Below are 72,089 nucleotides of genomic sequence, written 5' to 3'. Positions count from 1 at the left end.
TGCACGCACGGTTATTTGAAAATTATTAATTGACCATCTTTTTTAACTGAAATATTTATCCCTTAAATCTATTGCGTAATTAATAAATCTCGAACATACTCATTTTATCATATAATATACAATTTTCTCTCTATTACGTATTATATATTTTATATATTTAATATGATGATTTGACCAAATTAAATATTTGATATGCTTAATATGAACAAAATATTGAGTAAAAATATTTTTATTGTTGATATGACTATCTGACTAAATATTACCAAAGTTGTCTAACAATGTCATATTTAATAATCCTATAATTTTTTCTATTTATAAACATTTATACAAAATGAGAGAAAATAAAAATAGAATAAAGTAAATTTTTTTTTAGGAAAGGGTTTTTGGCGGGAAAAAATCGCACCAGAAATTGACACGTGTCATTCCTGGTGTCTCTTTTAGTATATAGTAATAGATAGATAGATATTAGATTAGATTATCTGTTTGGAATCGAATGTTACAATCGTATCTTTAGTCTTTACACCTTGCTAAAGAAAAAACCATGTATTTCCTTCGTTAGGACCGAATCGATCCAATATTCAATGGGCCAGGGAGGGTTGGGTTAAGGTAGTAGTAAATGGGCCGTGGTAGGTCAAGGTTCGTTAGATTCAATCCGGCTCGACCCATTTAAGTAATACGAAGTATATCTGATTAGTAATACGAAATATTTTATCAGAAAATAAGGTAAATGTAAACCCAAGAGCATCCGTCAAAAAAAAAGAATATATCAAAAAATATATCAGACTTATGAATTTTGAGCTTCGGCCATGGTATAGATAGAAGATTTATGCATTTTAAGCTCCTGACATGGCCCAAATTTTTGGTTGCATAGCTATGCATGCAATTTTGCATGCATATGAGCTTCAACTGCTTTGTTTTAGCAGTTTCAGCCTTCTTTTTTTAGTGCATTATTCTGTTTCCTCTTTTTTTTAAAAAAAAAATTTAATTTAAATTTTTAATTAAAATTTTTTTTTCTAAATTTTGTATAACGCTTGTTTTCCCCAAAAAAATCTCATTATTTGAGTAAGCTGCAAGCACATATAAGGAACAAACAAATGGACATTTAAAGTAACTTAATGAACATTCATGTTCAAAAAATGAATTTTGTCATCTATTTTTCTACCCAAATTCTTATATGAGACTGTCCTCACCATCAACTTGATGGTGAGACCAGTTCACACATAAGAATTTGGGCCAGCGGAATGAGGCCCGTTAACGGGAAGTTAACGGAGCCCAAATATCGCAATTTATAACATTTTGGCGGAAGTTAACTGCTAAGTAACTGCTTCGGTTCTCTATATTAATCCTCCTTCTGTTTCAATTTCAGAAACCGCTCTTTCATCTTCCCCTTTTGTTCTCTCTTTTCGCCATTTTTTCTTCGACATTTTCTCTCTTCTCTTAATCATTTCTGTTCGAGTTTCGATTTCATTATTTTCGTTCAATTGCTTTTACTTCTTTGTTCAATTTTCATTATCATCATCTCTAATCATGGTGAGAATTGTGTTTGATGATGACGGTAATGGTACTGAAGTTCCTGTTGTTGATAATCAAACAAGTTCTATTGTTACTCCTACACTTAATGACGCCAAAAACTCTGGTATTACTTCAATTTCTACTTCAATTTCTGGAAATTCGACTTTATTTTATTTCTATTTTATGTTTTTAGTTTGCAGTAACCCTAACTTCGTTACTTAGTAACATAGGTTCCTTTTGATTATTTGTGTCTAGATTGTGTTACGAATATGATAGTAATCATTTTATATATAATTTCTATTCATTTTGACGTTTTTTGTTCTGTTACCTGTATTTATTTGACATGTTACTTTTCGTCGTTGTTCGAATTACTTTCTTTTTATATAACATTTTTGTTTTGTTTTGTAGGTGATGATCCACTTGATGATACTCAAGTTAAAGGTGTGGATCCAAAGCTTAAAGGTAACTCAAAAATGAATCTTATATGTGACTGTCGTTTAATTTTTGTGTTACTTGATATATACTAGTTGTTGGACCGCGCGCTAGCGCGCACGGTCCCCCAAGATATAAAAATGTATTTTGTAAAAATACTACGCAAAAGACGGACATTTACAAATGTGTGGTAAGTGCTAGAAAAGTTATGCTAAAGTTCAATTTGCATGTAATAGAAAATATGAAACTACCAATACGTTTACAATGAAGGTGAAATTGATAATTTGGAGACCTAATAACAAGATAAAAGGTTCCTATGGTCGAATGTAAACGCTAACAACCTTGAAATTCTGTTTCTGGAAATCCTGCACACAAAAAGAAAACAAACCGTTTATCATTAAGGAATCAAGGACAAATAATAGTGATCCTCATTAACCTAACAAGAAAATGGGTGTTGACAAAATAAAATCAAGAATAAGCTACACTATTGCACAATAGTTGACTTTTAACCCTTCATTTTTCCACCTTACTACCACCTAGATCTACCTTAAACTCCACACCTCACTCCATTCAATTCATTTCCTGGACCACCCATCACTGGCTCTTCCACATCCATCGAGATAGTTGAAGTTGTTGGCAGCCTGACACCTCCTTCCTGCAACCCCCCCTCCCCCCTCCAATGTGTCCATTATCACCAGTTCACCACCATGGTACCATGATCACATGGACATAGTAGTGACAGTTGCGAATATATGGAAATGGACTTCTCTTCAGCAGTGCAGGACATGATAATGTGCCAAGAGAAAAAGAAAATGTGGCCGAAAACATACAAGATGCAGAGGAACAAGCTCGGAACACACAGTATGTAATTTGTCCATTGACTAAGATGTTTGTGATCAAAAGTTTGATCAAAGACAGGTTGTTAAGAAAAAAGGCTCAAACTTAGCACACATATTGCAAGTTGAACCCACACATCAAGCCTAGAAGCGCTAGAATGTGTATATATCTGCATAATCTACCTTATATGATCAATCCACGATTGACATAACGACATACTCAAACACGGACTTGCATGCATCATTTGCCACTACCCAAACTCGTTGAGCAACTCCGGCCGCTCAATCCTGATACATTATCCTGGAAAAGAAATGTGAGGTTACACCAGGGGAAATCAAACACAAAATAAAATTGAACATAAAAATTAATGTATATCACAGAAATCAGATTAATATAGTTTTTTAATCCGAAAAAAGAATTCAACAGAAAGAGTTTCTAAGGCATCCAATAGGAGATTTTTAGCAAGGAGTTTTAATTGGGTTTCTGTGTATGTTCTAAAATAAGATGAACTTTTAAATTTTTGTTTCCTTTCCATGTAATAATAATTCGGTTTTTTCATGAAATGCCCCCGAGGTTTGCAAAAATGCACCAAATACCCTCGTGTGTTTCGAATCACATAATATACCCTTATTTTTTCGTACTGTTCATGAGATGCACTTGGAGCTAACGGACGTTAGTCTACCGTTAGTTGCAATTTACCATTTTGCCCTTAATGATGTTTTTCGACATAAATTCCAAAAAAATCTCAAACTTCTTATCTTTCTCTCTCCTCTCCCCTGTTCTTCCTCTTTCTCTCTCCTCTCCCCTGTTCTCTCCTCTCCCCTGTTCTTACTCTTGCTCTCTGGTCGGCGGTGGTCGATCTCCTTCGCGCGCCACCGCAATGTTCTTCGGTGTAGATCGAGATCCTTCACGCGCCATCAAATTTAAATGGATTGTTCTTGAATTCACTCCTCCCTCAATTCTTAATTGTGCTCTCTACCATTGTTGACCAAGGTTGGAAGCTTTAACCGTGATGACAGGTAATCTCTCTCCTTAACTGATCCTCCCTCGATTCTTTTTCACTATGTTCTCTTTGTGATGTTTTTGTGTTGTGAAATTGGGGGTTTCTTTATAAATTAGGGTTCTCTTATTGGGGGTTTTAAAAATTAGGGTTCTTCGATTGGAGGATTGGTTAAACTAGGGTTGTTTTATTGGGGGTTTTTCGAAAACTAGGGTTCTCGACTGAGGCTTTTTCGGTAATTGAGTGTTGGTAATTTGGGGATATCATTGTCGATTTGGATAGTAATTAACAAAGAAAGGGTTGTTGATTGGATTTGTATATTAATGTTGCAGGTTAAATTGTGCCCATTAAAATTTGGGGCTTTGACAAAACAAGAACTAAGATACTGAATTACTGGGGCTTGACTTATGAGAACACGTTAATCTTTCTTGTAGAGGAGAACAAAGCACGGGTTATGACTTATGAGAACATATTATGATTTTAATTGTAAAGAGTAAAGAATACCACAAATATGGGTAAGCAACCGGCAATCCTCAATATAAAAGGGCTCAGCAACAAGTTAATGCACGTTAAGATTACAAGCTACCTAAATTGTATTTCTTATCTCTTGTTTTGTTAGTTCTTTTTTGTGTGTTGCAGTGCCGCACCTGCTGCAAGAATGGGTTTAGATTAGAGAAGAAAGGTCTGGAATGGAGAAAAATAAGACTGCAGAAGAGAAATTAATGGGAAATCGTATTGATAACCAACCAATGAAACCAGCTTGCATTCGAGAGACTAGAATATCCCAACAACAAAGCTGCTAAAACATGATTTCTGAATGGATCTACTTCTCTTTTATCTCCTCTTTTAATTACATTTCTCACTGGCATACAAGCTGACTTTCCAATCCCCATAGTGATGCTACATTGCTAGCAGCAGCAATGTCTCCTCTTTTTCTTTTGTTTCTTTTCCTTGCGTTCACGCCAAGTGCATCCAGGCTTCCAGGTAGGGCAATACGCAGAGTGAATAAAGATTTTCAAAGGCTCCTAACAGGGGATGTAATAAAGCACTCTTAAACGCTATATAAATCTTGTTATTCCACAATTTTATTTGATTATTACTTATATTTCTGTTTTAGGTTTAACTTTTAGGTTGATTAAATTGATTTAGGTGAACGATTTGTGGAAATCAAATTCTGCAGTTTAAAAGCAGTTTGGGTATTTGGTGCAACTTAGTTTCAAAATAGGTGTATTTTATGAATTATGAACACGACTTAACGGATGACTAACGGAAAGTCGGTTTAGGGGTATTTGGTGCAAACTTGGGGAAAAATAGGGGTATATTATGTGATTCAAAAGACGCGAGGGTATTTGGTGCGTTTTTGCAAACCTCAGGGGCATTTCATGAAAAAACCGAATAATAATTAGATACATAGGTTTTGTTTTACAAGATAATTGTAGATTTATAGCATGTAAGGTCCTACAGAGGATTTCCCAAACATAACCAGTTCCATATTAGCGTGTACTTTACTAATCAACCTACACACTTAAGCAGACAACACTATACTACAAGCTTCGAATCTCAATGACCTCACCATAGAAATGAAATAATAAATTATACACTAATTAAATCCCACAGGTTCAAAGCATGAAAAAGAAAGTTTGTCACCTTCTACGTATCAATCTCATACGAAGTTTTTATTTTCTTTTGGCAAACCATCTGAACTTTTAATATCCATAAGATACATAACCACAACTTTGTACACCTTAACTATCCTGCAAGCACCTCCCATGAACATAACCGCCAACGCACAGACGTAAATCACTCACTTCATGAACCAAACCACAAAAAGTTCCTAAAATGCAGAATATAATCTCTAAAAGACCACCTAGCTGGACAATAAGATTACCACCCGCCAGTAAATTAAAAAAATGTAGCTTTATTATGAAATACACTAACAGGAATTTACCTGCTTCTTTCTTGGGAATCGATAAGTTTATTGTAGACTCCCAGCATATATATTCCAATCAATACCTCTATAAAACCTTGCATATTTTTAAAAAAGATCACGAAAGACAAAAGACATGATGAAAGAGAGGTATAGTAGACAAATAGAATACGAAAGCAGGGTAGCAAATTGCAAGCTTGCTCACCGTGTATCACGTAAGTGAATTGATCATTGACCAACCACGATAGAGAGTTTTTGTTAATATAAATCTTAATTCCTCATTGATGTCCCCAACATATGTTATTTCGAGAAATAACATTTTGCTACTCATATCTCATAAGCTAGCTGCTTTTAGGGGAATATTATGTGATGTGATATAATCTCGAAAAAAAAATCCCGTAACCAAATATTAACATTAGGAATAAAGAGAATTTATTGCAAGGAGTACAACCATAATTACACTTGCCATGCCTGATCAGAGAAAATTCTTTATTCCGCCTTCAAAGTTGGTGTACCAGGTATGCCTAAGAGACTTAGAGACCAGAACCACAACACTTTAAAGGGAGGGGTGGGAAAAATAAAAAAGTGGAGCAGGAAAAACAAGTAGAGCTCTGTATGAGAAGACATTGGTGATTTTCAAGCTATTAAAAGGATGTCAAAGGATTTTCAAGCTAGAACCAACATCAAAAAATTTTAAGGTATGTTTTTATTCTCATCGAGGATTACATATTTTCAATCTCATTGACAAGAAGTTTCAGTCCACTCAAATCCACATTTCAACACACAATCAAACCCTCTATCCCAAATGAACAAAAATTTAAGGAATCATAAATAATCAAGAAATACACCCTTTAATCAAAGAACGACATTTAAAACCGTAAAGAATGAGAAATGGGTTATACTCTGTAGGAGAAGACATTGGTGATGACTCACTCAAAGTTTGTCGAATAACTGCAAAGCCCCGTGTTCTTAACCCAAATCTTGCTAAAATACGTTATGTTTAAAATATAATCTCTGGCCAAGACTTAGTCTAGACCTCCAAATCAAAGTAGCGGCAATGAATCAAACTAAATCGATACATCAAAGTGAATAATAATGGACGAAAAAGAAGGAAACTTACATGATGCAGCTTCACATTCTTCTTATCATCTAGGAACTCCTTAACTGGTGATGCAACCCTGTTATACAAAGCTCTAATAAATGAGAACCAGAATTTCCCTCACACAAGCTTGTCAGATAATCGAAGTCGATGTTCTCTTCCACCCGCTCATCCTTCAAAATAACTTTCAGTATGTCTTCCCTCTCCTTAAAGGTTAGGCGTTCCAAACTCGAAGGCCCGAGAAAATCGTTGAAGAATTGCTTCATCAAGTTAATTCTAACGAAATATTTGTAGCTCCAGAACCAACACCCTAGCATTCTCTGTAATAAAAAAAACAAAGCAACAATAAATCCATAAGCTATGTGTACATCCGGGAATGTGTTCATATACTGTCCAAATTCTGTTGTCACAAGACTCCATTGCAAGTTCACAACAGTTCAAATTACATTGTCATAGTGGGAACGATTTTCAGAAATGGGCATTCTTTCAGATATTTCATTTCATTTTACTATCAAAAAAATAAACATCAAACACACTTGCATAAACCCCAGCCACCTTATTGGAAAAATCAGGACCTCATTCATATTACAGTACAATAATGCAAAAATTGTAATCCTATATTTCTCTCAATAGCTGGTGTACGTCCAAGTTTCACAAACATTGAAACACAAATGAATTACAAAGCTCAAATAAAACAGTGAATCGTCAACAACATTAAAAATGAAATGAAATTATAAACATAAGAAGAAAACTTACAATTCTTTTAGTAAGTTAGAATCCAGAAAAAGGAAAGTGCAATCCCCCCTTATATCTCTTTATCCCACCTTATGCAGTACTCCGTAGAATTTAAAAGGAGCTGTAAAATGATTCGGTAATGAGAACCACTGAGATTTTGAATTATCTGTGAAATAAACAAATAATAATTAGCAAATAAAGTGTATATGTTAAATTGGGAATAGGGAGGCAGGTGCTTATCCAAAACTTGCAGAAATTGGGATAATTGGTGTTATTCATCCAATTCGTACAAATTTCAGGAATTTCAGAAATCCCTAATTTCATTTTTGAGTAAAGATCCTAGAAATTATAAATATGTAATCCTCAATTAGAATAAAAACATACCTTAATGTCACCATTCTTTGAATTGTTATTCACTTATTAACGTCTTCAATTCTCATAAATCTAACTTGAATTCGAGAAGGAAACTGTGGCAATGACTGAGGATTTCCGCAAACTCTCGGTATTCAATGCCACAACCGATGCCTCATTTTCTTCATTTATCTTTCTGGATATATTTTCCCCAAATTAGTAACAAACTCAGAATTAATCAACAAATAAAACAATAAAAAAATTAATTTCCCATATAGAAAAGGGCGAAAAAGAAAGATCATGACCTTTGATACCTTGCAGGAAAACGGGTCAAGAGCTCGCCATGGAATTGTCTTGGCTTCTCGGGTTTCATTCCTTTCGTATTTCTGTTAAACCCCAGATAAAAACCCTAAATTTTAAGAACTCTACATAAATCCTAAATCCGACCATTAAACCCCAAAACTATCTATCAATTAAGAAAACTTGGCATAAACGGTTGATGGATAGGAGAATATTTAATAGACCTCACCGTTCTTGCCGTGATGAATCCTGAACAGAAGATATATATTAGTAGCAGATAGAAGATGGGAAGCATTCTGAAAGCAGTAGATGAGTTAGAAGGTGAGAGAAAACATATTGGTTGGAATATCAAAAGATGGATGTAGCAAGACAGAACAATGAAGGAAAGATAAAGAAGAATGGGGGAGGAGAGAGAAGATGGGGACAGAGCTAGGGTTTGTTGAAACATGGGTGAAAGAAAGAAGAAAGGAAGCACTGAAGCAGAGAAGTGGGAGAAGGGGTTCTTGCTTAATGAAAACAGACAGTTGGCCGATCATGTGTGTAAGGAAAGGAAATGGCATATCGGTAAATCCTGAAGGAATGTAAGGGTATGGAGGTCATTCCACTATTCTTAAGGGGGAGTTTGGAAGGCACTCCTTGCTTTTTAAAGGGGTAGGATATTGTAAGTTACTTTGGTCTATTTGAGATGTTACTTCTCGTATATGCTAGATGTTACCTTTTTTTAATAATGTGTTACTTCATATTCATATTACAAGTTACATTTTCTGTATTGTAGATGTTACTTTGTTCTATTCTTTATGTTACTTTTGTTTATTGAATTTGTTACTTCATGTTAACTTTTTTATGAAATTGTTATTTTATATGCATGTTAGAAGTTACTTTAGCTCTATTGAACATGTTACTTTGTATACATAATAGAAGTTACTTCTGTTTGCAAATGTGATAATTCACATGCATTTTTTGCTTTGTTACCTTTATTTATTTGACATGTTACTTTTCTTCGTCGTTCTAATTACTTTCTTTTTATATAACATTTTTGTTGTGTTTTGTAGATGATGATCCAGTTGTTGATACTCGAGTTAAAGATGTGGATCCAAAGCTTAAAGGTAATTCTAAAATGAATCTTATATGTTATTGTTGTTTAATTTTTATGTTACTGGATATATATATTATAAGTTACTTTTGCTCTATTTGAAATGTTACATTGTTTTATTGAAATTGTTACTTTATATGCATGTTAGAAGTTACCTTACCTCTATTGAAGATGTTACTTTGTGTACATAATAGAAGTTACTTTGTGATGTTTGATATGTATTTTAATCACTTTTTCTGTATTGAAGATGTTACTTCTTATATGTGATGTTTGATATGCTACATGTTACCTCTGTTGTATTGATAATGTTACTTGATATGCCTGTTAGAAGTTATATTATCTGAATTGATGATGTTACCTTATATGCACTATACATGTTATCTAGCATTATTGATGATGTTACTTTTATACAGTTATCTTATATTTAAATTCACATTATATTTGTTGTATTTAAGATGATACTTCTCATTCATGCTACATGTTAATTGGTCTTATGAATGTGTTACTTAACATTCATTTCCATGTTAGTTGTTTTAGTGTTTTCAATGGTTACTTGTAAGGATTATATTAGTTACCTTTAGTGTAATGAAGATGTTACTTGTTATTGTTCTTGCAGAAATTTCTCAAAAGGAGGCTAAAAGGAAAGCCCAGGAGAACATTGCAAATGTTGTATCAGATATTCTGATGGGTTTACACAAGTCCAAAGGAGATGGAAAACCCAAATCTGCTGCTGTTGCTGATGATCTTGAGATTGATAAGGTTAATAATGATGTTCCTGAGGATAATAATGAGAATAATGATGTTCCCGAGGATAATAATGATGATGGAAAGTGTCCCCGTCCTCGCCCTCTTTTGAAGTACCTTCCAAAACAAATTCGTTCAAAGAAGGTAACCCGGGCAAATAAAAGTCCTCAGTCTGCAAATCCTGAGGAATCCAAGAAGAGATCTAGAAGTAAAAACCTTGTGAAGGAAGAGGGCACATCTGATTCACCATCTAAGGGAAGGAAGCAGTTGAGATCTTCAACTCGAGTTCCTGTTGATCCTAATTCTGCTCTGATTATTCAACCGCAAAATGTTGTTGATTTAGTTTCGAAGAAAAAGGGGTCTAAGAGTATTCAAGTAGTGAAGGGAGAAAATTCTAAAGATTTAGATGTTATCGATAAGGAAGTTCCAATTAAGAAACCGTAAGTTTTTGTACATTAAATTTTTTAAGAAGCAGTTCCAATCTTTTTATGGTGTTACTTTTTCTGCTTTTTAATAGTACTGTTCCTGCATATTTAATAAATATTGTGTTACTTTTCATAATAATGGTATTCTTCTTTTTAAATTTATGTTTTTCCTTCTTCTGCTTTCTACTTTTATTATATTAGTCCTTAGTTTTTGTTTTAAATTGCAGGCAAGATATTGTATTGCGTTGTAGGCCACGAGGGCTTGTTAGCTTGTTCAAAACAATGTCTGATGCTAAGAAGGCTGCTGTCAAAGAACTTGGGTTTGGTGGGTTAATGGAAATCAAAATGACTGAGATGCCACGGAATATGGTACGCTGGTTATGCAAGAGATTTGTATGCAATGCTAGGTTATTGCGTATATCTGCTGGGAAGGAATTTCAAGTGACTGAAGAAGATGTCCATGACATGTTTTTGTTACCTCTTGGACCTTTGCCTGTTCCTACTTATAATGTTAAAGAAGACTGTCATATTAAAGAAACTTGGAGAAATTACTTTGCTGTTGATAAGGAAATCACATTGGCAATGTTGGAAAGGCAACTTACAACTTTGCCAAATGCTGGTAAGACTTGTTTATTTATTTATTTATACTTCTTTAAATGTGTTACTTTTATTTACATCAATTGTTACTTTATATTTGTGTGCCATGTTACTTTTTCCTGTTTTGGAGATGTTACTTCATATATATATTTTTAGTTACTTTTGCTGTATTGCAGATGTTACTTCTGATATATGTTCTTTATCTCTTTTAAAGAATGTGTTACATCATATGCAAAATACATGTTACTTTATATTAACAATACATGTTACCTTATCTGTATTGACGATGTTACCTTACATGTAAAATACATGTTACCTTATTTGTATTGATGATGTTACTTTATGCATGTTAGAATATACATAAAGCATTATTGATGATGTTACTTTATATGTACAATAAATGTTACTTTATAAATGTTACCTTTTTATATTGAAGATGTTATTTCAGATGCATGTTACATGTTACTTTTAATTATTTCTAGTGTTACTTTTCATGTTAGTTTCTGTTACTAATATTTTAACATATGTTTATTGTTGTCTCTAGGGTTACTATCATGATATTTTGTTGTCTGTAGTTTAATGTATTCACTGATATATTTTTTTTTTGAAATCAGATGAATTGTTCAAAAGACTCTTCGTTGTATTTGCAATGGCTTCTTTCTTAGCCCCTAATCCAAGCACAACTGTGAAGTTTGCTATATTCAAGCTTGTTGAAAATGTTCAGGAGATTCCCAATATAATTGGTGTGGGTATGTGCTAGATTGTCTGGAAAATTCTCTGGCTAACTATGATGATACTCGGTCATATGTTGGTGGATGTATACTGTTACTTCAGCTAATGTATTTTCATAGGCTGAAGTTTAGAGGTGAATCGCAGCCTACATCTCTACCTCTAGTTAAGCATTGGTCTGATGAGAGAGTTCATGAGAGGCTAGAACTTGAAGGGGGATCATATGGACTTGGGATTTTGGAAAAGAAGGTGTATCCGATTACTAAAAAGCAAGTTCTGTTACAAGAGAGAGATGTTGTTGAAGATATGGTTGATGCTGCTGATGTTAGGGCTGTTGAAGATGACTGTGAAGATGATGTTGAAGTCAACATTCCAATTCCTCAACAAAAAATCAACATTCATATTCCTTCATTCAAACTGGTTGATGATAGTTCTGAACGTCGTGTTGTTTTTTATTTACCTCCTCATATCATGACAGATGATGAAATAACTGATCTGGATAAGGATGTAAGTTTGTTATATATTAATTTTTGAACTTTTATTTAACTGAGTTTAGTTGTTACTTGTTGTTGTTGTATATATATGTTGTTACCTCTTTCCTTTTTACTAGTTACCTTATTTATAGGTTGGTGTTACTTTGTTGTTTTCATATCAGTTTGATAACCATGTAGATTTGATGAAATTATTTATAGGTTGGTGTTACTTTATATTTATTTAAATTTTCTTTATATGTATTTTACTAGTTATCTTATCATTAAATAATTTTTTTCCTAACATGTGTTCATTTCTTTTCTTTTTTACTTTCATATTTTAGGCTGTACAAGAACGATATATGTTGATGAAGAGAGATATGCAGTTGTTTTCATATCAGTTTGATAACCATGTAGATTTGATGAAATTTTCATCAAAAGAAATGAAATCTGATGCTGTGGGAGAAAAACAGGAGTCTGGTTAGTAATTATATGTTACATAATATGTTTTATTTGCAGTATTTTCTTTATTCTGAAATTCTTAATAGTTAACTTATATCTAAGTGATGATGTTAGAAGTTACCTTAGCTGTAATGATTCTGTTACTTTATATTTATTATACATGTTACCTTAGCTGTATTGATTATACAACTTTTATGCATTATATATGTTACCTTAGCAGTATTGATGGTGTTACTTCTATGCATTATACATGTTACCATTTTTTAAAAATGTCATATTTCATATACATATATAAGTTACCTTTTCTTTAATCAAAAAAATATTTCTCATTTATGATAGATGTTACCTCTTTTTCAAGTTACATGATTCTGTTGTTTATTGAAAGTGTTACTTCATATATATAGTAGAAGTTTCTTTTGCTGTGTTGGGGATGTTACTTCTTATATATGCTACATGTTACCTTTTATTAAGGAATGTGTTACTTAATATGTATATTACAAGTTACTTGTTCTGTATTCGAGATATTAATTTCCTTTATTGTACATGTTACTTTTTAATATAGATTGTGTTACTTCTTATACATGTTAGTAGTTATTTAATTAATATTACTTAATATGAATATTTTTGTAGGACATGATAAATCTCCAGAACTTTCCCAATCAGATATTTTCTTTTCTGATCCTGTTGTTCAAGCTTCTGTTGATAAGGCTATTGCACAGTTTTATAGAATGAAGGAGCTTACATAAGCCATGCCTTCATTTGAAATATTTGCTAATTCCCAATTGGATGAAATTGAATTGGATGATAACATAGAGATTGGGGATCTTTTGAAATCAGAAGGTAATTGTTGTTATTATTTATTTTTCATGTTAAATTTGTATTATTATATAGGTTTAATATGTTACTATTTTGATATGTCTTTGATTACTTTTCTTATTTCCTTTATTTAGGTGTCAAGGATGTTTGTTCTGGGGAGTTAGATACCTTAGTTGAAAATGTAACAATGTCTCAAATTTTTGAAACTGATTTGGATTTGGATATTACAACCTTGAATCCTGGACCTACTACAATAGAGTTTACTGCTGAACCTATTGTTCAAAGGGTTAATATTGGTGATGCACCTGTTCAGAAAGAACATTTTCAACGGAAGGTTATTACTTCTGAATTGTTACCTTTGTTTTATTTTAATGTTACTTCATATGGTTATCAGTTGTTACCTTAGTTATATTTTAATGTTACTTCATATGGATTTTACTTGTTACCTTTGTTATATTTTAATGTTACTTCATATGGATTTTACTTGTTACCTTTGTTTAATTTTAATGTTACTTCATATGGATTTTACTTGTTACCTTTGTTTAATTTTAATGTTACTTCATATGGATTTTACTTGTTACTTTTGTTTTATTTAAATTTTACTTCATATGGATTTTACTTGTTACCTTTGTTATATTTTTAATGTTACTTCATATAGATTTTACTTGTTACCTTTGTTTTATTTTAATGTTACTTCATATGGATTTTACTTGTTACTTTTGTTTTATTTAAATTTTACTTCATATGGATTTTACTGTTTACCTTTGTTATATTTTTAATGCTATTTCATATAGATTTTACTTGTTACCTTTGTTTTATTTTAATGTTACTTCATATGGATATCACTTGTTACCTTTGTTTTATTTTAATGTTACTTCATATGGATATCACTTGTTACCTTTGATACATTTTAGTGTTACTTGTTAAACGTTTTATTTGTATCTTTATGTTATATTATACCTTGTTTATTAAGTACTTACAACATATACATCTATTCTTTGCTGCATTAATTTGTTACATCAAAACTTATTGATATGTATCGTATCACTTGTTTAGGAGGTTGTTACTGCTGAATCTCCCGAGAAGACTATCAGTGATGAATTTCTTGAGAATATTGTTAGTGCTGAAATTCCTGAGCAGATTGTTGATGAAGGTGCTGAGAAGTTTGTTACTTATAAAGTTCCTTCAGTGGGAGAGAAATTTGTTAATGCTGCAACACCTGCTGAAAAGAATGTTGAGGAGAACGTTGAAGTGCTTGACAAAATAGTTTCAGTTCAATGTACATCAGAAAGATCAAGGAATATTCTGAAAAAGTTGCAGAGAGATATTGAAGTTACTGATGATGTTGCTTACGTAATCCCTGTTAGCTCCCAACCTTCTCCTGTGGTTATGGCTAAGCATGCTTTCTCTACTCCTGTGTCTATTTCAAAGCCAACTGGTGTTACTGGAAAGGTGATTGACAAGGTTGCAACTAAGAAAAAGGGAAGAGAAAAGATAAATTTCTTTGTTTGTGGTCATTCACTAGAAGAATCTGAGAAACTAATGAAATTAAAGTTTTCAACAAATGCCCTATCGCTCAACGACAGGGGTGAGCATTTGAATGACATGAACATTGAAGATTTAAACCTGGGATGCAACATTGATTGTGGAAATAATTACTGTGATGTACAGCTCGTCTCCAAATTTATACGCAGCAACAAAAAACTAACAAGTGGAATGCAGAAACTAAGGCTCGAGGTTACTGATTTTGCTATGGTGGATCTGTGTTCAAAATATGACCATTCGTAAGTTTTAATTTATACTATATTTTTATATTTATTTCATGTTATTTATGTTATTCATGATGTTACTTTTTTGTATTTCTGGTTAGTTTCTGTTGTTTTACTCTAGATTTACTTCATATATATTTTATATGTTATTTTTTCTGTATTTGAGATGTTACTTGATTTTCATTTTAGGAGTTACCTTATCTATATTGATGTTGTTACTTGATATGCATGATAAATTACCTTAGCTGTATTGATGATGTTACTTGATATGAACTGTAATGTTACTTTACCTGTGTTGATGATGTTACTTGATATGCATGATAAATTACCTTAGCTGTATTGATGATGTTACTTGATATGAACTGTAATATTACTTTACCTGTGTTGATGATGTTACTTCATATTCTTTCTACATGTTACTGATGATGTTACTTCATATGTTTGTTACTTCATATGAACTATACAAGTTGGAATAATAAACTATACTTTAGCTCTGTTGATGATGTTACTTCATATGCACTATATATGTTACTTATAATGTTACTTCATATGTTTGTTACTTTATATGCACTATAGAAGTTAGAATAATAAATTGTTGCTAATGGAGTTACTTTTTTTTGTATTTCTGATTACTTCAGTTACACAATTGAAATTACTTTTTTTGTATTTCTGGTTATTTCACTTATATTGTATAATGTTTTTCAATATATCTAACGTCTTGTTACATTTTTGAAACAGTGAAATTCTTGTTTGGTATACTCCTGAATACTTTGTGAATAGAGAAGATATGCTGACATTGCTACCCAATAAAATGATAGCCAATCGTATTTTAGACTGTTACTTTATGTTGTTAAATAATTCTTAATACCTTGTTCTAGAAGGTATTGAAGGTGATCCCAGATTCTTCTTTGGTTTGTCTTACATGGTAATCTTTCTGCCTCATAAAAGTTCATATTCAATCTTGTGTTTTTAGTTACTAATTTATTTGATTTTTATGTAGGAAGTTGTAGTTAAACTTGTAAAAAACAAAGTAGAAGAGACTGATGAATTAATAAAAGAAATTTTTGATTCTTGGGATTTGTGGATATCAACACAACATCATGCCCCAAATATCAAAGATTGTGGTTTAGTAAGTTTCTATTTCAAATCTGGTTTTAATTTTTATTTTATTTCCGGATGTTTATTTACTGATGTTATGTCTGTTTTTTTTCAGGTGTTTGTTCCAATTCTCTATGATCTTCATTTTTCATGTGTGGCAATTAATTTTCAAGCCCTTACAATTGACTACTTAGATAACCGAGTTTATCCATCCTTTGATGAAAACAATGAATTCTTCGAAATAGTGTGTTACTTGGTTAGTTTCTCTTGTTTTACTGTAGATTTTCATATATATTTTATATGTTACTTTTTCTGTACATACAATGTTACTTGATTTCCATTTTAGAAGTTACCATATCTGTATTGATGATGTTACTTGATATGCATGATAAGTTACCTTAACTGTATTGATGATGTTACTTGATACTCATCTTAGACGTTACCTTAGCTTTATTGATGATGTTAGGTTATATGCACTGTAATGTTACTTTAGCTCTGTTGATTATGTTACTTGATATGCACTATACATGTTACTGATGATGTTACTTCAAATGTTGGTTACTTCATATGCACTATACAAGTTAGAATAATAAACTATACTTTAGTTCTGTTGATGATGTTACTTCATATGTTTGTATAATGTCACTTTAGCTCTGTTGATGATGTTACTTCATATGCACTATACATGTTACTGATGATGTTACTTCATAGTTTGTTACTTCATATGCATTATACAAGTTAGAATAATAAACTGTTACTATGTTTGTTATGTGGCTGTTACCTTTCAACTATTCACATGTTACTGTTTGTTGTTTTATGTGTTACTTGTTTAATACTCATTTATTGATTCCTATTCTATTTTCAGAGAAAATATATGGGAATGTATTTGAATTCAAAGGGACATTCTGAAGGATCAAAGTTGATTGATTTTGAAATCAGAGTTATTCATTTTCCTTGGACTACTAAAGTGTACACCCATGATTGTGGTGTCTTTACTATGATTCATTGTTGCAAGTATCAAGGAGAGCCATTTGAATTTAACAATTTATTAACGGCCAGTGTTATATTTTATGTTATAATATATATTCATATTTTATGTTTATGTTTTATGTTGGTTACTTGTTTACTAACATAGATGTTTTTTTTTATTCTGTAGCAAACAAAACGAAGGCTTTGTCGTGCTGAAATTGCCGCTGCCCTTATGCTGAGCGATTTAAATGCTAAGAGGACAGAATTGTTGGAAGAGCTTAAGAAATTTAATTCTCAAAGGGCACAAGTTCTGTCGCTTGTTTTATTGGATGAGAAGATAATTGCTGCAAAGGAGAAGAAGATTGCAGAAGAAAACAAGAAGCTTTTAGCAGCTGAGAGGCTTGAAAAACGGAAGAAAAAGCTTGCCAATGATGGTGTTGAATCACAAACTTCTGATGTCTCCAATGATTTCAATGAGGAAGAATCTTCAAATGCAGAAACTTCTGAACCTAATGACAATGCTGTTACTGACAATGAAAGTACCATGTAGCTCCGATTTTAGATAGGTGTTTTTAACCAAACAATTAGTTGTGTGTTTAGTTTTTAAAAGGAACAATTAGTTGTTAATTTAGATTTCAAAGTTTAAACAATTGTGTGATTAGTTTTAAGCAAACAATCAGTTGTGTGTTGTGTGAAATATAATTTCTTTTCTGTGTTACCTTTTATATGATTTAGTGTTACTATTACTATAAGTAAAATTACTTTTTATTGTGATTACTGTTACCATTATAATTAAAGGCATCTAATTTAATGACAGATATTAAATTAATATTTGAAAGTTGAATAAAACCTGTTACTTATAAGGTTAAGACCTGGTAGTTAAAGGTTAAGAACAGGTGCATTTCCTGTTACTTATAAGGTTAAGAGCAGGTGCTTTACCTGTTACTTATAATCGCTGTTACTTCATTTTCTTAGGGCTGTTACCTTTTATTCTTAGTGATGTTACTCTGTTTGTTTTACAAATCTTTACTGCTGAATCTCCTTGATACTTGCAGGTGCTTTTCCTGTTACTTATAAGTTTAAGACCAGGTACTTATAAGGTTAAGACCAAATATTTTTAAAATGTTTTTTTTATTTTTTTTCCAGTTACTTATAATCACTGTTACTTCATTTTCTTTGGGCTGTTACCTTTTATTCTTAGTCATGTTACTCTGTTTGGTTTACAAATTTTTACTGCTGAATCTCCTTGATACTTGCAGGTGCTTTTCCTGTTACTTATAAGTTTAAGACCAGGTACTTATAAGTTTAAGACCAGGTACTTATAAGGTTAAGACCAAATGTTTTTAAAATGTTGTTAGAATATTAGCTGTTACCTTATTTGCTTTGGGATGTTACTCTGTTTGGTTGACAAATTTTTATTACCTTGTAATAATTTTTCTTAATTGATGTTACTTTTTTACTTAGTGATGTTACTTTTGAACTTAAGGCCACGTGTCAGTTAATATACTTTTTTCTTTTTTACAGTTATTTGTTACGTGGCAATTTTTTTCCTTTTTAATGTTGTTTTATTTATCTTCCTGACATAATGCAAATCATTTCTTCTTCTTCTTCTTCTTTTTCGTTTTTCTTCTTCTTCTGTTTTTTCATTTTACGGTTGAAATTTTTCGCACTAAATATATAATCTCTGCACACTTTGTTCGTCGACAATGGGAGTAAAGCATGTTACTGATGGTCCTTATAAGAAGAAGAGGCAATGTGCGTTCAATGAAGGTTAGTTTATTGTGTTTTCTTACCCTAATTTTTTTGCGAAATTGTTTATCTGATGACATTGCGAATTGTTTACATTTCGAAATTGTTTATCTGATTTCATTGTGAATTGTTCACTTATTTTATTCTGATTTAAATATTGTTACCATTTTACATAATTGAATCCATTTGAAGTTTTGATTTATCTTATAATTTGGTCCTTTTTTTAATTGTCAAAAAATTTGAAAATTTCAATTCTTGTTAATCTGTAAAATCTGTTACTTATTAATGTAATTGATTTGACTTTACAGACAACAATGAAAATTTAGAAAGCAAAACACCAGATGTTATAAATATTGAAGATGATGATGAAGATGAAGGCTATAATTCTAAGTAAGTATTTTTTAATATTTTTTAGAGTTACTTTTATATGTTAGTCACTGTTACGTTTATTTTTTATGGTGTGTATTCTACATGTTACCTTTTCTGTATTGTAGTTGTTACTTTTAATTATTAAATGAGTTACTTTATATGCATGTTAGAAGTGAACTAAGCTATATTGATGAAGTTATATACATGTCATATTTGTTTTATTGATGTTACCTTATATGCACTATATATGTTTCCTAAATGTATTATAATATTACTGTGTATACATTAAAGATGTTACCTTGTTTTATTGTACATGTTATTTCAGATGCATGCTAAATGTTACCTTTTGCTTTTTTCTGTTTTGAAAAAGTTAGTAAACATTATATTAGTAATCTGATACTTGTTACTTTTCTAGTTTATTGTTGTTACTTTCTATTTTTGTAGTTGTTACTTTCTAGTTTTTATTGTTGTTACTTTAGTGTGATTTGAGAATTACTTTCTATTTTATATTAATGTTACTTTTACTTTTTTTTATTTTTTTCCAGTGTAACATCTAACATCCAAGGGACTAATAATTCTACAAGAGGTAGACCAAAATTAAATTCAAATGCAAAAAAGGACTTGAAAATTCAATCAAGATCAAAAAAGCCAAAGGTTATTCTCCTAGAAGAAGGACAACATTTTGCTAAGTAAGTGATTAAAATATAAGTTGTAGTTTTTTGTTAATTGTTTTGTTACTTCTTAGTTTTGAAGTAGTTACCTTTGTTTTATAATTGCAGTTCTGCTGATATTGTTGCTCGATGTACACCCCATGGTTTGACACATTTGATTACCCTTCTGAATGATAATCAGAAGCGTGCTGTTACTGAAATAGGTTTTGGGGATATTTTTCATATCAAGTTGACAAAGCTGCCTAGAGATATGCTTCGCTGGTTTTGTCTTAGATTTCATTTGGATGTAATGAATGGGCCAACATTTCGTATAAATGGGGAAAACGAGTTTCAACTTCAAGATTTAGATGTGCATGATGTGTTTGGGATTCCTATAGGGAATAAATCTGTTCCTGTTGTGGGAAGACACGTGGATAATGTTTTGAGAGATAAATGGAGGAATATGTTTGGGGTGAAGAAAGGTGATATTGCTGTTACTCAAGTTTATAAGCTATTTACGTTAATGATCATAAAATGGAGGAGTTAAGAAGGAAGGTTTTGGAAGGAAAAGATGATTTTAAAAGGATTTTTGTGATGTATGTGATGGCTATATTTTTTGCTCCAACAACCAATCGAACAATAGATCTTAAACTTGTTCGTGCAATGGAGAATGTTAACTTGTTTAAGGAATACAATTGGTGTGAATATGTGCTTTTGAGCCTTGTTTCAAGTTTGAAGAATTTCAAAAACACTCAAAATTATGTTTCTGGTTGTGTTCTGTTACTTCAAATTCTGTATTTCCAGAGGATGACTTTGGATGGGGATAGAACACCGATAGGGTTACCTCTCATTCAACATTGGATTGATGAAAGGTTTTATGAAAGAATTAGCAAGCAAGATGATCTTTATGAGAAATGTTATTTGAATAAGTCTACGTATCCTATCACCCAAAGATAGGTTGCAATTGTTATTCTAAGGATCAAAAGGTAATTTCTCTTCCATAGTTACTGTAATGCTTTGTATGTGATACTTATTATATTTATTAAATGTTACTTGTGTTGTTTTTATAATTGTTATGGTTACTAATTACATTTTTCTTTATCTTTATTTTTTCAGGCTTAAGTCAATTTTCCATCGACAAAAATCAAGTTGTACAAGGTTGTAATTAATAGTACCAGGTGAAGATGTAAATTATGAATTTAGTATTTTAGTATTATGTTTTTAAATTTGATCAAGTATATTTGGTATTTGGAATTTAAGTGTATTGTATGTTGAATTTAGTATTGTGTTTTTTAAATTTGATTAAGTTTCATCCATGTTACCTGTAAGAGTAATGCCAGGTACTTTAAATTGTTAAGGCTGTTACCTTATAGGAATGTTAAATTGTAGGATGGTACCTTATAGTTTTAAGTTGTTACTTTTCAAGTGATAAGGCTGTTACTTTTCCCTTGTTGAGGCTGTTACTTTATTTTGTTAAGGCTGTTACCTTATAGGAATGTTAAATTGTAGGATCTTTATAGTTTTAAGGCTATTGCTTTTCAAGTGATAAGGTTGTTACTTTTTCCTTGTTAAGGCTGTTACTTTTCCCTTTTTAACGCTATTACTTTGCCCTTGTTGAGGCTGTTACTTTTCCCTTGTCTAGGCTGTTACTTTTCCCTTTTTAACGCTGTTACTTTGCCCTTGTTGAGGCTGTTACTTTTCCCTTGTTAAGGCTGTTACTTTGAAGTGATTAGTCTATTACGTAAACAGTTTCAGGAGGGTTACTTAACCTATAGAAATGTTACTTTGAATATAAATTTTTTTGAAAAAAACATATCCATAATTAAACCAAAAACAGTTACTTTGATGATTACATAATGTTAAATTAAATTCTCACAAACTTTCAAACAAGTTCTTTTAAATAAAATAAATGAAATAATGTTTAAAATAAACGTGCCGGTGTTGTAAAAGCTGGAGTTGTAGTACCATACTCTGTTGAATTACTCTTTGATCCCTTTCCTCTTTTCTTTTTCAAAGCATTATCAAAATGCCCTTTTTCTCTCTTATTTCTTCCCTTTGTATTAACTCTATCTGGATCAAGTACTTCAACAATAGGAGCTCTGTCTGTAATATTAGCATCTGTAGTTACTTCCATGACAGCATTTTCATTTCTGAATGTATCTACCTCCTTAGAATCTCTTTCAAAACCTTGCTCTAATATCTGCCTAGTTCCTTGTTGCCCTTGACTTCTTACTATCAAGTCATAGTACTTCCGTGCCATATTATGACGTCAAGGGATAAATTTGTTTTGTTGACTAGATTGTAACACCCCGACAATTCTCTCTTTTCTAAAATAATCTTTTAATATAAAACGTAGAAAATTATCAAGGCATTATCGCCCGTGTGAAAACGTAACGGCTTATTCAGAGTTTTGCAGCGGAAAACATAAAACTAATTTTAGGTTTATAAATAATCGATTACAGGTTTAATCCCAAAAACCAATAAACAAAAAAATAAGGAAATATAAATAGTACGACCAGTTTAAAGTCCAATTAAACAAACCCAAGTCAACTTAGCAAATCAAAACTAAATACAAGCTCTCTATTCCCGATCCCAATGATGCAACATCTTCAAACCTGCAGATGGACAATGCTTATTGATCCTTAGAGACTGCTCACCAAAGATTGGGTCATCACAGGATCAATAAGGCATAGCCATGATCAACATGCACAAGCAAAAGCACGTAATCAGCAAAGCTGAGTACTACATACTAAATCAATAATAATCCTAACATGATTCTATTAAACGAGCAACCCTAACATGATACTAATGAACACAAACAAGGGCAGATAAAACATGATAGTTTGACGACCATACTTGACCAGACTAGACTAGGCTAGACTTTTAGCAATAATATTATTTTAGTTGAAATAGACAATGGACCGAGTTGACCATCCAGAAGTCTTCACTAAGGAAGACGAGGTACGGGCGCGACTCCGTAACCTCAGTGACCTGCGATATCGAGGAACGTTTAAATAAAAATAGGACACGGTGATCAATCCGGTCCCAGAAAAGGCCATGGGCTACCACCATGAACCCCAACTCCTGTTTGTCCGTCACTTCAGACGTGCACAGTCTAAAGCTATTGCTATTCAGTTTCACTTTACATGATTTACAAATTGAGATTCCGTTATGACTCAACCATTACATAAGACAGACAATTCACCTTTGTTCACAACTGTTTTTATCTTGGAATTAAGTAAGTGATCATAAAAGCATAAATCAAGACTCATTCCAACTTAACCAACCTTTCCTTTAACCATGAGCAACCCTGTATATGGGCATAGAGTTTCAACTTACTAAACAAGGTCCTCCGCCCTTATAAAGTAGTGAAAAGATAGAAAGGGAACAACAACCAATCGATCCAACCCAATCATATAGAATAATCTAGTGTTCCCAACCAACATGTTTGTATCAAACATCCATACTAACATGTTACAGTTCTTATAGTGCAAAATAAGTTCAATAAGTTTGTCCAACAGTATTAAACATGCACATTCCATATAACCAAGTTTGTCTATAATATCAACATTACCAAGTTCAACAATAATATCAACATGATTTCAACAATTAGCACACATTCCAAGCACGCAGGTATGTACGTACCTTGTGTAAACAAACTGCAAGACCACTTTAATAATTCAAAAGTCGCCTACGGAGAATTCTCCACCTAACAACAACCAATATAGACTCATATCAATTCATATTGAATTTTCAACAACATTAGGGAGCTTCAAACCCTTCCTAAACATAATTAGAACATTTTTCAATATCGAAACTTGAATATTTGGTTTCCTAGCATCATAATTATTATATTAATTATTGAAATTCGTTGAAAACTTTCAAAGCATCATACTTTAAATTTACAGCAATCTAAAATAATTAAAAGCTTACTCAAAATATATTCGACATCTTTAAAATCATAAAAATAATAACTTTAATAATATATAATCTTTCTATTATGATTTAAAGCCTTTAAAACCTCAAAAGTCACACTTTACTACTTAAAAGCACTAATTTAACCAATATAATATAATCTGAAAATTAGTAACTTTATTATATAATTCGTATAATCTGAAATCTATAATTTAAATCATAAAACTATAACTTTAATTCAAGAAAATATAATTCGAATTAATAAAACATGATTAAACCCTAACTTATATTTTAATCAAAAACTGAAAATTAATTCGTTTATAATCTCAACCCAAATCTGAAAATCATGTTCAAACCATAAAAATTATAAATTTAATATCAAGAACATAATTTAAATTAACAACTATATTTAATTAAAATAATTAGTTACTTAGGGTTTAAGAAATAACCAAGAATTAAAGAGGAGAGAGGAGGCTGGCCGGCGGAGCACAGGCGGCGCGGCACAGGGCGGTGGTCGCGGGGAACGGGCGACGCGGCTGGAGCCTGGTGGTGGTGACTACGGTGGTCGCACTTAGTCGTGCTTGGCTGCTGTCGTGAAAATGAAGAAACAAGAAAGAGGATGATGGAAAACGTTGGTTGGCGAGTTGGGCGGTGCAGCAACAGTGCACGGTGGCTGTGATGGTGCGGCGCAACCAGTTGCGCAGTGGTGGTGGCGGCAGAGAGCAACAAAAACAACCAAGAGGATAAGAATAAGAACGAAGGAGAAGCAAGAACAATGAAGCAAGAGATGGAGGAGTTACCGGCGTTTGAAGCTGCGGTGAGGGACAACGGTGGTCTCCGACGACTGGTTTGGCGGCGTGGCGGAAGCAACAATGAGGTTGAGGGTTGAGGGTCCTGGTTCACGTGAAAGTGAAGGAGAAGGGAAGGGGTTTTGGGTTTTGGGTTTTCACGTGAAATAGAAAGAGGAGGGAGTAAAGAATTTGAGTTTTTGTTATTTGGGCTTTATCATTTTGGGCTAGAACTAGGATTGAGTTTAAGTGTTTGAATCCAAAACCCATTAGGATTGTTTTCCAAATTCAAACGGTTTTTGTAATTCGATTTCTTTTCAACAAAAAGTTCTAAAATAATTTTAATTTCATAAATCGTTGAAATATTTAAAACGTATAAAAATAAATATTCGTTACTTAAATATTTATTTCAAAATTCGTAAATTCTATTTTAATATAATTACTTATACGTTAAAATATATTAATAAAATGTATAAAATTACGGGGGATTACAATCTACCCCTCTTAAAAGAAGTTTCGTCCCGAAACTTGACACGAAAATTCACACATTTTTCAAAAGTTTTCAACTTATTCTTACTGTAGAAGTACTTTGTGACACTCTTGTGCACTCATTTGCCAACTCAAAGATGTTTGTGTTACTCAAGAACACCTTTTTCTTATGCGGAGAATTTATTTACTTTGCACCAACATGTTTAAGTTGCTAAAAATGAGCATAAAATGCATAAAATACCATAAAAATAGGTAAAAAGCGCGAATTTATATCGCATTCTAACCCTCTTAAAGAAAACGAGTTACGCCCTCGTAACTCATCTCAGGGAATAACTTTGGGTATTTCTTCCTCAACGAATTATGTCCTCAATACAATATTCTCACTAAACTCATTCCAACAAGTAAGACTTCTATAATTCTTTCCATACAATGCCTCAACATGTGACATCGTAATGCTTGCATGGTAACTATTGATGCACGAAAATTCAATCGAACCTGGGTGGCTTTCCCAATTACCCTTAGAGTCAATAACACAGGTTTTCAACATAAATTCCGTTAGTAATCTCAATCTGTCTATCGGTTGCAGGGTGGAAAGAAATATTCATTTTCAATGTTGTCCCCAAGATTCAACTGGACCTTATTGCCAAAATTTCAGACTTTTGTTCTCGGTAAGGATCTTATATGTTGCCCTATAAAGGTAATGTCTCCAAATATTCGTAGATAACACCATAACAGCTAACTCTAGGTCATGGGTTTGGTAATTAGCCTTATAAGGTTTAAATTGACGCGACAACAGCTAAATCTAGAAAGCTTCCTCACATTTCTCACTTCACTTGAATTTCGATTCCTTTTTCAACAAGTTGGTCATTGGTTTTGCTTTCTTCCAAAAGTCTTTCACAACCTCCTATAATGGTCATCTAGGCCTATAAAACTTCAAGTATCGGACACGTTTTTTGGAGTAGGTCACTCACTCACAGCTTGAATCTTAGCATGATCTACAGAAACTCCTTCTGTTCAACTTTTCCTTGATACCGAACCTCATTACACTTTTCATGGGTGTATAACTTTTGGGCTTAACTCTTAGCTCTTGCACCAATTCATGTATTTCTTTTCATCTTTTCCAGCCAACAATGATTTCCAACGATCCTGGACCACTCAAATCTTCTCTTAAATTTATTCCCTTACGTAACATAGTTCTCAATCAATTTAGTCCTTCACTTTTCTGTCGGTGTCACTTATACACATATGACTTCAAGATTTGTATACTTCATTTAATAAAACTAGATTCTTCCTAAGCGTCTCCAAGTAATCCTCAAGTGTTTGTCATGCTCTTTCTCATTCCTTGCATAAATAGGGATATCATTAATAACATCATAACGAACTTAATTCGGAATTCGTAGAAAATCTCATTCATCAAATCTATAATTAATGCAGGTGCATTGGTTAACCCAAAAGACGTTACTCTAAAACCCATAATGACAATGACGAATCCTAATGAGGTCTTAGACCCTTATCAGCTATTCCCAATTGGTGGTACTTCAAACGCAAATCAGTCTTCGAGAACACACTCGCCCAATTCAATTGATCCAATATGTCATCTATCCTAGGCAAGGGATACTTGTTATTGATGGTGTTTAGCTCCCTAAAATCGATGCATAGTTCCATACTCTTATCTTTCTCCTTAACAAACAACACAGGAGCTCCCCACGGTGATGCACTAGGCCTAATATATTCCTTGACCAAACAACTCTTACAACTGTGTCCTAATTAGTTCATTTCAGGAGGTGTCATGCTATAAGGTTCCTTGGATATAGGTGTCGTTTCAGGATTTAATTCTATAATGAACTCAAGGGCTTTAGCAGGTGACATACTCGCAATTTCACTCGGAAACACATCAATGAATCCATTCACAAAGGTAACATCCTCGATTTTCACTCCAACTTCTTTACTCCCATCTAGCACCCTACAGAAAAATAGTTCACGCTCCCTATTCATCAATTTCCTCACTCGCATTACAGAAATAACCAAAGGTTCTTGGACTACCCAAAACATCTATACGAGGTCAATCTTCCAATATGGTTCCTTACATTTACTTTCTGAATTTCACAGTACGTCTATCTTAGACTTGTACAAACTTAGTCAATTCCATCCTAAGGTTTATGAATTCTTGTGCCTTTTGCTTTCTCATAAAAGGTAGGGTAAAACTTTCCCTTAAGGCAGTAAAAAAAACGAATCCCAATTGAATCTCTCAACAGCGCTAAGTCTAACCCCATTTTCTCTCCACCATAAATCAGCTTCATCTTCCAAGTACAGTACAACTTGACCCACTCTCATGTTCTCAAGACAATTCAAATCCCCAAACAGTTTCTCGAACTCTCTAACCTAGTTCTCTAAAAAGTAAGATCAGTTTGCTTCTTAAAGTATGGTGGCTTAACTTTGGTTAGTCTCTCAAACATGTCCCCAGTAGAATCAGGACGCTCAGTTCTCTCTTCAGCCAGTCTTCCCGCCAAAAGGCGAATAGTAGCAACTAACTCACTATTGCTTGACATTCTAGTGTGCGACCTAAAATTAATTACTCTACGATACATAACTCATATGTCCCCTCTACGAAAGAAATTTAGATTTGATCATAGAGATCGCATCAACAAACACTTATTCAAGAATGTACACCAATAATAGAGCAATCATCGTCACTCATTCAAGAAAATATCCCTATCAAGGACATACAATTTGAAAACCAATGAATGGAAGTTCAATCACAACAAGTAAGTAATAATATTCCCATTCGCGTGCCCAAAATAAACTTTTGATCATTGACCACTTGGATAATTAAATATTTAACTTTAATTCCTCAAAAGAAACTTGTATTTCCTAAAAGAAACTTTTATTCCTCAAAACAATATTAATAACAATTTCTAAACCATAATAACGCACTTGTCCTCAAATTAACATAAAGGTTCTACGACACAAACATAAACTATTGTTGTTGAATAACGAAACTCTCAAACTGGAAATGAATACTTTAACTTCTATTGCTAACTCTATAAAGGCTTATTATATCCTTGAAGAGAATAAAGAATAACTCAAACTCTTATTGCTTTAACTTTAAACCGTTGCTGATATGCCACTTATTCTTTAAAACATAAAAGAACTAACTAACTATTACAACTTCAAATGTTTAAGGCATCTTGCCTACCTATTCTTTCCTTGGAAACTTGTGGAGTAAGATCTAGATCTTCAATATTCGTCGAATTCTTCTTCCGAGTATGAGTCTTCTTTCATGTCTTTATCTTGATGAGACTCACTTGCCACCTCACCATCACCTTTAGGTTCCACATCCGACTCACTAGGAATCTCAATGGTAGGCTCATGGGCCACTGGGTTAGGGTTATTTGCCTCAACCACTACATTCTCATTCTCCACGGTTACATCATTTCCCTCTAGATATTTACAACTCTAATAGGTTCATCTATAACTGCATCCCAAGCATGACTCCATGAGTTTCTACCCTCCTTGAACCCATTTTCTACGACCTCAATAATGGTGGTCAGGATCTCTACGTCATATCTCTACCTACCATCCCTAGTCCCATACTTAATCAACTTTGGTGTTCCATCATCAGAATGCATGTCTTTAAACCTATATTTGAGTTCTAGGTATGGCATTTTTGGTTAGGTAAACAATTAATGATAGTGGCTGCTATGATATCCTTTCTCATTAAGATAGGTTGCCCTTGAATTTTAGCATAATATTCACATCCAAACACAATTTTCTTCACGTAAATATCAGGGGTTTCTATATCAAGTTTCTCGAAGGATCCTATGTTGGTATACTTGGAAAGAAACATTTTATTCCTGAAATAAACAATTCAAGGTCTCACTAACGATTTTCCAGCCAAATCATAAACAAAGTTCAATAATGCAATAAGTTTGGTGGAAGCAAACAATTCTTTATGCACATTTAAATGTAACATTAAACAATTAGCATACGCACGTACATAACAATCAATTTCTTATGCTAGCATTGACTAGCTACTAATGCACATATAATTCTATCTTATATGCCCTTCTTATACTACCCATCTCTCATAAACTAAAGCATTGAAATAGTTTAAATAACAAATTAAAAGGACGATAATATAATAAAATTATAACATAGAATAAAAATATAAAATAAATAAAGTAAAATAAATTAAGGAAATGCGTAGCGAATAAATTCGAAAATAAAGTTATTAATTCGAAGAAGATTTATATATATATATTTTTTTTTAAATAACGAATTCTAACTCTTGAAACAATTTAAAAAAAAATTGAACTTCTAAAAAAAATTGTACTCCTTTTTTTTGAATAATAATTAATAAGAAAAAGAATAAAAATTTCGAAAGTCAATTTAATTCGAATAAATAATTTGATTTCGAACTTAAATAAGAAATATTATATACTTTCAAACAAGATAAAAGGAGACCTGCCCCCCCCAAAAAAAAGTACCAATTTTGAACACTATAATACGTAGAATCTCGATTTTTAAGAAATTTATTTTAAATAACTAGATAGTTAGGCGCCTAAAAATTTATTAAAGTAAAACCTTAGCTTCTAGATACCACTTTGTAACACCCCGACAATTCTCTCTTTTCTAAAATAATCTTTTAATATAAAACGTAGAAAATTATCAAGGCATTATCGCCCGTGTGAAAACGTAACGGCTTATTCAGAGTTTTGCAGCGGAAAACATAAAACTAATTTTAGGTTTATAAATAATCGATTACAGGTTTAATCCCAAAAACCAATAAACAAAAAAATAAGGAAATATAAATAGTACGACCAGTTTAAAGTCCAATTAAACAAACCCAAGTCAACTTAGCAAATCAAAACTAAATACAAGCTCTCTATTCCCGATCCCAATGATGCAACATCTTCAAACCTGCAGATGGACAATGCTTATTGATCCTTAGAGACTGCTCACCAAAGATTGGGTCATCACAGGATCAATAAGGCATAGCCATGATCAACATGCACAAGCAAAAGCACGTAATCAGCAAAGCTGAGTACTACATACTAAATCAATAATAATCCTAACATGATTCTATTAAACGAGCAACCCTAACATGATACTAATGAACACAAACAAGGGCAGATAAAACATGATAGTTTGACGACCATACTTGACCAGACTAGACTAGGCTAGACTTTTAGCAATAATATTATTTTAGTTGAAATAGACAATGGACCGAGTTGACCATCCAGAAGTCTTCACTAAGGAAGACGAGGTACGGGCGCGACTCCGTAACCTCAGTGACCTGCGATATCGAGGAACGTTTAAATAAAAATAGGACACGGTGATCAATCCGGTCCCAGAAAAGGCCATGGGCTACCACCATGAACCCCAACTCCTGTTTGTCCGTCACTTCAGACGTGCACAGTCTAAAGCTATTGCTATTCAGTTTCACTTTACATGATTTACAAATTGAGATTCCGTTATGACTCAACCATTACATAAGACAGACAATTCACCTTTGTTCACAACTGTTTTTATCTTGGAATTAAGTAAGTGATCATAAAAGCATAAATCAAGACTCATTCCAACTTAACCAACCTTTCCTTTAACCATGAGCAACCCTGTATATGGGCATAGAGTTTCAACTTACTAAACAAGGTCCTCCGCCCTTATAAAGTAGTGAAAAGATAGAAAGGGAACAACAACCAATCGATCCAACCCAATCATATAGAATAATCTAGTGTTCCCAACCAACATGTTTGTATCAAACATCCATACTAACATGTTACAGTTCTTATAGTGCAAAATAAGTTCAATAAGTTTGTCCAACAGTATTAAACATGCACATTCCATATAACCAAGTTTGTCTATAATATCAACATTACCAAGTTCAACAATAATATCAACATGATTTCAACAATTAGCACACATTCCAAGCACGCAGGTATGTACGTACCTTGTGTAAACAAACTGCAAGACCACTTTAATAATTCAAAAGTCGCCTACGGAGAATTCTCCACCTAACAACAACCAATATAGACTCATATCAATTCATATTGAATTTTCAACAACATTAGGGAGCTTCAAACCCTTCCTAAACATAATTAGAACATTTTTCAATATCGAAACTTGAATATTTGGTTTCCTAGCATCATAATTATTATATTAATTATTGAAATTCGTTGAAAACTTTCAAAGCATCATACTTTAAATTTACAGCAATCTAAAATAATTAAAAGCTTACTCAAAATATATTCGACATCTTTAAAATCATAAAAATAATAACTTTAATAATATATAATCTTTCTATTATGATTTAAAGCCTTTAAAACCTCAAAAGTCACACTTTACTACTTAAAAGCACTAATTTAACCAATATAATATAATCTGAAAATTAGTAACTTTATTATATAATTCGTATAATCTGAAATCTATAATTTAAATCATAAAACTATAACTTTAATTCAAGAAAATATAATTCGAATTAATAAAACATGATTAAACCCTAACTTATATTTTAATCAAAAACTGAAAATTAATTCGTTTATAATCTCAACCCAAATCTGAAAATCATGTTCAAACCATAAAAATTATAAATTTAATATCAAGAACATAATTTAAATTAACAACTATATTTAATTAAAATAATTAGTTACTTAGGGTTTAAGAAATAACCAAGAATTAAAGAGGAGAGAGGAGGCTGGCCGGCGGAGCACAGGCGGCGCGGCACAGGGCGGTGGTCGCGGGGAACGGGCGACGCGGCTGGAGCCTGGTGGTGGTGACTACGGTGGTCGCACTTAGTCGTGCTTGGCTGCTGTCGTGAAAATGAAGAAACAAGAAAGAGGATGATGGAAAACGTTGGTTGGCGAGTTGGGCGGTGCAGCAACAGTGCACGGTGGCTGTGATGGTGCGGCGCAACCAGTTGCGCAGTGGTGGTGGCGGCAGAGAGCAACAAAAACAACCAAGAGGATAAGAATAAGAACGAAGGAGAAGCAAGAACAATGAAGCAAGAGATGGAGGAGTTACCGGCGTTTGAAGCTGCGGTGAGGGACAACGGTGGTCTCCGACGACTGGTTTGGCGGCGTGGCGGAAGCAACAATGAGGTTGAGGGTTGAGGGTCCTGGTTCACGTGAAAGTGAAGGAGAAGGGAAGGGGTTTTGGGTTTTGGGTTTTCACGTGAAATAGAAAGAGGAGGGAGTAAAGAATTTGAGTTTTTGTTATTTGGGCTTTATCATTTTGGGCTAGAACTAGGATTGAGTTTAAGTGTTTGAATCCAAAACCCATTAGGATTGTTTTCCAAATTCAAACGGTTTTTGTAATTCGATTTCTTTTCAACAAAAAGTTCTAAAATAATTTTAATTTCATAAATCGTTGAAATATTTAAAACGTATAAAAATAAATATTCGTTACTTAAATATTTATTTCAAAATTCGTAAATTCTATTTTAATATAATTACTTATACGTTAAAATATATTAATAAAATGTATAAAATTACGGGGGATTACATAGATAATATTGCAGTTTCATCCATCTTCTTCCAGAAATCTGCCTTTGCTTGTTTTGTCCATCGTTTTGTTATATACAAATCAGGAATCCTTGGAATTGAGTGCAGATGTAACACACGTATACAGTGGTAACATAACCATCTAGCTTCCTCAAAATTTTTGCATGTACAAGCTATTCTTTGTGCAGCAGCGTCAAATGTTACTTTTTGCTTTGATTCTGTATCATTCTCTTTGTACACTTCATAATACAGCTTGTAACCATCCATAGCCACAATGTTTGAAAATGAACCAATTGCTTCACCATATTCAAATTCAAAATCCCTAAATAGCGTCAGAGTGTATACCTCAGAAGCATGTTTGAGTAATCCTGTCATTGGAAACACTGATGTAGGTGTTGAATTTGTGCAATTAAATTCACATTGCTTCTCTGTTCGTCTCCAACGGTGTACAGTTTCTTGAAAAATCTTGAAAAAATCAGTCAAACTTGTGTTTTTGTTTGCCTTAAAACAAACTGCATTGTTAGTACTCTCACTTCTTTGAGAAGATAATATCCCAGCAGAGAAGAAATCTTTGCTCAAACCAGTACACCACTTGTCTTTTATTTTGTATAATCGTTGAAACCACTTACTGTTACTTAATTTGTATGTAGTTATCATGTTTTTCCAGCATCTTTCAAACTCTTCTTCACTGACACATCCACTTAGACAGTGGTTGAAAGCATCCTTGAAAGACGTATCCCGCTTTAATGCACCAAAACGTGACACAACATTTTGTATTAGATGCCACAGGCATAATCTGTGTCTTGTTTGAGGAAGTACCTGAAAATATGATAAAATAAATTTATTATTCTGTAATACTGAAGTTTATTATGAAGTTACTTTAAATTAGATTTAGATGTTACTTTCAAAGTCTTGTTAATGTTACCTTTTATATTGTTATTGATGTTACCTAATTTATTATAGACATGTTACTTTGTATAGAAAATAATGTTACTGAAAAGGTCAATGTAAAACATACCTTCAATATTGCATTAGACATTGCTTGATCTTGATCTGTAAATACAGAAACAGGAGCTACATGTCCCATCGATTTCAAAAAAGTTTGTAGAACCCATACAAATGATTCTGTTGTTTCATCTCCTAGGAAAAAACAACCAAACATTGATGTTTTCCAATGATTGTTAATGCCAACAAAAAACCCACAAATGAGATTGTACTTGTTGGTTCTGTAGGTTGTATAAAAAATAGTAACATCTCCAAAGGCTAAATAATCTTCTCTCATAATAGAATCTCTCCAAAATATACTCTCTAATTTTCCATTTTCTTTTAATCGAAAACGAAAAAACACATCTGGATCTTCAGATTGTAGGTTATATAAATTGTCAATGACATTTTGAGCATCCCCACCCTCAATTTCCTTCATCTTCTTCCTTGTAACAAAGTTCAAATGGTCTTTTATTGAATGTCCAACAGCTTCTTCCCCTACAATAAGAAAAATTGTTACTTGTTTACATTTTGTAGTTACTTATACAATATTATATTTTTAAATATGTTAAATTTCTTACCTCCTGCTTCACGACACATAACTTTGTATGATTGTGTAGGCTTTAATCCACTGTCATTTAGTAACTCTATTGTCTTTGCCTTCTCCTCTGTGATTTTTCTTTCTGATCTGTGCATATGCTGCCATTCCTTTCTAGTCATTGGATGATTATGCACAAGAACATGCTCTTTCACTTCAAATAAGCCATCTTCATTTAACTTTGCCCTTATAAGAGCTCCACATCCTGTTCTTGTAACAGGTACAAGTTTGCCTTTCTTTTTTTTTCTTCTCAGTTACTGTAGGAGTGTTTGCTTTTCTTTTCAATCTGAAGCCATGCTTGTTACATACAATGTACTTTTCATACATTACTCTTGTTGTAGGATGTAGTCTATGTGTAGATAGCCTTACAGCAAACCCCCAAGCTCGTGCATGCTTTTCGTAAACTTTCAGTAAGTCTTTTATATTTGATTCAGTATGCCCCACTAAACTTCCAGAGTAATCCTCATTATCTTCTTTTGTATTTGCTGTATTTGCTGAATTAAATAAAAAAAATATGATGCTAAGCATGTTACTTATGAATATAATATCTGGTACCTTTATAGTATTAAGGTTGTTACCTTACAAATAAGATATTGCTGTAGAGCTGTTTAGGGATGTTACTTTTAAGAGTAATGCTTGTTACATTTCTAATGTTAGGGCTGTTACTTATTTAGTGTTAGGGCTGTTACTTATTTAGTGTTAGCGCTGTTACTTATTAGTTATTTAAAAAGTGTTGGAATGTTACTTATACATTAATTAGATATTACTTAACTTATAAGGATGTTACTTTTATAGTTTTAATGCTGTTACTTATTAGATTAGAGTTTGGTACTTTTTTCAGGTATTCTCGGTTGTTTAATTGTTTTAGGAATGTTACCTAAATATTAACTAGATATCACTCAACTTATAAGTATATTACTTATAAAACTTATATGTGCTACTTTTTAGTGTTAGGAATGTTACTTTCAAAATAAGTTATTTCTATACGGCTGTTACCTAGAATATAAGATATTGTTATCAGTATCAGAGATGTTACTTTGTTATCTTATAATGTTAGGGATGTTATAATAATAATTATATCCTAGTATCAAGCATGTTACTTATAAATGTAATATATGGTACTTTTGTAGTATTGAGGTTGTTACCTTTACAAATAAGATATTACTGTAGGGCTGTTTAAGGATATTACTTTTAAGAGTAATGCTTGTTACTTATAAACGTAATACCTGGTACTTTCATAGTATTGAGGATGTTACCTTACAGATATGGTATTGCTGTGTAGGGATGATACTTTAGAGTAATTCTTGTTATATTTCTTATGTTACGGCTGTTACCTTTTTAGTGTTAGTGTTGTTACTTATTAGATTATAGTCCAGTACTTTTCTTCTGGTATTATAGTTATCACTTAACTTATAAGGATGTTACTTCTAAGAGTTATATATGTTACTTTATAGTGTTTGGAATGTTACTTTCAAAATAAGTTATGTCTATAGGGATGTTACCTTAAGTATATCTGTTAATAAATATTATATTCCAGTATCAGAGATGTTACTTATAAAAGTAATATGTGTTACCTTTCAAATGTTAGGGTTGTTACCTTTTATGTTAGTGCTAGTTTGATAGTTTTAGCATTGTTTTCTAACCATTAACTAGATCCCTTAACCTAGATCTTAAAAAGTTAAACCAAATTAATACTATTAGTGCTGCTTTCAGATACCTTTTTAGTAATTAGATGTTATTTTTCTAAAATCATTATAAATTAATTTAAATACCTCGAACTGTCAATGTTTGTTGTTCTTGTTGTTCCACCACGATTGTTGTGTCATCGCTTTGATCTTCAATTATAGTTAGATCTTCGATTTCATCTTCTTCTCTATAATCCCCAGTATCACAAATCTGTAAATTGTCCATTGAAATTTGAAGAACTTGTTCGCACTCCATTATTTTGTGCGAAAACCTGTAAATTGCACATTGATTTGCAGATCAGATCTTGAATTTTGGAAAAACTCAGCTGTTGCGTCGCAAAAAGAGAGGCAGGAAACTAGGTGACTGCGACGCAAAAGAGGAGGATGAATTGTTTTATAACGGCGTTAGAGGTCCGTTAGTTTATCACGCGTCTTTTTTCGTTTGTTCTCCACGCGCCCGGTCTCATCATCAAGTTGATGATGTGACCAGTCTCACCAAAGACGCGCTGATTTTTCTATATGCTTCTTCTATTTTAGTTATATTTCTATATGATACTAAATTTTCTACTTCTTTCCTTTCGGGTTCCACTTTTTTCGCTACACCGGTCTTTTTTCTCTTTCTATCTGATTCCTTATTTGCAGATTCTTTTCTTGTTGTTTTTGCCTTCAATTCTTGCAGCCTCTCTTAATACCACACCTTCCGTTTCGGGTTTTTTCTTTTGTTGGCGCATTCCTATAAACCTTTTCCTTCCTGCATGAAAATCATAATGTTGTTAGTTGAACATTGTTCTGTATAAATTGAACATAAGACTTGAGAAACTGAACATCACACAATGTGTTCTTATTCATGAACATATGATAGTTTTATAAGTTGAATTTAGTTGAACATGATTCGTTATAAGTTGAACACGAGACTTGAGAAACTGAACATCACACAAATTTTTTCTTATTTGTGAATGTCATCTTTTATAAATTGAACATCGTCTTTTATAAGTTGAACATGATGAGTTATAAACTGAACATGACAATATTTAGAAAGTGCCAATTTTGATATTTTAGTAAAGAATAATGAACATCTGCTTATTACTGTTGCTACTTGCCTTTTAGTTGAACATGATTCTGTTCATAATTCTTTATAAGTTGAACATAAGACTGAAAAATTGAACATCACACAAAAGTAATTGAACATATATTAGTTTTAAAAGTTAAATTTAGTTGAACATGATTTTGTATAAGTTGAACATAATATTAGAAAAATTGAACATCACTCAAAAGTGTTCTTATTTGTGAACATCATCTTTTATAAATTAAACACCATCTTTTATAAGTTGAACATGATGAGTTATAAACTGAACATGACCATATTTAGAAGGTGCCAATTTTGATATTTTAGTAAAGAATAATGAACACCTGCTTATAAAATATGAACATGATCTTTTAGTAAAGAATAATGAACATCTGTTTTAAAGAATGCTTTTGGCTCGTTGTTTGATGTTGATGCTTTTTTTTATTAATGTTGATACTTGCCTTTTAGTTGAACATGATTTTTTATAAGTTGAACATAAGACTAGAGAAACTGGACATCACACAAAGTGTTGAAGATGTCATAGGTTTATAGGTTAAATTTAGTTGTACATAATTCTTGATAAGTTGAACATGAGACCTGAGAAACTGGACATCATACAAAAGTATTGAACATATATTATTTTTATAAGTTAAATTTCGTTGAACAACATCACACCAAAGTGTTGAACATATCAGTTTTATAAGTTGAATTTAGTTGAACATGATTCTTTAGAAGTTTAACACGAGAGTTGAAAAACTGAACATCATACAAAAGTATTATTATTTGTGAACATCATCTTTTATAAGTTGAACATGATAAATTATAAACTGAACATAACAAAATCAAAATTAATATTTCACCAATAACTACCACAACCACCACGAACAACAATACCAACAACAACAACAACAACAATACAATACTAAGTTACCAAATGTAGTTCATTCTACAATTCTGAACATCGAACTTTATAAATTAAACATGAACGAAATAGATCTAAAATCGCAACATAAAATTGTTGTTCAAAAAAATGAACACCTACATATATTAATTTGAACATCTACATATATTAATTTGAACATCTCCAACCACGAAATCAATTAACGACAATATGTAAATTAAAGTAACAATCAAATTTGGTGACGAAACTAACAAATTATTAAACACGAATTCGCAGCAAATGAACCTTGAATAAATGCATATTAAAGATCAATTTACAAAGGAAACTCACGAATTTCATGCAATTAAACATGGATTGACATAAAGAGAGGAGAGAGATATTCGACAGATCTGATAAAAAATTCGCCGGAATCGATGAGAAATTCGACAGATTCGACCAGAAAATCGACAGATCTGACCAAATTTTGACATATCCGACCAAAAATTCGAAAGATCTTACCAGAAATTCGACGAATCCGACTAGAAGTTCGCCGGAATCACATGAGTAACAGTCACTATGGAATCCATCGGAGTCAAATTGGAGGTTTAAAGAGAGATAAATATATAATTTGATGAGAGGAAATAGAAGTTTGATGAGAGAGAATGTGGAGGTTTTGTTGAAAGAGAAAATGGTGAGAGAAAAATAAAATGGAGTTTGATGAGAGAGAAAATGGGGAAAGGTTAGAGGAGAGAGAAAAATGTGTATGTATAATGTAGTGTGTCTTATCTCATATGCATCTAGAGATAGATGCATAGCTATGCAGCCATTAATTATTACCTGACATGGTACGTGCTCAAAATTCTTAAGTCTATATCATGACCGAAACTTAAAATCCATAAGCCCATATTGTTTTCCTTTTCCATCCTTAACACATATTTCTTCCTTCCTTGTTACTTACTAGTAACTAGATCTGTCAAACGGGTCGGCGGGACGATTTCTAAAATATTATTTTCGAGTTTGGGTTTATTCGGTTCGGTCACTTTTGGGTTCGGATTTACAAATGCTTGTTCATGACCTAGAACTTTCGGGTTTGGGCCGACCGATTTTAAAACGCGTATTATATTTTCATTAATTTAGCTAATAATATACAAAATATGTGCGCAAATTAACCAATTTCCCTACACCATTTTATATTTGGTCAAATTCAACCATAAAATGGCGTATAATTCAAATTAAAATCATATTACACCCAACAATAATTACAACGTGTTTTGTATGCTTAAAATTCCTCATAATTACAACGTGTTTAGTATGCGCAAACACTGTTTACTATGCTTAAAATTTCTCATAACCTCATTTATTACTCTAAATACAATGATTTTCATTCAGGCGGGTCCAAACGGGTTTGGTTGGATTTTGACCCATTACTTTTCGGGTTGCTCGGGTACGGATAAAATTGGGTTATAGGTCACCAAATGTTGTTCAAGACCTAGTATTTTCAGGGATCGTGTTCGGGTCTATCAGTCACGAGTCCGGATCCTCTAAAGTTTTAATAAAACTCTACAAGGTAGAGTTGTATCTAAACCAGTGGCGGAGCTAGGTAGGTGCATGGGGGGTCCACCGACCCCCCAAAAAAAACTGGAAAAAAATCCTATAATTGACCTGGTGTTATAGAGAACCGATCTCTTAGGTTATACTTAAAAACACCGGCCCCATACGTAAGTGATCAGTATACTAAAGAGATAACGGTTTTTTCATGAAATACCCCCGAGGTTTACAAAAACGCACCAAATACCCTCGCGTGTTTCGATTAACATAATATACCCCTATTTATCCGTATTGTTCATGAGATGCACCTAACAGTTAACGGCGTTAGTCTACCGTTAGTGGAGTTTTACTATTTTGCCCTTAATTGTGTTATGACCCCATTTACTTACCTTCCCTTTGACAGAAACTCAAAAAAAAAAATCTCATATTCTTCTATTTCTCTCTCCTCTCCCCTGTTCTTCAAGCTTCAACCTACTCGAAACCCAGTAATTCTGGGTAGATCCTCCTGCTCTCTGGTCGCCGGCGACGTCCGATCTCCGCTCTCTGGTCGCCGGCGGAGGCCGATCTCTGGTCGCCGACAGTGATCCGGAGGATCACTTAAATCAGATGTTGATGGTGGTCGACTTGGCTTCGCGGAGGGTGGTCGTTCTCCGGTGGCCGCATTGGGAAGGTTGTCGATTCTCCGGTGGTGCGGAAGTTTCGCGGCGGTGCAAAAAACGAAGTTGTTCTTCCTCCTGCTCTCTGATAGCCGACGGCGTCCGATTTCCGTTCTCTGGTCGCCGGCGGAGGCCGATCTCGGCCCAGGGTTCAACATCCTCGGTTGCACTGTCGATTCATTGACCCACTCAAGTGCAACGAGCAATAGAGAAAGAAGGGATTCAGAGGACGAATCCCTTAGTTTCTGCAAAGGTAAGGGAGCTGAAGAAGATGAAGAGGAGAGAGAGTCTTCAAAAGTTTCTGCAATTTGAAGCACAAAAGGGTCAAAAAGTGCTGCATTTAGGGTTAGAATTGAAGCTGATTTTGACGAAATTGGGTATTTTGATTTGCAATTGAATGAAATTCGAGAAGTTGAGGGTGTTGGGAATTCGGAATTGGGAGAGTGAGTAAAATTGAGTGGAGACTGTTTGAAGAAAATTGGGAGTCAATGTAGAAGCAGACATTGATTATGGATTTATGGTGGTGGATTTCCAGAATCGAATTCTAATTCTAAGGTTTCTGACTTACTACTAAGATAGTATGAAGCACTTAGTTAAGGAATTCTCTGTAAATGTTGTTGTAAGTGTTGTTGATCTGAATATCTTTGATAAAGTGGTTTAATTCTTGCAGCCTTTGTGTTTTAAGTAGCTCAATCCCGTATGTTCTTCTCTGGGTCCGCCCTTCTTGTTTCTCCAATCTCAGTCCAATTTGTGGGCGATTAGTGTGAATGGAAGTAATTGATTTTTCGAATTTGATTGTTTGCACGTTGATTCTTATGTTGGCGGTTGTAGAACAATGGAGTGCACCGGAGAAGATGGATCAGGAAAAGAGAAGGAAGGGATGGAGAGAAAAGAAAAAAAAAAAAGCAGTTTGGATATTTAGTGCAACTTAGTTTACAAATAGGTGTATATTGTGCAATAAGTTTAAAAATAGGGGCATTCTGTGAATTATAAACATGACTTAACGGAGGACTAACGGAAGGTCGGATTAGGGGTATTTGGTGCAAACTTAGGCAAAAATAGGGGTATATTATGTGATTCGAAAGACACGAGGGTATTTGGTGCGTTTTTGCAAACCTCGGGGGCATTTCATGAAAAAACCGAAGAGATAATCCTAAGAGAACAGTCTTTAGGAACAACCGTTCTCTTAGAATTTTGAATAAATATAGGGAATTATCTTAAGAGAGCAGTTTATAGAAACAACTGGTCTCTTATAATTTTGAATTTAAATACCCGTTCTCTTAAATTAAGTTATTTTTTTCAGTTTTCACCACACATATGAAAACCGTAGAGAATTAATGTAATAATTTTGTACGATTGTAATATGAATATTGATTAATTTAAGGACGATACAATTTTTTTAGTAATATATTGTGTGTTGTGGAGGATCACCCGACACAATACTCTAAAAATCCTGGGAACGTCACAACCGACACCCCAAAAAAAAATTCCTGGCTCCGCCACTGATCTAAGCCATACATTTTAAAATCAATGGCTCATATTGATGAGAAAAAATAGGAGGAATTTTGGAAAGATAATATATGAACCATTGATTTTTCATTCAATGGTTGATATGCTCAAACTCTACCTTGTAATATATGAACCATCAGTCACCAACCTTCAAAAACCTTCCGCAACAATGACACCCTCAATCGACCATACTCATAAACAAATTCAAATTCTTGGTGATGGATCGTTGTAGAATTGTCTGAAATTTAATAAAAAAAAGCCCAAAATTTATAACTCAAAAACCCTAATTTCACAATAATTGATTCATAATCCTTAATTCATAAATAAATACTAAATTTCAATGCGAAATTAACTTATAACAACTAGAATTACTCCCTCAAAAAAAAAAAAAAATAGAATTACTGCCACCCACAATTTGTACAAGTAATCAATGAACAAAATCCCCAAATCAATGAGATATCTCCAAATTGAAAATTTGAAATAAAATACATGTTTGCTTGACATTGTCATGTTAAATTTGCTCCTGCGCTCCATTTCAAATCCAAGCCACAATATCTCTTTAATTTTGTTTGTGTAAATGATTGATTTCGAGTGAAAGATGAAGAATAGGGATGAAGAAGGAAGGAGGTGGAAGAAATGGAGGAAAACAAAAGAAAATGAAAAAAGTAGACCCCACTAACGATAATTTATACTCCCTCCGTTCCGGAATACTCGACCCGGTTTGACCGGCACAGAGTTTAAGGGATTTGAATTGACTTATTTAATTTAATAGGTAGTAGTTGATAGTGGGGTATTATTTTAATGTAGTTAGTGGGAGGTGGGTTAAGAGGTGGGAGGTGGGGGAGAGTAGGGGTTGAATTTTTACTTATTTTTTGTATGGAGTAGGGGTAGGTGGGTTAATAGGGGTGGAGTGAGAAATAATATAAAATTGTTAGAATATTTCCATTTTTAGAAACAGGTCAAGTATTAAGGGACGGCCCGATAAGGAAAACAAGTCAAGTATTCCGGGACGGAGGGAGTAAATTAAATTTTGTAGGTGGTAAATTTGAAAAAATATACGGAATACTTTTTAAGAGGGTAATTTTAAAAATTTCTTATACGGAGTACCCCGTATATTTTTTTATATATATGTAAGCACAATTTATTTGTCTGTCCTGATTCTGATCAAATTAGAATCCGTGATTATAGCAGTAAAAAATACGAAAAATGTCTTTGCCAAATAAAAAGAAAACGATGTACTCTGTACTCCGTAGAGTAAAATGCCAAAACAATTGTACAAACACTACTACATAAACGAGCATACGCAACGGTTTAATGCAACGGTTAAAGGTATGGCAACGGTCCTTTGCAACGTCCTAAGCTATTACAACGGTTCAAAAGGTCTTGTGCGCACAAGGTGTACAATAAATTTATTGTACACCAAGATAACTTTAACCCTTTTTTTTGTAACTTTAACCTAGTTTTGATTAACTTTTATATTAGTAAAAAAAATTGATAGATAAATATTTTAAAGGTTTAAATGATTAATTTTATACATTATTAGTTAGTTTGAAGAAATAAGTTTTACTAAAATGAAAAAATTTATCACTGAAAAATAGATAACTTTTACATATATATGCTTAACTTTTAAGCATTTTTAGTTAACTTTTACTCCGGTGTACAATATTTATTGTACACCCATTGTAAATAAGAATTTGTGACAACGGTTATGGTAACGGTTAAAAGGAACCGTTGCATTAGACTTCCTATTGCAACCCTCATATTTCCTATAGCAACAGTTATACTACAACCGTTGAATTTGATTGAATTTTCTAATTCGATCCTGTCGCGCGGCCATTTTCCTTAAAGCGCGAAAATTCCCTCTCCCCAAAATTTCACCAAAAATCTAAAACCCTTGTGGATTCTTCTTCTTCCTCAGACCAAAATACCCAAATATTTTGAACCTAAAAAAAAACTCGATCTCCGTCTTCTCTAATTCTCTGCTTCCCCATATCATCTTCTTCAATTCGTTTTTCCCAACTGCTCTAAATTTTACGAGAAAAAGGAAAAAACACCCAAAAAAAAAAAATCTTGAAATTAACAGTCGTCGCCTCTTTCTCCACGGTCGTTGCTGCAAGTTCTATGTTAAAGTGTCAAGTATTCCTCTCACGAGGACTTCTCTTTCTCTCAGGTAGTATATGAACCTTCAACTCTTTAATTTTTTTCTTCTTTTAAACCCTAAAATGTCATCAATTTTCTGTAACTGTACTTGTATGATGTGCTTCAAGTTATTGTGTACCTAAATAATTGAAATTCAATAGAGAGTGTACTGTTTTGGTTAAATTTATAGGTTTTAAGCTGTAACTTTGATAGTGCCCACCACTTGTTTGATGAAATGCCTAGTAGAAATATCATGTTTGATGTACTATTGAAATTTAGTTGAATTGGTAGAAAAGTTGGCACATGATGAATTAGGTGTTTTTAATTAGTGTTTTCAACAATGAGTTAATGGAGGACATAGCTAAATACTGTCAACTGTAGTTATTGTGTGATAAGCTTAAACTTTAGATAGCTAAAAATACTGTCAACTGTAGAATCCACCTTGTGGTATGGTCCTTCTGTTGACATGTGGTCAGTTGGATGTATCTTCGCGGAGCTGCTCCATGGAAAACCTGTATTTCCTGGTAAAGATGAGGTACAAAGAATGGAGGAATAGGAGGCAGGATTAATCCATGCTTTCCCTCTCTGTATTGTTCTTATTTCTGGTATGTGTGTGTGTGTGTTCACTGATGAAAAAAGATTTTTTTTTTAATCGTCAACAAACAAAACAGAAGTAAGCATTTGTTTTTGAACATGCTGATTTGGCTGTTTCGATTTTGGTTGTGTAGCTGCTGCGTTTTGGTTTTCAGTGTGTAGTGTGTGACCTTGTGCTGCTGTACTGCTGTTTTTCTTGTTGCGTGGAGTGTTGTTGCCTGTACAGTTCGGAGCACAGGTTTGCTGGTGGTTGTTCTTGTGTGGCTGCTGTCTGTCCAGCTGTTACTGCAGGCTCTGTTTGGTTGCTAGTAGCTCTGCAGGGTCTGGTTGTGGTCAGTCGGTTGTTGTAGTGGGTTGTGGGTTGTGTAGCTGTAGGTTGCAGGGTGGTTAGGGAGTAAGCTGTTTTCCCTTTTATAGCTTTTTTTGGTTGTTAGGGAGTAAGTTGTCCTCCTCTATTGTCTTCTGTTGTTTCCTTGTTTGGATTCTGTAATGTTTCCTACCTTTTGGTAATAAGATTTTGCTATTTTACCAAAAAAAAAAAGCTTTACTTATCCTTGCAACTGTTGTGGACAGATTTTAGCGTAGTCGGTTGAGCTACTACTTAACCCAATTATAAGTGTTGGGTACTAGCTTTTAGGGTAGATAATGAAACCACTACTTATGACAATTGTAAGTGTTCACCAAGGTAGAGTTTAGCTTCTCTGAGTATTGTCTTAGAAAGATACTAAGTAACGCTTTTGGGTGTTTAAAAGTATCTTATGTCCCTAAATGCCCGTTATGAGGGGGATGATCGTTTTTCTTCTCAAAATTACAATCTTGACTTGAGTATTTCTATACTACTTTACTGCTTGTACTCTCTAGCTCTGCAATAATATTCTCATAGAAATGCAGCTCTTGCCAGGTTTTGAATCCATGAGTGTTTGCTCCTATCTCACTACCTCACTACAGAATAGAATGGATGAGATTGGTCGAGTGGCCTAGTATTGATTTTAGGACAGAATTAAACATAAGTGCCTTGCGCCATATTTTATTATCTTATGTTGTGATTCTTGTCGTCCCGTTGTACACCCGACCCCCCCTTACCCCGCTTCTCGCGGGAGCCTTTTTGAGGCAATAGGGTAATGATAATGATAATGATGAATGACCATAAAACAAAAAAAAAAACAAGCTAACCCAACCAAAAACACTAATCTACAAATTAGTAATGCATGTTAATTAATTGAACAATTTTGTTTACCATGTCAAAATTTGTTTGGGTATTTACCAAATATCGTGAACGTGGATTCTTTTTTAACTCTCAACTTTTATCTTGCAGGTTTATAGAAATTCGCGTTTAAATCCGAATCTGTGAACGCTGCTGCTTATATATTTTCAAGAAAACATCTTTCTATGTAAGACATTTACTATGTTACTTCTTTTGACTTCGAGATGAATTTGTTGCCAAACCTTTATCGAGATGACTAGTAATAAAATTTCATTAGGTTTGCTATTTCATGATCAAATTAGAAGTACACAAAAAGATGATTAGTTCTAATTCTTAGCTTTAACATCAGTACTTGGTCTCTTTTGTCCAAAGCTAATAACTTACCATGAAAAGAAATGTAAATATGGGTTCCTTTAGTGTTGCTTTGACATGTTGTATTACTATATATATGTAAGATGGTGTGATTAGTTACATATTTTGTTTGCTTTTAATTTGTTTATGAGTACATGCCTGAGAATGAGGGAAGTGAGGATGAATTCGGTTATGGGAATGTAAAAAGAAACTCCAAGGTCAGTATCATATAAATTTAAAATTGTATGTCATATGTTAGGAGCCTGCAATATGTTAAATTTCCTGTATGCACTCTCTTTATTTCTCTACGTGCTATTATTGTTAACAATATAGGTTGATGTGTACCTTTTTTGCAGGTTCGTGTGACTGCTGATAATAATGGAAGGTCACCTTCTTTACAGCTGCCACGTTTTACTGAGATGGTTACCAAAAATATTGCACGCAAGGTCTGTGTGTTAACTGACTTTTAAATTATCTTCTTTATTTTTGTTAAAAAATGCAAAATATCAACAATCAGTCATGTTCACACACCTATTCTGCTTACATGAGTGTATTAAAACTTGGTTTATGTTGTTAAAGTACATTGGAATCCTTACAAGTTTTATTGTTGAATTGAAAACTGACCTGCAACAAATCCGAATTTATGAATTGAAAACTGGCCGGACAGGTCTGTAAACAGTATGCACCCAAGGTTTTGGGGGGGGGGGGGGGGGTTATGTGTGTGTGTGTGTGTGTGGAAATAGGACTTGAGATTTTTGAATGACAACTATGAACAATAAAGACTCAGCCTTACTACTTGGGTCAATACAGACTACGGACCTCAGATTCCTGGAACTCATAGCTTACCTATCTAAATTAAGGAAGACGGAGGAAGTAGCGTTTTAGAAGGTTGATTAGCCACAATTCACATACAAACTATAGCTGAAATAATGACATCAGTGAGTAAATTAAAAGAAATTCTAGTATGATTTGGGGCAGAAGCAACTACCCTTTCTAATCCTCTGGATTATTATTTAATCAATCTTGGATTAGTTGAATATTAAAGTAATGATGTAAGGAATTCAGCATGTATTATCAACTAGAAGAGTCTGGAAAAATAACAGATCTCATAATAACAGGTATTTATGTGTTTTGTATTAGTTTCTTTTGTTGATAATCTACCTTAAAAGGACAGTTTCACATTAATTTACAAGGTGAAAGTTTTAGACTCTTGAAAAACCATGATACTTTGTCTGAACTACAGTCTGGCTTGAACAAATATTACATGCGGTAAAAGTTCTAGACCTGACTGGTGAAACTGTCTAAGATGTCGTTCAGCCTATCCAGCAGAACAATAGATCTTTGGCTTTTGAGCAAAAAGCTTCCATCAGCTAATTTTAGTAGATACCTCCTGCTGCTAATTTCCTTTTTTATTTAATAAAAATTATCAACCTTCCATTAAACCACTGTGTTGTGGTTACATACATGCTTGAACCCGAGGCATGTAGTTACAGCTTGCCATATGAGAAACACCAAGAAATAAATAGAGTTCATTCTAGTGAATGAAACATAAACTTGTTGGACATAAACTTGTTTTGCAATGATTAATGCCATCCAGAAGTTATTGCTGAACCTGCAAGAGATGATGATGTTAAGGTTGCTAATTCTACGAAGATATTTTTTTCCTTTTTGTTTCCTGCTGCATGAAATTGTTTCTTGCTTTAATGATTGATCAAGTCACATTTCTCTGCCTCTCCTATTGGTATAATAAATAGAGTTCATTCTAGTGAATGAAACATGAATGCTAAGTTTCGCCGGCTGATTGCTGCTCAACTTACAGTAGTTTGTCCTGTAAATAGCATCTGACTTGTCATTACTGTCATGTTCAAAACAGATGCAATATATATATCTCTCACTAATAGCTTTTGTTAGGAAATTAAAGGTGCTGGAGCCTTTTCTGGAAAAGATAGTGGTTTCTCTGCTCAATGACCGCATAGTTGTTTAACGCGAACCAAAGAGGCCTCTGCCTAGTGCGATTAAGAAAAAAACTTCCATGCACTTTCGGCTGATTTGTCTTATTGTCTCGTGACTCTCATTAGCCAGTAAAAATGAAGTAAAGCTGTGTGTTTGATGACAGCAGCAGAATTACCAAATTGTACTAATAAAGGTGGGACTTTGCCACATTGGTATAGGAAAAGCTTCAGTGCCTTTTTAGTATCTGAATACGCATGCTGTCAAATAAACTTGAATTTCAGCCAGAATAGTATCCATTCAATATTCTTAATTCTTCTATGCTATTATTTTCTCTCATTAATTGTAACATTCACCTCATTGCCGAAGGACCCTATACAATTAGGGAATTGGTGGTTTGTGCAGGCAGTAGGGCCTGATAATGAAATTGTTGAAGAATTTACTCGATTTTTGGGAACTATGGCTAAAAATTCTGAGTTAGCCCCTCTTAATTTTGTTAATTGGCCAAGTCTTCCCACACATGATAACATATGGGAATATGTCAAGGTTTGTTTCTCACTGAAATAATCATGTATCCCTATTAAGCAGTTCTGAGATTCTACTACTTATGCATATATATTTGTGGTTTAGGAGAAATACATGGTACCTGAAGAAGGAAGAAAGTGGGTAATGGAAACTGTTAACTATGCCTGGCCTTTCCATAAATGTAGAATGAAACAGAAATATTACTATGCATTTGATATTGACGAAGAAAGATTGTAAAACCATCCGAAAACCATTCCAAAAACACATTTCGAAGATCTCTTGAACTACTGGAATTTAACGACAACTAAGGTACTGCAAGGTTTTTCAATTTCCTTCTACTAATTTTATTTTGGTAAGTATGTCATTAGTCATTATATTATTTCTGCTTTTCATTTAAAACCAATTTCGTAGGAAGAAAGTGAGACCAACAAAAGGAATCGTCAAATGCTCCAAGATATGCACACAATAGGTCCAAAATCATATGCCTTGTTACGTCATAAATTGGCAAGTATTTTTGTAACTCATTTTCACTAAAATCTTAACTTGGAAATTATATAATAGTTGTTATGTTATCTACTTCTATGTTGACATGGTCGAATTCATTGAACTATATAAGCATCTAATATCATATCAATATTTTAATAGCAACAAGAGGACCCGAATAAGCAAGAACCTTCCCAAGCGAAGGTCTACAAAGCATCCAGGTCAAGAAATCCTAAGAAGACATACAAAACAAGTTTCGAGAAAACGAAAGATAATATTGTGAGTTTACCTTATTATATCCTTACTTCCGTGAATAGCTATGCTATGTGTAAACTTATAATGCTTCATGGCCAGGTTCAAATGGAGGCGTTAGTGTCTCAACAACAAGAAGTAGGACAGAAAAATGCAGATCCCTACTACGAAGTGATAAAAAAAGCCGAGCACATTGGACGTGTACGTCTTTTTGGGAAAGCTGTGACCAAGAGTGATTTAAAGAAAAGAGGCAAAGCTTCGGGATACACAATTCCTGAAGAGTTCCTACAGAGCATCCAAGCAATGTTAATTAAACAATTTCAAGAAGCTAATCCTGGAATGAATCTCGTGGTTCCTGGATCCTCTACTGGATCAATTCCAAGGGAGTCAACTAGTGACAGGTCACAAGTTAACGAGGAGCGAAGTGGGGAACAGTCTTCTACTGGGACACAACTAGAAAATCAGGTAAACTATGCCATATTGACCTTTTTAATCGATTAAAAAAATTTGGAGACAATTTTATTTTGGTATGTTGGAGAACTTTTTCCCATATCTTTCTCTGATCTTGACTCTCTGGTTAGATTCCTGGTTTTAGTCCCTTCATAGCCTAACCATTCATGATGAGATATTTAACATTGTGGTTCAGTTTCTTTGCATAATGCTTACAATGAGGGCATTGGTTAACGATTAGAGTTATTTACAAGAAAGGTTAGTTAGGATTAGCTTGAAGCTTGTAGATCACATATTATAGAATGAGCCACTGTAGAAGCCTCGTACCTTGTTAAGCTTATGCTTACCAGATAGAGAATCTTCTCAGTGCTCCCAAAGTGCATGCAATATTTTGTGGATTAAAATAGTGATTCAAATTAACATGTACAAATCACAAAATTGAATCCTTCTTAGAATTTTGAACTAGTATTTAGTTCAACAGTCAACTCCCAAGCCTCTTTTGCAGAACCTGAAATCTAACAACCTGATATATGACAGATACATTTTCTTCGTCCCAATAAAAATTCATCCTAAACCTTCACTGCATTGTTACTAAAATAGGGGTTACTTGAACTATGCAACAACTAAATATCAAACAAAAATAACTATGCTACTAATCAAAAGAGTAGCAAGAAAACAACCTGCAGAACAGCTGGTTTGTTGCAGATGGTTCTGTTGTATGGTTGGTCTGAAAGGGTTGATTGCAGATGGTGTTGCTGCTTCTGTCTCCTTGGTGCAGTTGCTGCTGGTCTGTTGAGTTTCATGTGTGAGTTTCTGGTCTGTTGGGTTTCTTGTTGCTGCTCTATATGTGCAGGATGTGTGTGCTGTTGCAGCTTGGTGTGTGCCTCAGCTACAGTTGGTTCTTTTTTTGTTTGTTTTGTTTTCGGTTGCGGTTTGTGCACCCTAGTCCTGGTTTGTTGGTTCTTTGTTTGGATTATGTTTGTTCTACCTTTTGGTAATAAAATTTGCTATTTTACCAAAAAAAAGTTGCTATGAGAATTATGGAAATATGTGTTCTGTTGTGGCCCTTTTTGACATTTAATGGAAAGGTTTATGTTCTATTATTTGAGACTTTTGAATCTTGCTCATTACTTTCCTTATATTTTAATCTACAGGTTGTTGAAGAACAAATGAATTAGATATGGAGGAAGTATAACTTTTTTGGTGGTGCATGTATCTCAATTTGTAATTAGTTGGCCATTTTGATGTATGTATGTGTGATCTTAGCTACGTAAGAAACTTGTAATACGTTATTATTTTTTGTGAACGTGTGATACGCTTTTATCTTTTGGAATACTTATATAAGTACTAGCAAAGTACTTAATTATAATTAAAATCATTTGTAGATATTCAAGTGATTGGAAAAGTATATATATATATATGGTCTCATTGAAAATGTAAATTTCATCCTCCTGGATTTCGTTATTTTAGGTATTTGTCCAAATTACAATTGCAGGCAATATTCCATTTACAAAATGATACGAGCTCTAATAATGTAGTACACCCGTTGCATTTTTCAAAAATAGTTGTCCCTAAATCTATGGTAACGGTCAAAAGTAAATGGCGGTAATTGTCAATGACTGTTGCATTAGGTGTGTATGACCATTACAATACATGTAAAGCAACGGTTGTTGTAAAAATGTTTTAGCCGTTGCAATAGGGATAAAGGGGCGTTGTAATAGAGCTGATGCAACGGTCTACCTTGCTTGTCTATGAACCGTTGCATTAGCTGTAATAAACCGTTGCAATATATCTAAAGCAACGGCAGCTAATGCACTGAAACCAATTCGTTAAGTCTGAAATTTAATTAGTTAATTAAGCAACGAAACCAATTAGTTATGCAACCGAACTGTTTAGTTAAGCACTAAACCAATTAGTTAAACAATGAAACCGATTATTTTAGCAATGAGATCAATTATTTTAGTTAATAATAAGTTTGTTAAAAAATAATAACTATTCGACTCATAAATTTAACTATTTATCTTTATACCTTAACTATTTTGTTATTCAATTAGTTATGATTTTATTACTTTTAGTTATGTTTTACACTAGTTTAGTTGGTACCAAAAAAGTGGTCTAACCGTTAGACGGTCTTACACAAAAGTTTCTGAAATAATTGATGGTTTAATGTTATTTCAATTATTCAAACACAAATCTTCTCAAACTCCAATTAAAAGTCCTAGGAATTATACTATGCCCATGTAGTTAACATATTTCATAAGAAAAAACACTTGAAGCTAAAATGACATAAATCCAAAGCTTTAATTAATTAATTACACAGATTCTACTGATTGCTACTGAGAGTTTTAAAACACGTACAACTCTAACCACAGTCGGATTCCTCTTCGATGATTCCTCTGATAAACTTCTTGGTTAAGCTTATAAGCAGATTTGCTGGTTCTGGGTTAGAATTGTTAGCCAAGAAGCCATGCTCCAGACCTTCAAACATAAAATACTCAACCTTACTCCCCCCTAACTTGCTTATCCTGTCTGCGTAATCTTTGACTCTGTCTCTCAGAAGATCTTTTCCACCCACCATGACCAGCATAGGACCCAGCCCAACCTTCTTCTCTGCTTCATCTTTCTTCCTTCGCTTTCTAGAACATCTTTTGTTTGTTGCTGGGAAGGAATCGTTTAATTAGGAAACCAATCATATAATCATATAGTAAGTATATATGTTATGAGGGTAAATGTAAATCATTAGTAAAGCATATATTCACCTGTTGAGCAACTCAAGATCTGCTCTAGATTGGGGCTTCTTGGCCCAAATGGGTTCACCAAGGGGTAATCAGTTGTCTCTCCAATTGGTATGGCTAGTCTCCAGTACCTTGCAAAATTTACAATTTACAAGCAACAATGGATTCAACCTCAATTTAAGGAATTCTCTTAATTATCAAATCATGATTTGGTTGCCTTATACAAGTATTAAGTATAGTACATTAGTACTTGTATATACATGCTGACAAGTGACAACAAAAAATCATCGATACACTGTAATTATTTAAGGTGACTGTTGTAGTATTTCACATGATTAAAAGCAATACCAATGATGTCTTGGCCTAGTGGTTAAGATTGAGGGCCTGTGTACAATAGGTCTCAGATTCAAATCCCCCACCCCCATTTGTAACTTATATTGCCCTTGTGGCTCATTGGAACCAAAAAAAAAAAAAAACATGATTAAAAGCAATAAATTAACCCAACAAACCACATAAAACAAAACAAATTAGGCAGGGTTCACTAAAAGACTAACTTGTCAATGATATCCAAATTGTAAGTGTGAGTAGAACCTTGTAACTCCGACTTAGTCCTTGCACAGTTGCACCACCACCAAACAGAGGAGCCAACAACACATACCCAACAACCCGAATCGGGTCCAACTCTCTCCAACCGCCACTCGCAATCCGAACCGCCAAATTATGGGCTATATTCCCTCCGGCTGAGTCACCAAATATAACCACTCGACCAAACCCTTTGCGGTTCTCTCCTTCACAAAAAGTTTCTCGGACCCACTTAAGTGCAGTCCACACGTCATCAACGGCAGCCGGTAGCCGGTCATCGGGAGCGAGGCGGTAGTCGACTGAGATGACAAATTCGGCTAGAGCATTGCAAAGGCGGATGCAGAAATTGTGGTTGGCAGCCATGATAAGAGAGTCGAGGCAGAAGCCACCGCCGTGAAGGTAGATTATGATGGTTGGGTTACCGAAGGGTCCATCTACGTAGGGTGTGTAGAGACGGAATTCATCACGGTAGACCCGGAGATAGAGGTTGTGGGTCGGGTCGTATTCGAAGTCAAACGGGGAGATTGTGGGGTACTTAGCGTCATCTAATGGGAGTTTGGGGGTGGGGTTGATCGATCTTAGGTAGCGGATTATGGAGCCATCGCTGAACAACTTCAGTTTGCCATTGATTTCTTCTACTACGTACGGATTTTCATTTTCACTGGAGGTGGTGTTTTTGACGTCTGACATATCTGTTTTTCTCTCTCTAGGAGTCTCTCTCTCTCTAGGAGTCTAGGTTTCCGGCGATTGATGTCTACTGGATTCGGCGGGATGGGAAAGAAGAAGGAAAGGGTTTTTTTTGACGATTGATGTCTACCGGCGGGCGGGATGGGAGTATTTATAATTTTTATTTATGTTTTATTTTTATTTTTTATTACTCTTATTTATTATTTACTCCTATGTATTTTAGAAAGAGATACACTTTCCTTAAATGGTTGTATTTTAAAAAGAAATACACTTTTCTTTTTTGACATGTTTTCTTTTTACTATAATAAATAATTCACCCACTACTCTACTTTCATCTTATTTTTATAAATTCAAATAACTCTCCTAAAATTATGTGCCGGTCAGATTGTATCTCTTCTTAAAATACGGAGGGAGTATTATTTATTATTGGAAAATTGACATAAATAATCTTAATTCTCATTTTCTCAAAATAATACCAACTTTGGATTATTTATAATAATCCCAACTTTCAGATATATCTTCTTAAAATAATCAAAACTATCAATTTCCCTATGTACAGTGGACCCAAAATTATTTAGTAATGATAAGAAAAAAAGACTTCAGATTATTTTGAGAAGGTAACCCCACAAGTATGGATTATTCTAAAATAATCCAAAGTTGGGATTAATTTTAGAAGATGAGTGAAAGTTGGAATTATTTTTGTCAATTTTTTTTATTATTTATTATTATTGTTATTATTATTAATAATAAGTTTCAACAAATTCAGATAAGTTTGGATAATTTTAGGTAAAATAAGTTGAGTATAACTCACCCTTAGACCTTGTTCTCTTCAACTTATAGGACCTTATTTTCAGGTCCTATAAGTCCCTACAAATTCAGATAAGTTTAGATAAGTTGAATAAAGTTCTATAAGTTCCAATAAGGTCCTATATAAGAGTGCGTTCTGTTCACCTTAAGGTCGTAAAAATTGTAATAAGGTCGTATAAGTTCCAATAAGGTCTTACATAAATGTGCAATATAATTAATATTATGATTATTTACGTTGTTATACTGAGTATTAAATAAATCATATTTATATTACTCCCTCCTTATTTATTTAAGAGATACACTTGGCCGGGCACGAGTATTAAGAAAAAGAATTGAATGAAATAAAGTAATAAAACAAGTGGGGTTGAATAGATATTTTAATAAGAAAAACAAGTGGGGACCATGCCATTTTAGGGAGTGGGGGGTGAAGGTGGGGCGTAGATATATTATTTAATTAGATGGTGGGGTTGATAAGTTTCTAAAAATGGCAAGTGTATCTCTTAAATAAATACGGCCGGAAAAGGCAAGTGTATCTTTTAAATAAATACAGAGGGAGTATTATATTAACATAATTTGGGGTTTCTAGTTGACGATAATAATTATTAATGATACGTAAATATGAATTAATATGTTATTATTAATTACTATCAATTTAATTATATGGGAAAAAACTTAACAAACCCTTTTAAAATTGCGTTTGCATCACAAATCAATGTACGATTTTTTCGGTGAGACGCAAATAATCATGATATTACTTCTTTACATCAATGCATCTAGTGAAATTCTCGTACGGAGTATCAAAGAGTTGTTTTTCGTCAGTGATGAAGTTACATTACGAAGCATAAAGTTGTTTATTAAAAAGTTAGTTACAAATATTTTTCGACAAATTGGTCGAATTTGTACTTGAATTTTATAAATTTTGGATAATTATTACAGAGTAATAATTTATATTATTAAATAACTTAATAACACAATTATTAATATAAAAACTAAATAATAATTTCTTTATGAATTATATTTATTAATATTTACAATCTACTATTTTCAAAATTATAATGGTTAACAATTTAGTAATAATCTAATAAACTTTAAATAAGGTCTATTAAGATTTAATAAGATCTTATAAGGTCCTATACAATCTTAAATATTATAAGGTCTTATAGGTTAAATAAGGCTTTATAAATTCATATAAGTTAGATAAAGTCATATAAATTCTAATAAGTTCAGATAAGTTGAGATCTTATAGGTTAAAAAGAACCAGATTTTCGAAATGTTTGTGTACTCAATCCAGGTCCACATGAAATACATCGTATGCAGCGTTAGTTTTCAATTGCGGGTCAATCTAAAAAACCCCGTTGACAAATTGCCACCTTACTCCTACTTTCCCAGGTTTACATGAAAAATGTAATAAAACGTTAGCTTTCCACTGTTATAAATTGACTTAAATGTTTCCAACAAAAATCACAACTCCATCTCATTATATTCAAATTCAATAATTTCATCGACTCTTAAGGGGAAAAATCATGAAGATGGTAAAGATGTTGGTGGTCATCCTTAGCCTTGTATTAATCGTAACGGCCGCCACAGACGTCCATACTGTTCCTGGATCCACCACTGTTGTTGTCGAGGGTAAAGATGAACACCTGAACACTAATAATGTTACAGATCCTAATTACATTCCTAGAAAACTATGTGTTAGATTGGGCAAATATTGTAATCCTCGTCTTTTAATTATATGTTGCTTTCCATACAAGTGTAGCAGCCAATTTTCTAAATGTCTTTGGAAATAGCTATGAGTACGTTCTCATAAAATAGTGTGACTCTTGTCTCTTTGGATGGTTTAATGTTATAATATATTATTTGAAGAATAATTTTCTTTTTTACTTGTTTTGTGCTGAGATTTTTATTTTCAACTAATGTAAGTAATATTAAATTTGGGCAGAAAGTTAATCTTAACAAGACAGAAGTTGCCTTTAGTAAATGTGTTACCGTCGAAAAAAGAATGGAGATAATTGATACTCTAGGGGTGCGTGAGGTAGAGAAACATGAGAAGTATTTAGCGCTTCCAACAATCATTGGTAAGTCGAAAAAAGCTATCTTTGCATGTCTAAAGGAGCGTATATGGAAGAAATTAAATGGATGGAAGGAGCGTCTGCTCTCTAGGCCGGGTAAGGAGATACTTATTAAGGCGGTGGCGCAAGCTATTCCTACATATATGATGAGTATCTTTAAAATACCGGATGGCCTAATTGATGAAATCCATATGTTATTGAATCGCTTTTGGTGGGGATCGAGTGAAGACCATAGGAAGCTACACTGGCAAAACTGGGAGAAGTTATGTGTGCCGAAATCGAAGGGTGGCCTAGGGTTTCGTGACCTTAAATGCTTTAATCAGGCTCTACTAGCCAAACAAGGCTGGAGATTGCTAAAGGGTGGTACATCATTGGTGCACAATATCCTCAAGGCAAGGTACTATAAGAAGTCTGGAGTATTAGAAGCACACAGAGGGTACGATCCTAGTTACACTTGGAGGAGTATATGGGGAGCCATGACACAGTCTTACATGTGAACATCTAATTTGACAAAGAAGCACCTCCCTACAGCCACCCCTATTGCCCTACAGCCACCCCCTATTGCCACCCTAAGTCAGCAACCGTAGAAATTGTCACCTCTTAGCCCAATAATGCTGACTTTTGTATCTTTTACATTTGAAAGCATTAATTATATAGTTGTAATAGTGCTTGAATTAAGGCTATAAATAGTCATGGTTGTAATCGGCTGAACACAAGCCTTTGTATGAGAAATATATCAAACACTTTGAGTGTTCTTTAGGTTGAGTATAATCCCCCTTCCCCTTGGTGGTGTTACTATATCCAAGGTTCCCTTCTCTACTACTTCCTAGTGGTGTTTCTGTATCTAGGAATTAGAGAGCTGTATCGCCGGAGTAGCCGATCGGCGTGGTGATTAGGCTAATTCTATCCGACCCCTACCCAGTACGGTGTCAAATTGGTACCAGAGCCAAGGTTCCGCTTACCTTTCGGGACGCCCTCCATTGAAGCTATCGTCTTGCAGAATCGACGTCGCTTCAAATACCATTAATTCCGTTCAACCTCAACAAAACAAACCACCATATCCTTCACCGTTATCCCTCACAAATCTAGTCCAAAAAATAAATAAATTAAAAACTTACCTCTACCGTCAGCCACCATCATCTCACCTCAAATTACCTCCACCGTAAAGACCAACAAATCTCCGGCGCTTCACCGATCGCCACCATCAACTCAGCTAATAGACAACCATATTACTTTTGAAGTGAGATTTGCAGCTAGATACTTGAAAGTACTCCAACCCGATTTACTCTGTTTGGTAATACCCCTCTGTTCTCGCCTACTCTTTTGCAGAGTCGTACTTTATTGTGTTTGAGTGTTCCTGTTTTCACGCCATTCTGTACTCCTCTTTGCCAAAAACTTTGACTTAGTTTCATATGCCATCATTCACTTTAAAAAATAAAATAAAAAAAAATAAAGAGAGAGAAACCTAGGTGGTGTTTAGTTGCTTTTACACGTCATTGTGTATTTGTGTCAAATCACTTGTTAACAACTTAACATATACTCATGTAGTATTAATTTATTATATTCATATAGAAGATGTCTTAGTCTTTTAATCTCTTTGTTTACTTGTTATTCATATTACGTATTTGTTTTATGTAAAAAAAAAAAAAAAAAAGAGGAAAAAACAAAAGAGAGAAAAAAAAAGTTTTATTAATTGTCTTTCAAGATGCCACCAAGAACACGTCGTGGAGGAAATCATCAACCACGTCCTGTTTATGATACAATCATAGCTGATATGCAACGAGAAATCCAACGACTCCAACAACGTCTTACACGTTATGAAGCTTCCGCTGGCCCATCCCATCAGTCAGATGACGAACAATCAGATGGTGAAGATGAAGAAGTCAATCCATTTCACCAACCTGATGGTGAATCATCAAGTGGAGAAACATCCAATACCAGGCGAACCCGTCTTCCCCAACACCGAGAAAAAGATTTGGGAATAAAAGTTGATATTCCTGATTTTGAAGGAGGTGTTCATCCAGACGAGTTTATTGAATGGCTTCATACCGTTGAACGTGTCTTTGATTTCAAGGATATTCCAGATGATCGCAAGGTCAAGATAGTTGCAATCAAGTTCAAGAAGCATGCATCCATTTGGTGGGAGAATCTTAAGAGACAACGAGAACGAGAAGGTCGTAGTAAAATTCGCACATGGGATAAAATGAAGCGTGAACTCAAGCGCAAATTTTTACCAAGTCATTATCGTCAAGATATATTTCTTAAGTTCCATCACCTGCAACAAGGAAGTAAATCTGTGGCAGAGTACATCGCTGAATTTGAAGATTTGTCAATGAAGTGCGACAATGCCGAGCCTGAAGAGCAGACCATTGCAAGATTCTTGACAGGCTTGGAACCGAAGATCTCTAAAGTTGTACAACTACAACAATATTGGTCATTCAACGACGTCACCAAGCTAGCCTTAAAAGTTGAAGGCCAACAAGCAAAAGAGAAGACTGGATTCAAAACTGTCACGAAGGAGACACCTTATCGTGGTAACCCTTCAACAAGGTTCCCACCAAAAGCTAACTCCAGCACCACAATGAAAAAGGTTGAGAATCCAGCCGCAACCAGCAAGCCTTTCAAGCAAGTAAGTAATCCTACTTCGAGGAGATGTTTTAAGTGTCAAGGATTTGGACACATTGCTTCAGAATGTCCAAATTCTAGAATAATCTCTTTTGTCGAAGAAGAATTATTTGAAGACGATCAAGCTGAGGAAAGCCAAGAAGATGAAGATGATCAAGAGGTCCTACATGCAGACGAAGGTGAATCACTCGTTATTCGACGTATCCTCAATGCAGCTCCTGTTGAAGAAGATGAATGGTTGCGCCACAACATCTTCCACACTCGGTGTACATCTCATGGGAAGATATGCAATGTCATCATCGATAGTGGCAGCTGTGAAAATGTTGTTGCCGCAACAATGGTCGAGAAATTGAAGTTGCCTACAAAGGATCACCCTTATCCTTACAAGCTCACATGGTTGAAGAAGGGGAATGATGTCAAGGTCACTAAACGATGCCTAATTGATTTCTCCATTGGTAAGAAATATCAAGATAAGGTATGGTGTGATGTCATTCCTATGGATGCTTGTCATTTACTTTTGGGTCGTCCATGGCAATATGATCGTCATGCAATTCATGATGGCTTTAAAAACACTTATTCCTTTGAAAAAGATGGTGTTAAAATTGTTTTAGCTCCATTTAAAAGGGAAATGTTAGCAAAGCCAAGCCAAGAGAAGAGTCTCACAGTGTCTGAATCAATGTTTACTATGGCGTTAGAAGAATCCAGAGTTGCTTGTGTCCTTGTCATGCTCGAAGAAAATAAAGAAGATCAAGGGATTCCAAACGAGATCAAGCCTCTACTTCGTGAATTCAATGACATTGTGCCTGAAGAAATCCCAGCTGGTCTACCTCCAATGCGTGACATTCAACATTGTATTGATTTTGTTCCTGGCGCAGTGATCCCAAACAAAGCCGCATATCGAATGAGTCCAAAAGAGCATGAAGAACTTCTTAGACAAGTCACCGAGCTTATGCAAAAAGGTTTGGTACGTGAAAGTGTGAGTCCCTGCGCAGTTCCAGCACTCCTTGTGCCAAAGAAAGACGGATCATGGCGTATGTGCATCGATAGTCGTGCTGTCAATCGGATCACAATCAAATACAGATTTCCTATTCCTCGCCTTGATGACCTACTAGATCAATTGCATAATGCTTTTTTATTTTCCAAAATTGATCTACGAAGTGGGTACCATCAGATTCGAATGCGACCTGAAGATGAGTGGAAGACTGCATTCAAGACCAGAGATGGATTATACGAGTGGATGGTCATGCCATTTGGTCTTTCAAATGCACCGAGCACTTTTATGCGATTGATGAATCAGGTATTCCGCCCTTTCATTGGAAAATTCGTGGTTATTTATTTTGATGACATCCTTGTGTATAGTCGAAATTCTGAAGAACACTTGGAGCATGTGCGACAAATTTTTCAAGTTCTTCGTGAACAGAAATTGTATGCCAATTTGAAGAAATGTCACTTCTTGACTGACAAAGTGGTATTTCTTGGGTACGTTGTATCAAGCAATGGGATTGAGATGGATCCCAGCAAAATTGAGGCAATTATTAGCTGGCCAATTCCTCAATTAATACATGATGTTCGCAGTTTTCATGGCCTAGCATCTTTCTATCGCCGCTTCATCAAGAATTTCAGCACTATTGCCGCCCCACTCACTGAAGTATTGAAAAAGGAAAAGTTTGAGTGGACCCGAGCTGCCCAACAAAGCTTTGAAGAACTCAAGGAAATTATCACGAGAGCACCAACTCTAGCCTTGCCAGATTTTGACAAGCTTTTTGAAGTAGATTGTGACGCTTCAGGAGTTGGTATAGGTGCAGTTCTTAGTCAAGAGGGTCGACCAATTGCCTTCTTTAGTGAGAAACTCAATTAATCAAGGCGTAAGTACTCAACGTACGAGAAGGAATTTTATGAAATAGTACGAGCCTTAGATCACTGGAGTCACTATTTGCTAGCTAAGGAATTCGTGCTATATTCTGATCACGAGTCACTCAAGTATCTTCACAGTCAACAAAAGCTCCAGCGTCGTCATGCAAAATGGAGTGAGTTTTTATCTCCTTTTCACTTTGTCCTTAAGCACAAGTCTGGAACTCAAAATAAAGTTGCTGATGCTTTAAGTAGACGACATGCTTTGCTCTCAACTCTTCAAGTCAAAGTAATTGGTTTTGAAGTTCTCAAGGATTTGTATGAAGATGATGAAGACCTTGGAGAATTCTGGAAGAAATGTGTTGAAGGCCCTCAACGCCAGTTTCATCGTCAAGATGGTTACTTATTCAAGGGAAATAAGTTGTGCGTACCAAGATGTTCCTTGCGTGATATGATACTACACGAGTGTCATGCCGGTGTCCTTGCTGGACATTTTGGTAGAGATAAGACATTGAGCATTATTGCAGCGAATTTCTATTGGCCACACATGGTTAGAGATGTCGATCGATATGTCAAAAGATGTTGAGCATGTCATATTGCGAAAGCTCGTGGTCAAAACACAGGTCTTTACACTCCATTGCCTGTTCCTGATGCTCCTTGGGAAGATGTGAGTATGGATTTTGTTGTTGGGTTACCTCGTACCCAGCGCAACAAAGATTCCATCATGGTTGTTGTTGATCGATTCTCAAAGATGGCACACTTTCTTCCATGCAACAAGACTAATGATGCCACACAAGTTGCTGATCTTTACTTTCGAGAAATTGTGCGTCTACATGGAATTCCAAAGACAATCACTTCTGATCGAGATGTCAAATTCATGACACTACTACAAAAATGGGCAAAGAGATCTTCAATAAAAGACCCTATAGTCGAGATGACGGGTCTCTTTAATATAAGTGATCTAATTTTAAAGTTAACAGGTCTCTAATAAAACTAAGGTTCCACCATTTTTCCGCTGAAAATAAAATGAGAGAAACCAGAGATCAGTTATTTGATTTAACGGGTCTCTTTTATGTCAAAGGGCCCACCATTCATTTCCGAAAAATAAAGAGAAATAAACTAAAGACCCGTTAATTTAAATAACGGGTCTCTTATATTAAATGGGCCCATGTACAAACAAATGCAGAAAAGGGAAAGACCCTTATTTGTGTTACCGGGTCTCTTTCCCAACTATTTTTCATTAAAAAAAAAAACTCTCTCTCCTCTCCATCTCTCTTCCTCTCCCAATTTCCCCACCGCCCCTCTCGATCAGAGAAGCAAGAGAGTGAACTCGTCGATGTAGGCTCTTCAGTACTGGATAATCTCACAGATCTGTACCTGAAGAAGTTATGGCATCAACCTTCTCGAGCTACAAAAGTTCACTGCTCTCATAATTTCCAGGTTGGTAATTTTTTAGATTCAATCATTGATTTTTGTTATTCTTTTTGTTGATTTCGTGTGAACTTTTTGTTGATTTTGCCGCATTTGTGTTGCTTTTTTCTTATATGTTCTGTGTTTTGCGGAATTTAGGGTTTGTTTTACTGTACGGGTATGTTGTGTGAGGTTAGGGTTTTAAGGAATTGATCTTCAAGCGGGTTTGAGTTGAATTAGGAATTCATATTGGTTTAAAAGTTTCGTGGTTTGAAGGTAATTGAGGAACTAATGGGAAAATGATTGAATTTCGGTTTGTTTGTGCAGCAAGTGTCGTTTGTTGAATGAAACCCTTTTCTATTTGATTTCCCCAATTTCACACGACCCATTAATCAACTCATAAATTCCATATTAATATGTTTTTCATGAAAACAAATCCAACTACCAAAAATCACTCAATCTAGTAGAAAAGGAATAAGTAGAAAAAGAAGTTCAAAAGTATGAATCTGAGAGGTAAATCAAGTCACTTTGAAGCATGAACCTTGTTAGAACGTTAGCTTAATTTTGCTGATATTACTTAATACAAGATTGAATTTTTAATCTGGAGTTTGATAGTTTTTCTTGATTGTTGGCAGGAGTGTTACTAGTTTAATTGTCTTTGTGGCTGGCACAACGGTATACTATAGCTGCCAATTTTAGTGTAGTGATTGGAATTTGAGGTTTTTTGTGTGAAAATTAAGGATGTCTATTTTAGTTGGGGATTAATGGTAGTGAAAGTTGAAAAGTATGATGATCCCCAATTCGTTGCATACCATATTGCATATGCATTTTCAATGTTTGGGAATTAAAGACATTTTACGGATTTTTAGGTTTAGTTCAGTACTGAATTGTGTCATTTGGATTCAAGTGTTATAAACAACTAAATACTGGATAATACGATAGCATTGTCGTTAAAATTTAAAATTGCAGTATTTGATTAATGTTTTTGTGTGTGTAAATCAACACTGTCCAGATGTTTACTGCTTCGAGGAAGATTAAAAAATAAAGGGGTGTTGACCCAACTGACCTTGAGGAGAATCTTGCTCAGGTAAATTCTGGAAATTGTGATGTGATCAACTGAGAATTAATTTGTGGCAAAGCTAGAAATGTGGATTTATATTTTTCAAGCAATATTTGACCTTGAGACCAACAACAAGGATATGGGAAATGAGTTGAAGGATCTGTTTATCAACTTTGCTTCGTAATTGCTACATAGTTTTTTGTTTGATTCCATGAAAATTAGGCTTTCCTTGAGGTTTAATAAGGTTGTCTTTTACCTTTATGCAGTCAGGTTGACATTTCAAAAACAAGAAGCCTACTGTTGTCCATGTTCCATACAGATTGAGAAAAGCGCAAAATTCACATCGGGTTGGTCATGGAGCTAGAGAAGAAGTTCAGTGTCAAGGTAAACCCAACTTGCCTTGTTTTTGTCATTGCTTCTCTTGAAGTTATAGTATAACTTTATCCATTATGAAGAATACATCCCTTCCTTCTTATGCCTACGCTAGTTAATATGATGGTGTATCAACTGTTGTGAACGTCATAACCGGCGTGGGTGTAGTTCCTATTAGGGAATTGGTTGTTGTGATAATCAAGATGGAACTCAAAATGTTTGGAAGAGTTTCACTTGGTCTTCAGCTTGTAGATGTGTTTTATAGTCATTCTCAGGCGTCGGAGAGCTAAATCTTTAACATATTTTAGCCCCTGGCCTTTTCTTCAGTCAGATTATCTCTTCATCGTTAACAATGCTTTCTTGATTTTGGTGACAGGTTCAATCAGACATTGCACTCCTGTGCAAGTAGAGGTGCAGGTACACGACTAAAGAAACTTAGGGAAGCCATCAGTATACTAGAAGACGTCTGATGGTAAGCAGTATCCAGTATCTGTATTTTTAACATAAATCTGAAAGCCATTTGGTGTACCCCCCAAAACCAAGATAACAGATTTTTCAATTTGCTTACATTGGTGCTGAATTCTGCTGTGAGCTCAAGACTGGTTTTATTTGTTGGGTTGATATAATTTCTGCAGCCTGATATATTTGTAGCGTGACTAGCGTCTTTCTGTTTGTTATAAATGGATGTGTATTTAGGAAATCTCGTAGAAAACTCGACTTATTATGGATACTAATATTGTTCAAGTTTGTGTTTGAATACCTGGTTGAATGTATGTTCCTCCTATAGGATTCCAAGTTTTGTCGTAACATCATAACTTTTGTCACTCTTGTTTTTGGATAATCTATTACTAAAAGCAGATGAAATGTTAGTTTGACTTTGGAATCTGGTCCAGAAACCTTTATCTTTCATAATGTTAGTTATAAGTTATGGGTGTCTGTAATTGTCTGAATACCTGGTTGAATGTCTGTCGAACCAACAAGATTGAGATTTGGGATGTAGTTAATTTTGGGTTAGCTTTTCAATTTGCTTGGGAAAATTATGGTTTTAACAACATATGCAAGCAAAGTATCTGGCTTTTTCGTACAAGGCATAATTCTTAAGAACTTTAAAACTTTCTAGGCCAGTAATTGAAGTAAAATCTATGCTGGTTTTAGTTGTTTAGAGGCTTAATTTATGATGCGGTCTGTTTAGTGTGATGTTTTCCTGCTTTTCTTCTTTGTTTGGTACACCGATGTCTTGGGTTTCTGTCAGCAACTGTGTGTTTGGGATTGGTTGAAAAAGGACCTACTAATTCAGCCAAGGTAAAGTCAGCATGCTGCTTATCTTAGTCGAATGACCTTCCCGCTTGCTAAACATACTGCTAAATTTTTTTTAACTTAAGTAAAGACATTTTTTCCTTTCCTTTTTGTCTCAGTCATGTTACCAGAAACTTATTCTGTAGAGGTTTTCTTTGTCCACATTTTATGTATTGGTTTGGAATGCATGAATTTATACCTCGTGTGTGAGAAAGCACTTTTTTCTATGTTGTATTCAGCTTCAGAAAAGCTTTGGATTATGATTATGGCTTGTAAAGTAGTGAATTGACTGCACCGAGTTTTTTTTAATTGGTGTTACGCTTTCGTTTAATGAGCATGAGCTAACTTATTTTCAAACCAGGTGGTGAATTTTATTGTGTACATCGATTTATCTACTAACATAAATTGAGTTTCTATACTGCTGATTCAGTTCTGCAATTTTGTGCTGATCAGTTTATCTTCTTGTTCTGCTTTTTTAATCTGAGTTGCACGATTTTGGCTTGTGAATCAGTGATATCCGGCTTTATGATTATGGCTTGTAAATTTTTGATCCTCCGAATCTCTCTCACCTGCTTTAGTTTCTTTGTAGTTGTTTCTTTGAGCTCCTAGTGCCTACTTCTGCAAACTAATGTAGATGAGATCAAGGGTGTGCTTGTGGATTAGATACTATGCAGGAGCAGAGACAACTTAGGAAAATGTAGATGGTATGAAAAGGGTTAATGCCATTTGAAGTTTTAACCAGGCTTAATTGTATATATGTAGGATTTATTGTTGTTGTAAATTATTGTACGTGATATTAATTATTATGATAATTTATTTTGACGCTTCCCTTTTTGTGTATAAATGCTATTTTTTTTTTATTAAATATAGGTCAAAAGAGACCCGTTGTCTATAAAAATTGGTCTCCCACTTTTCATAATAAAAAAAATGTTTAAATATCAAAGAGACCCCCTTTCTTTTATATGGGGTCTGAATATATTTAACAAAGAGACCCCCTTTCTTTAATGATGGGTCTATTTTATTTAGCAAAGAGACCCCATTTCTCTAAAGATGAGTCTTTTCCTCTATTAAATTATTTTTCGCATCACTAGTATAACAGACCCCCTCTCTCTAATAAAGGGTCTTTTCTTTCTTAATAAGAGACCTCTTTATTAGAGGGGGTCTCTTTATCAAAGAGACCTGTGAGATAGAGACCTGTCCAAAGGAGGTTTCTTTGGCATATTTTGACAGGTCTCTTCGCCTATTTTTGTAGTAGTGTGAGTCACTTTTGGCGTACTCTATTGCACAAATTAGGTACACGGTTGCAATTTAGCTCTGCGGCGCATCCTCAAACTTATGGTCAAACCGAAGTTGTCAACAGGACTCTTGGAAACATGTTGAGAAGTCTTGTGGATAAAAACCCTCGCCAATGGGATTTGATGATAGCTCAAGCAGAATTTGCCTATAATTGTTCTCCAAGTCAAACTACTGGTGAAAGCCCGTTCAAGATCATTTATGGTAAAAATCCGACCACACCGGTTGATCTTGCTCCACTACCTTCTCCTAACAACTTTAGTGGTGATGCTGATGAACGAGCTAGAGAAATTAAGAAGCTTCATGAGAAAGTCCGAGCTCAGATCACACAGAAAAATCAACGTTACCAAGAGCAAGCGAATAAATTTCGCAAACCGGCCACTTTTAAAGAAGGAGATTTGGTTTGGATTAACTTAAGGAAAGAAAGGTTTCCACGAGGGACACATGGAAAGCTGAAGCCAAGGGCCGATGGACCTTTCAAAGTTCTAGAGAGGATTGGAGAAAATGCATACAAGATTGAGCTTCCAGGGGAATACAATGTTTCTGCTACCTTCAATGTTGCTGATTTGTCCCCATATTATGAGGATGAGGAAGAGCAAAGACTCGAGGTCGAGTCTTCTCCAACAGGGGGAGTTTGACACAGTCTTACATGTGAACATCTAATTTGACAAAGAAGCACCTCCCTACAGCCACCCCTATTGCCCTACAGCCACCCCCTATTGCCACCCTAAGTCAGCAAACGTAGAAATTGTCACCTCTTAGCCCAATAATGCTGACTTTTGTATCTTTTACATTTGAAAGCATTAATTATATAGTTGTAATAGTACTTGAATTAAGGCTATAAATAGCCATGGTTGTAATCGGCTGAACACAAGCCTTTGTATGAGAAATATATCAAACACTTTGAGTGTTCTTTAGGTTGAGTATAATCTCCCTTCCCCTTGGTGGTGTTACTATATCCAAGGTTCCCTTCTCTACTACTTCCTAGTGGTGTTTCTGTATCTAGGAATTAGAGAGCTGTATCGCCGGAGTAGCCGATCGGCGTGGTGATTAGGCTAATTCTATCCGACCCCTACCCAGTACGGTGTCAAGCCAAGTCGTTACTACGGGATGGTCTAGCATGGCGAGTTGGTAATGGAAGCGAGATCAATGTATGGACCCAGCCATGGTTAGTCCAAGAAGAGCGGGTGACTGTCCCCCTGCCAACACCAACAAGTAACTTGGAATTGCGGGTTTCCGAACTTATTGACTTCTCTTCTGGTACATGGGATGATAATATGATAAATGCCAATTTCTCCCAGGAGGTATGTGCTCTTATTCTTGAAAACCCAATCTCGCGTCGTTTCCCATGTGATGTTTATATTGGATAATGATAAAAGATGGGGATTACTCAGTTAAAACTGGATATTGGTTGGCAAAGTTAGGGAGTAACTATGTGTCAAGCTTGGATGGAGTAGTAGTACATGAAGAGGTATGGCGTGAAATTTGGAAAATTGATGCCCCACCGAAACTACGACACTTTCTATGGAGTGCATGTAAGGGTAATATGGCGGTGAAAGATAGGCTCATTTATCGTCACATCGCCCTTGATCCATGCTGCCCGGTATGTGGAGTAGCGACCGAGTCCATTTTTCACTCTCTTTTTGAATGTGATGCAGCCGTACAAATTTGGCAATATAGTCCTCTTGCGTGTAACTTGGTTGGTGCGCCAACTACCTCTTTTGTGGCTAGGTGGATGTGGTTGGCTAGGAAATGTAATGCTCATGACCTTAGAGCAATGGCTGCATTAATGTGGGCGGCTTGGCATTGTCGTAATCTGATGGTGTTTGAGAATGAGAAGCCATCTCCACCCATAGTGGCTGCGGGTTTTGTAAGAATGGTGGAAGAGTATAGCGGGTACTCAAGGAATGTGTTTAAACCCACACGGGTAGCTGCTACGTCTACTCCTTCCTCTTGGCAATGCCCGTCGGTAGGGTGGACAAAGATTAACGGATGCGCATATGCCTCATGGTGGGAAGGGTGGTCTGGGTGTTGTAATGCGTAATCACAATGGGGAGTTGCTCGTGGCTGCTGTGAAGAAATGTGATGGTACTTCACCGGAAATGGCGGAAGCTCTAGCACTACGATATGGTCTACAACTAGCGAAACGCCTGGGACACAAGAGAGTATGGTTCGAATGTGATGCGGCAAATGTGGTGGCTGGTTTCTATAATGCACGTAGGGGTCTCACTCCAAGTCTCCAACCCATCTGGTATTGGAGGATATCAAAGAAGATAGCTTGTTTTTCGATGAATTTTACATTTCTCATGTTAAGAGGGCTTGTAATACTGTAGCTCATCTAGTGGCAAGGTGGGATACAAGTAATAGCACGGAACGTATTTGTATTGGCTCTTTTCCACAAAGCATATCAGCTTTGGCGGAAATTGATCTTATCTAATAAAAGCTCTCCCTATCTTTCCCTCAAAAAAAAAGTAATATTAAATTTGATTGACTCACTACAAGAAATTATACTATTAACGACGGGAAATCCCGTCGCGAAAGGCCAATAATCGTTGATTAACGACGGGATTTCCTGTCGCGGATCCGTCATAAAAGGGGGCCGTCGTTAATTGAAAATCTTGTCGTTAATCCGGCGTAAAAGGCATTTTGCGACGGTTATTCCCGTTATTGTTTGGTTGTTATCCCCGTCGCAAAAGGTTTTTACGACGGGATTTTTGACCCGTCGTAATTAGGTTGTCGTTAAAGATACAAATTCTTGTAGTGACTAATTCTTTTATGCCTTTTTTTAATATTTATTTTACAATTAACGTTAGTATTTTTTGTAAATAGTAAGGGGTGTTTTAGACTATTCTATATGGAAACCAAAATGTCATGTATGATAATAACCTCAAGAGTTTCATTATACGTAGTAGAATAGAGAAGAAAAGATAGAACTTGTACTAATCTTTGAAAAGTGAATACTACATATTTAGTGTATATCGTATTTACTCTTCATTTTGAAAAAATAAATACGTGTATTATTGCAATTTTTACCTCATAATTGTTGTCACTAAATAATCTTTACTTTTACTTTTTACCAATCAAATTACTTTCCTTAGGAAAGTAGCATAGTTTACAAATTTGCATTAAAAATTTCCTAAATCTTCGCAGTGATTATTGTTTTTTTATTTAATACAATTTGATTAATTTAATTATGAATTAGAGTACTATAGACTATTATATTGATATTTACACTAATATAAACCTGGTCCACGCTAACTTAGCGTGGACCAGGGCAACAGAGTAATTTGTATGGGTAATATGAGTAACTGTCACGTGACAGTTATTTTGTAATTTTAAATAGTAACTATATGCGTATTACAGTAACTATGAGTTTTAAAGAGCTACTATGTGTTTTGTACAGTTTCAATGCGATTTGTGTCTTGCCCACTTTATATACGTTTTAAACTTTTTTATTTTTTAAAATTTCAGATCTGCATTCTGTTCATTTCTCTTTCATTTCTCTCTCTTCATTTTCTCTCTATGCTTTTTCAAATTTAGCCCAAATTTCTAGGTTCTGTTCTTTTTTCTTCGTAATTATCTTATAATTCTTATAATTGGATCTATTAGATGAGGAAAAATTGGAGGAATTAGTAGATCAAGAAGGAGGTTCGTCGTTGCGGAAACCGAATGAAGAATTTGCACTCGTCTACAAATCTTCGCAAGAATTTTTAGAGATCACATCTCGGTTTGTTGTTTTTAAAAAAAAAATTAGTCTATTTTTATTTAAAATTGAAAATATTTGTTGTTTTGGAGAAATTAATGTTTGTGTTTTGCCGAAATATTGTTTTCACTTCGCGAATTCGATCAATGACTTCACGATCTTAAATAGTAACTATATGAGTATTACAGTAACTATACGGTTTAAAGAGGTACTATGTAATTTTAATGGTTACAATGTGTGTACAATAGTTACTATATTATTTTAACGGTTACTATATGTGTACAGTAGTTACTATATGTGTACAATAGTTATTATTTTGTTGAGTGATTTGAAATGTTTGTTGTTTTGTTGAAATTAGGGTTAGTGTTTCACATAGTTAGTATATAAATGATATAGTTACCTTTAATTTATGTTGCGAAATAGTATTTTTAATAGCCACTGGAATGTTCGTTGCGTTTATGTTAGTAGTAGTTTTTAGAGTAACTATATATTTTAAAAAGTTACTATAACTTTAAAAGAGTAACTATATGTTTAAAATAGTTATTATATTTTTTAGAAAGTTATTTTAAGTTTTAAACCATAACTATGTGTTTAAGATAGTTATTATGTTATGACCAGTTTATAGTGACTTTGATAAATAATAGTTACTATACGATTACATTATGTACTATGTTATTTAGAGTATGTTTTTGTTCGCTTTTTAGATAGTGGATATATGATTATAATAGTTACTATATGTGTACAATAGTTACCATATTATTATAATAGTCCCTATATGTTTTATATAGTTACTACATGTTTTATATAGTTACTATATTTTTGAAATAGGTACTATGTTTATTTTATCATGATTTGTTACCATATATTTATTTTCTTCAATAGTTACTATATTATTTATATAGTTACTATATGTTTGAAATAGGTATTATGTTTATTTTATCATGATTTATTACCATATGTTTATTTTTTTCAATAGTTATTGTATGTTTTATATAGTTACTATATGTTTGAAATAGGTACTATGTTAGTTTATTATGTTATGTGCATGTTTTTTATGTTTATTCTATATTTTTAGTAATAGAGTTACTATATTATTATCACACCAACTATGTCTGCAACTATGTGACTAAATGACCATCAATAATATTTATAGGTATTATATCTTGTATAATAGTAACTATATGTGTGATATAATTATTATGTACTTCATATATTATATTGTTCTTTTTATGTTCTTTGTTGTCCTCTATCTTATTATTAATAGGAGTTACTATGTTATGATCACATTACCTATATGATCATAACAATAATTATATATGCAACTCTAGTAATATATGACTATCATTAATAATAAAATATACTATATCATGTATAATAGTAACTACATGTTTTTAATAGTTACTGTGCTATCATTTTGTTCTTTTTATGTTCTTTTTTTTGTCTCTATGTTATTAGTAATAAGAGTGACTATATTATTATGACAGTAACTATATGACTATAACAATAACTATATCTGCAATTCTACGAATATCTTACCATCATTAGTTCTAAGAGTTACTGTATGATACATAATAAAAACTATATGTTTTACATAAGTTACTATGTCATTTTTTCACACTTAAATGTTAAATTATTAACTTAGTTTATATATTATTAATTCAGAAATACAAAGATGATTCATCTAGAATGAAGAATAACTTCTGCAAGAAAAACAAAAGAAGGAGAAGAACAAGAAGAAATTTTGACAACAATGAAAACCAAGGACGTGGTAGAGAAAAGAGAGGACGCGGACGTCGAAGGAGAGGACGTGTTGGTGTAAAGAAGGGACGTGGACGTGACGATTAGTACTTTTTAGTTCAAAAACATTTGAGTTTAATGTGTCTGAATAGATGTAAACA

General features: G+C 34.0%; 4 protein-coding genes and 3 long non-coding RNA genes across 17 annotated transcripts; 2 read left to right on the top strand and 5 right to left on the bottom strand.

Annotated features, from left to right (window-relative positions):
• Positions 1-7,599: 7,599 nt before the first annotated feature.
• Positions 7,600-8,439, bottom strand: LOC130472372 (uncharacterized). The gene is made up of 3 exons (XR_008932492.1): positions 8,199-8,439; positions 7,927-8,089; positions 7,600-7,708 (listed from the first exon to the last, which is right to left on the bottom strand). It is a non-coding gene; the product is annotated as an uncharacterized lncRNA (long non-coding RNA).
• A 13,573-nt stretch (positions 8,440-22,012) lies between these two features.
• On the bottom strand, positions 22,013-36,347 carry LOC110805412 (protein FAR1-RELATED SEQUENCE 5-like). Its single transcript, XM_056841355.1, has 6 exons — positions 36,179-36,347; positions 34,390-34,611; positions 34,130-34,306; positions 33,843-33,964; positions 32,826-33,643; positions 22,013-22,427 (listed from the first exon to the last, which is right to left on the bottom strand). Exons 1-6 carry the CDS (start codon positions 36,345-36,347, stop codon positions 22,403-22,405), a joined length of 1,533 nt encoding a protein of 510 aa, XP_056697333.1. The 3' UTR covers positions 22,013-22,402.
• Positions 22,559-24,993, bottom strand: LOC130459782 (uncharacterized). 2 transcript variants are annotated; one of them, XR_008919385.1, is made up of 4 exons: positions 24,849-24,993; positions 24,498-24,721; positions 23,779-23,842; positions 22,559-22,782 (listed from the first exon to the last, which is right to left on the bottom strand). It is a non-coding gene; the product is annotated as an uncharacterized lncRNA (long non-coding RNA). The 2 variants fall into 2 exon arrangements; XR_008919384.1 differs by having other exon boundaries at positions 24,498-24,984.
• On the bottom strand, positions 30,056-32,490 carry LOC130459781 (uncharacterized). 2 transcript variants are annotated; one of them, XR_008919383.1, is made up of 4 exons: positions 32,346-32,490; positions 31,995-32,218; positions 31,276-31,339; positions 30,056-30,279 (listed from the first exon to the last, which is right to left on the bottom strand). It is a non-coding gene; the product is annotated as an uncharacterized lncRNA (long non-coding RNA). The 2 variants fall into 2 exon arrangements; XR_008919382.1 differs by having other exon boundaries at positions 31,995-32,482.
• A 7,140-nt stretch (positions 36,348-43,487) lies between the features above and the next one.
• Positions 43,488-51,095, top strand: LOC110792028 (uncharacterized). 8 transcript variants are annotated; one of them, XM_056826422.1, is made up of 9 exons: positions 43,488-43,920; positions 45,799-45,874; positions 46,395-46,484; positions 48,394-48,534; positions 48,619-48,822; positions 48,925-49,017; positions 49,159-49,275; positions 49,351-49,713; positions 50,853-51,095. In XM_056826422.1, the coding sequence occupies exons 6-9, from the start codon at positions 48,958-48,960 to the stop codon at positions 50,874-50,876; spliced, it is 564 nt and encodes a 187-aa protein (XP_056682400.1). In that variant the 5' UTR covers positions 43,488-43,920; positions 45,799-45,874; positions 46,395-46,484; positions 48,394-48,534; positions 48,619-48,822; positions 48,925-48,957; the 3' UTR covers positions 50,877-51,095. The 8 variants fall into 8 exon arrangements, with proteins under 8 accessions (XP_056682400.1, XP_056682399.1, XP_056682398.1 ...); XM_056826421.1 differs by having other exon boundaries at positions 48,374-48,534; XM_056826420.1 differs by having other exon boundaries at positions 48,358-48,534.
• A 746-nt stretch (positions 51,096-51,841) lies between these two features.
• Positions 51,842-53,749, bottom strand: LOC130459227 (probable carboxylesterase 15). Of its 2 annotated transcripts, none has more exons than XM_056826464.1 (3): positions 52,988-53,749; positions 52,458-52,564; positions 51,842-52,356 (listed from the first exon to the last, which is right to left on the bottom strand). In XM_056826464.1, exons 1-2 carry the CDS (start codon positions 53,703-53,705, stop codon positions 52,551-52,553), a joined length of 732 nt encoding a protein of 243 aa, XP_056682442.1. In that variant the 5' UTR covers positions 53,706-53,749; the 3' UTR covers positions 51,842-52,356; positions 52,458-52,550. The 2 variants fall into 2 exon arrangements, with proteins under 2 accessions (XP_056682442.1, XP_056682443.1); XM_056826465.1 differs by having other exon boundaries at positions 53,025-53,749.
• Positions 53,750-58,286: 4,537 nt separating this feature from the next.
• Positions 58,287-67,126, top strand: LOC110777940 (transposon Ty3-I Gag-Pol polyprotein). Its single transcript, XM_056841354.1, has 6 exons — positions 58,287-61,047; positions 61,147-61,638; positions 61,681-61,998; positions 64,276-64,316; positions 65,649-65,733; positions 66,489-67,126. The coding sequence occupies exons 1-6, from the start codon at positions 58,287-58,289 to the stop codon at positions 67,124-67,126; spliced, it is 4,335 nt and encodes a 1,444-aa protein (XP_056697332.1).
• The last annotated feature ends 4,963 nt before the right edge of the window (positions 67,127-72,089 follow it).

The sequence above is a fragment of the Spinacia oleracea genome, chromosome 4, assembly GCF_020520425.1.
Source record: "Spinacia oleracea cultivar Varoflay chromosome 4, BTI_SOV_V1, whole genome shotgun sequence".
NCBI lineage: Eukaryota > Viridiplantae > Streptophyta > Magnoliopsida > Caryophyllales > Amaranthaceae > Spinacia > Spinacia oleracea.
The sequence above is the reverse complement of the archived record's forward strand: the minus strand, read 5'-3'. Positions and strand labels throughout refer to the sequence as shown.

Excerpts from the sequence above, each read along its gene's own strand:
- LOC110805412 (XM_056841355.1), bottom strand. The coding sequence starts at position 36,347 with ATGGAGTGCGAACAAGTTCTTCAAATTTCAATGGACAATTTACAGATT. Across the intron at positions 33,965-34,129 it reads AGAAAATGGAAAATTAGAGA|GAGATGAAACAACAGAATCA; the intron begins GTATATTTTGGA and ends GTTTTTTCCTAG. Across the intron at positions 33,644-33,842 it reads TGTCTAATGCAATATTGAAG|GTACTTCCTCAAACAAGACA; the intron begins GTATGTTTTACA and ends TCATATTTTCAG.
- LOC110792028 (XM_056826423.1), top strand. The coding sequence starts at position 48,958 with ATGCTCCAAGATATGCACACAATAGGTCCAAAATCATATGCCTTGTTA. Across the intron at positions 49,018-49,158 it reads CCTTGTTACGTCATAAATTG|CAACAAGAGGACCCGAATAA; the intron begins GCAAGTATTTTT and ends ATATTTTAATAG. Across the intron at positions 49,714-50,852 it reads GGACACAACTAGAAAATCAG|GTTGTTGAAGAACAAATGAA; the intron begins GTAAACTATGCC and ends TTTAATCTACAG.
- LOC130459227 (XM_056826464.1), bottom strand. The coding sequence starts at position 53,705 with ATGTCAGACGTCAAAAACACCACCTCCAGTGAAAATGAAAATCCGTAC.
- LOC110777940 (XM_056841354.1), top strand. The coding sequence starts at position 58,287 with ATGCCACCAAGAACACGTCGTGGAGGAAATCATCAACCACGTCCTGTT. Across the intron at positions 61,048-61,146 it reads TCGACCAATTGCCTTCTTTA|CTAAGGAATTCGTGCTATAT; the intron begins GTGAGAAACTCA and ends ACTATTTGCTAG. Across the intron at positions 64,317-65,648 it reads CTGTGCAAGTAGAGGTGCAG|TTTATCTTCTTGTTCTGCTT; the intron begins GTACACGACTAA and ends TGTGCTGATCAG.